This window comes from Ziziphus jujuba, chromosome 4 (genome assembly GCF_031755915.1).
Source record: "Ziziphus jujuba cultivar Dongzao chromosome 4, ASM3175591v1".
Classification (NCBI taxonomy): Eukaryota; Viridiplantae; Streptophyta; class Magnoliopsida; order Rosales; family Rhamnaceae; genus Ziziphus; species Ziziphus jujuba.
The window spans coordinates 16980772-17050292 of record NC_083382.1 but is presented as its reverse complement, the minus strand read 5'-3'; the positions used below and the strand labels follow the sequence as shown (position 1 = coordinate 17050292).

The 69521-nt window shown below is 31.5% G+C and overlaps 2 protein-coding genes, 1 long non-coding RNA gene and 1 pseudogene across 5 annotated transcripts; all 4 read right to left on the bottom strand.

Moving 5' to 3' along the window:
- Positions 1-24211: 24211 nt before the first annotated feature.
- On the bottom strand, positions 24212-29082 carry LOC132803565 (oxysterol-binding protein-related protein 1C-like; annotated as a pseudogene).
- A 4009-nt stretch (positions 29083-33091) lies between these two features.
- LOC132803369 (uncharacterized) lies at positions 33092-37004 on the bottom strand. Its single transcript, XR_009638556.1, has 4 exons — positions 36872-37004; positions 35976-36070; positions 34023-34175; positions 33092-33491 (listed from the first exon to the last, which is right to left on the bottom strand). It is a non-coding gene; the product is annotated as an uncharacterized LOC132803369 (long non-coding RNA).
- A 3246-nt stretch (positions 37005-40250) lies between these two features.
- On the bottom strand, positions 40251-43000 carry LOC107417224 (G-type lectin S-receptor-like serine/threonine-protein kinase SD2-5). Its single transcript, XM_016025825.4, has one exon. It carries the CDS (start codon positions 42962-42964, stop codon positions 40451-40453), a length of 2514 nt encoding a protein of 837 aa, XP_015881311.3. The 5' UTR covers positions 42965-43000; the 3' UTR covers positions 40251-40450.
- A 2780-nt stretch (positions 43001-45780) lies between these two features.
- LOC107417228 (probable sugar phosphate/phosphate translocator At1g06470) lies at positions 45781-57631 on the bottom strand. Of its 3 annotated transcripts, none has more exons than XM_048471659.2 (14): positions 57303-57631; positions 56992-57057; positions 55930-56672; positions 55647-55816; positions 54748-54833; positions 54598-54647; positions 53350-53417; positions 52304-52404; positions 52099-52111; positions 49909-50093; positions 49614-49700; positions 48733-48827; positions 46783-46935; positions 45781-46252 (listed from the first exon to the last, which is right to left on the bottom strand). In XM_048471659.2, the coding sequence occupies exons 3-13, from the start codon at positions 56433-56435 to the stop codon at positions 46815-46817; spliced, it is 1482 nt and encodes a 493-aa protein (XP_048327616.2). In that variant the 5' UTR covers positions 56436-56672; positions 56992-57057; positions 57303-57631; the 3' UTR covers positions 45781-46252; positions 46783-46814. The 3 variants fall into 3 exon arrangements, with proteins under 3 accessions (XP_048327616.2, XP_048327614.2, XP_048327615.2); XM_048471657.2 differs by having other exon boundaries at positions 55903-56672; positions 57303-57629; XM_048471658.2 differs by lacking the exon at positions 56992-57057 and having other exon boundaries at positions 55903-56672; positions 57303-57629.
- Between the last annotated feature and the right edge of the window lie 11890 nt (positions 57632-69521).

Sequence of the window (69521 nt, the reverse complement as noted above, 5' to 3'; positions counted from 1 at the left end):
AGATCCTTTGGTATTTGTTTTGACTACTCCTGGTTTGGTAGATTTTGTTAGGCAATTTTAACTTCTAAATTCACTGCTTATCAATTCTTGATTTAGTTGAGTTATATGCCAAATAATAAATTTATAATTTGGTATTTGAAAATAATTGTACCTTTATTTGGATATAATTCATTTAACAACCATTAATTTGATATGACTTAATTTTTAACATCCTTTTTGTATTGTTATTCAATAATCCAAATATTTGAAAATTAATAGTCCTCTAAAATTAATTAAATATTTAATTTATTTGGCGTTTAACTTGATTGTATGCCAAATTAATTTAATTAGTAACCATTTAGCTTGATGGTTAGCAACCTATTAATTCTAAATCAAAATTTCTATTTAGTTTTACTTTAGACAAATCAATTTATTTTAAACATTCCATAAAGCCCATTTTTATATTTATTAATTGTTGGAAATGAGATCCAACAAAAATAATTAAATAACTTAGCCCTAAATTTATGGGGGCCATAACGGTGATCTGCGAACTCCGATATCGCAAGTGTACGGGTCATTTCAAGTCATGAAGTAGTAAAGTAGAGCATCATCGTCATGGGTATTAGTATTTAAATGATCAAATAAGTGCAAAGCAAGTCACCACTTGATTTGACATAAGCAATCAATTTTTAATTAAAATGCAAGGTAAATAACTAAATGCAACTAATTTAAACTAAAGAAGAAAAATTAAGAAAGTAACCAAGAGAAGTAAGAACACAACAATAATCAAGATAAGGAAAACCTATGAATAAAGGTTGTAGGAGAATGATTTCAACTAAATTCTTCCTACATTTGCTCTAGTTGTTGATTATCAACAACAAATCCTAATACAATTATTAATCAAAGGAACCTAAAATCATCTAATTACCTTTCCCATGGTCAAGTTAGATTTTATGAGTAAAAAAGTCCAATTGAAATCTCTTTCTAATTTTCCTAATTCTGCATGCGTTAAGCTAACCCTTATTCAATTACCTAAGACCTAATTGGCTTCTTGAGCTCAAATAACTCTAAGGTTGTAATTCCTTAGTTACCAGATTACAAATTAATCTTTTCCAAGACTTAATTATAATTCTAGACAATGCCCAATCAATTAGAGGCAAAAACTCAATAAACATAAGGAAACACAAATAATTAGAAAGGAAATATATTAATATTCAACAACAATTATGAATAAAAAAAAGTCTACATCATCCCCAAGTTAAGAAATTTAGCCAATCATGGTTGTAGAAAAATCTAAAATTAAAACCATGTAGAAATCCAAAAGATAAGAGAATGTTAAAAAACTATAATTATGAAGAGCTTCAAGCTCTAATCCATTGGATTCTTCAAGTTCCTCCAAATCCGAAGCTTTTTCTCTTTGAAAATGGCATTTCTCTCTTAATTTGTTTGTCCTCTTCTCTCTAAGATGAACTTTTGATTGATAATGGAGTTTTTACCCTATATAGCCTAAAATCCAGCCTTTACTCTTTAAAACTGCATAAAACCATACTAAAATATGCTAATCAAGCCATCCAAAATTGATCCAAATGTATGTTAGCTTTAGGACACCATGCATTAAAGCATAATAAGAAAGCACAAGGCTAGGGGTGCTTTTGCAGTTAAATAAGGGCAAGCATGGGGCATACTAGGGCACAACGTAATGCATGCTGGTTTGTGCTATGGTAGGCGCACTAGGTGAGCAAGGGTTACAGTGTCATGTGAAGCACCTTAGCCTGGGCACACTGCATAGTGCATAAGCACACACATGCTGGCGTGGTATAAGGCAACAAGTGTGGGCTGAAGGCTGCTGGTAGATGGTAAGTGCTCAGTGCACTAGGCAAGGGCACACATGCACACTGCCTACTACCTGGTGGGGTGTGACTACCTATTGAGGGCATGCATGTGTGGTGTGGGGCGCACAGTTGTGCATGGACATACCCTAACCATGCCTCATTGATGCTTGGAAGTACCTTTATGTGGGTTTTAGTGTAACATCCCAACTCGAGAAATTACTCCGAATTTGAATTTTTGACCAAGTTTGACTAAATGGGTTCTATAGTTGACTTTCTACTATAGGAGAAATTTCATGTTAACCAAAGTACCATGGAAAAGTACTCATTGACACGAGTTCATAGACAAGTAGTATGACAAAATCGAAGCTAAGAATGGAAACTTATTGTCAAAATAAGATGCAATTTGGATTGATCGATGAGTCCGGAATTGGCTTTTTTATTTCCATAGATTTTTATGTTGATTCATATGTCATGTGAAAGTACTCATTGATGCGAATCCGTAAACTGATGGCACGCTTAGTTTGGATCTTTGGTTGAAAAGTTACAGGCCTATAAAAGTGTATATATTTTTCTTGGCACTGATTTTATCGGATAGTGAAATATTTAAAAGAATTCTTGATTTGTGCCACGTGTCACCAGTTGGGATGTGCCACATGTCACGTTTATAAATATGCCATGTATCACGATAAAAAAATGCCATGTGTCATCCTTAATAAAATATCATCCTTAATAAAATATTATTATTATACGTTTATATTTATTTTTCTTTTTCTTTTTCTTTTTTCTCCCCTCCTCTCTCTCTCTTTCTCTCACATGTATGAAGGGGAAGAAAACACCCCTCTCTCCCTCTCCCCCTTTCCTCCTTCCCATCGGCATCACTCTTACTCCCTCCATCCTCCTTGCACCATTGTGGCTCCTCATGTGGAATCATCGTAACACAGGCTAGCTTGGCATCATCACCACCTCCAGCTGGCAATCCATCATGCTGACAACACCGTGACACTTACCGTTCACCGAAATAGCCATAGACGTGCTGGAAAATCTCCATAAAGGCCAACGGTAGTCTAGCCGTCAACTCATCCAATTCTAGATGCCTCGGCCAAATTTTTGGTCCTTTCCCCTTAATTTGAACATCTTGAAGCTGATGGTTGCCTCTATTTACCTCAATTCAAACTTATTTGTAGTGTATGAAGAGGGTGAGCTTAGCGGCCACTGTCGACAAAAAATTTGGCCACCATCGATGACATTCGGTTAAATGAAAGTTAGTTTCATGTTCATTGTCCTTTTAGATTTCTATTGGTATCTTATTTATGAATTTTGATGGTAAGGTTAAAAATTGCCATTTTTGAGAGAATTATTGTATTTAATGTGAAATAAGGGTGAATATATAGATGTGTTTAGATATGTATATGTGTGTGTATGCTTGCTAATACATATGTTTTGTATTTATACCTGTATCTATATGTATACATGTGCATGTGAAAATGCATATATACATATATTGTGAAAATGGGTGTTGCATGAAGTTGTTGCAGTGCAGTCATAGATTAAATTATTTACAGTTGGACCCTTTCACTATTACTACTTCATCTTTGCTACTTTGGAAGACAGGGTTGGTACTTTTGGATGAAGATAGTGAAGGGTTGTTCTTTTAGGACTATACTAACCAACAAAAAAAGAAAAAAGAAAAAGAAGGTAGTATTGGAAATTTTAGAGATCCATGTATCTTGATGCACTACAGAGAGAGCTTGGCTCCATTCAGTGATACGAAGAACAAACGTACGTTGGAATGACAAAATGATTTAATCAACTTTTTAATTGCTCAGCTTTTAATTTGCAGCTAGCAAAATAGGAAATGAGATTATATTTTCTTTATGCTTATCTACCACTTCTCTAGTCTGAATTCTTATATATGTTAGATGCCTTAAAATCCTTTTGATAGTTAATGTCTTTTTAGTTAAAAGTTAAACATATGAAACTTAACAGCTTTTGATTTGCTTATGAAACATCATATATGACTACCTTGGCTAATGCCTTTTAATTTGGTATGACTTGAATTGGCCCTTAATAGAAATTGTAGACGTAAAGACCATTTAATTTTGCCTACTAAGACTCTTGGTTATTTTGACCTATGTTTTGGTTTCGAGGTTGAAAAACAAACATCATGAACTCCAATGAACCCTTTTCATGTTTCTTCAATTAATCATAAGCTTTTGTTTCTTGCTCAAAAAGGTTGTACATATATACATATATATATATGGGTTAGGGATATATGTGTTATATCCCACATCGATGGGAAAGGGTTGAAAGTAACGCCTTATAAGCGTGTGCCTCCCTTTCCCTCCAAGACGCGTTTTGACTATAAAACCTTGAGGCCCAGGTACTGGGCCAAAGAGGACAATATCTTGGACTGGGCTTAGCTTTGGTATCAGAGCCAGGTTCGGATCGGTGGGCCTAACTGGGGATCAGATGCCCCGGGAGGGGTTAGGGATATATGTGTTATATCCCACATCGATTGGAAAGGGTTGAAAGTAACGCCTTATAAGCGTGTGCCTCCCTTTCCCTCCAAGAAGCGTGTGCCTTATTAGTGATGGGTCCTTTAAGATTCATGATTATCATCCCTTCCTTTATTTTTATCCAACTTTCTTGCACAATCCTATGATAAGGCATGGATGAATGTGAACCTTTGTATTGTGTCCTTAAATAGTATGAAGTATTGATTCTCATATAACCCGTATACAACTACAATAAAACCATAGAATAAAGTATCTAGGCATACTAATTTAGTCATATTTCCAATTCTATGAAGTGCATTTCTTTACTACAGCTGATAAAAATCGTTGTTTTGGACAATACATATGTAGAAAGCCTATTTTTTCTAGTATTTATTAACAAATTTGCTCTTTCTTTCCTTTTCTATAGTGGACATAGTCGCACGTAATGACATATCACAGCCATATTATTAAAAGATTATGGTAATTGACTCTGCTCTCCTTGTTGTTTCTTCATGATGGTGCAAAATGGGCAACAATGTGATGCAATCATGCGTTTGCATATCTATTCAAATTATCTTTTAGGAAGGTTATGGCTAAGTTATTATCTTTTTTGCTTGTTTTTTTATTATGTCTCCTATACACATAACTTTTCAATAACTTCATTATAGTCTAAATGCTCATTAAGATATTCCAATTAATTATAATTTTAGGCTCTTTCAAACCATAGTAATCACTTATAGCATCCTAAAAAAATGATACCATCTTTCCTCTAACAATGACCCCGATTAACTTCCCATGCCAGTGAAGCATTGGCATAGAGCTCTCTTATTAAAGTAACAACCACAAGTTTTGAAGTGTCATTTAACTTTTCCCAATTCTGTTTAATGATAAATTCCTCAATAGGCCTTTTTGGATTTAAGATGTCATTTAGCCTCAATCTCCTCTCCATAATATACTGTTATTTCTCTCCTCAAATTGCTAATAAAGTTCTTTCATGTCAACATTTAAAAGCATTTTAGCATTGAAGGAAGAACTAGGTTAAAAAACTACTATTCCTTTTTCTTTTAGGAACCATGATTTAGAAATGTAACTCTCACCTAGTCAATCTATTAAACATTTGGTATAAGCACTCCAATACTACTCCAATTACCAAATTTATGATCTTTTATCTTCCCATTGACAACAAAATTGCAAGATACTCAATACAAGACCACATAAAATTCAAGCAATTTCAATTTTCTTCTAATTTTCATTCAAACATTTAATCGAATAGTTGTTATGCAAGACTAACACCAATCAGCCAATCTTATGTTTCTATCTTGTTGAGCAAGATTTTTGTCTCCCCTCTTTAATCATTTAAGCTCTAAATCTTTCATTGTTGTTTTTTCTTGAGCTCCATTAAATCTCTACAAAACAAATAAATGGCATTCGAGGGGATGCCAGTTGAGTCACCAATATTCATCCTCCCATGCCTAAGTTAGTATTCATCTCAAAGAGTTCTTCTTCCTCCATGAAAATGGCTTAAAAATGGGTTTATCCCTAGTTAAAAGCAAAAACCCAAAAAAAAAAAAAAAGAAAAGAAAAAAACAATGTATGGGTTGTTTTGTGGAGGGAAGAAGAAGAGAGAAAGAGAGAAAATTAAAATGTCTTGAGATTTTATAACTTTCCTCTTTTGAAATGGCATCATAATGAATATATACAGAATATGATGGGTGTGAATTTATTAATATAAACCATAGGATCTTGGAATGGTGACACATGGTATGGATTCTATAAATCCTAAAGGTTTCACTTCAAATGGATACCAAATGGATTCTTCCTCCTAACCTATGGTTAACCAAAAATAGAGACCAAGGGTTATTCCATTTAGAGATGGTCCATTTATGTGGGGAATGAGGGTGGCATGTCTTGGGCTACTACTTTAATTCAACTTCTTGGAGTTATTTTTTGCATGCTAAAATGTCCATCACAACACTAATCACCTAATTGGTTTAATTTTTAAATTAAATCGATTTACTTTCTTTTTCTTATGACCAAATAATTTTAAATTTTATATTTTTTTGAGTCTCTTTAATCGATGGTAATCTCAAAAATTCAAATTTATCTAATCTTTGATTGCCAACAAGCTATGAAGCCAGCAATTTTCCTAGCTTTTGATCTAAGCCTTTGTTCAATTGAATAACTAATATTTCCTTCATAAGCTAAACTAAAGAAACCAGAAGGCCTTTTTCCTTTTTCTTTGACATTTGTTCCTCATATCAGAAAAGAGAAAGGATGGTCAAAAACTTCTTTTTCCTCCGAAATTCTAACTTCCCCTATCTAAACCAATTTGCAGAAAAAGAGATGCACCATCTAAGGCAAGCCATCAGCAAGAGAAGGCTCAACTAAGCACCAAAAAAATAAGTTTATAGACTAGTGGCATGCCAAATTTTGAGTTATGGTTAAAAAATTATGGTTTTGAAAATTTTAAAACATCAATGTTATATCAATGTTCAAACCAATCTCTAATTTTCATTTGCTAGTGACCTAAAGCCTATATAAGTGTTGAAGTGTGTGCCTAACCATAAACAAATTCCAAATTTTCATTTTATCTTCAAACCCCAAGAAACTACTCCCTGAATCCGACAACCCAAAATTGGTTGACACAAATCCATTTACACGTCAAATCAGATCAAGCCGATTTTGAGCAGATTCTGACCACATCATTGATGATGCCCTTACCAGGCTGGTAGCTCATAGCAACTAAACCCTTCAAACCTCTGATTGATCCGTCTCTAGCCATGTTCGGATGGGGGCTGTGAAGCCCGCAATGATGGCTTAAATGGGTCATCAAAGTTTATGTGTTTTCCAACCTTTCCAGCCCAACCTATACACTCCCCCCTAATTTGGACTTTCTGAATCCATTTATTTCATCCTCCATTTGCTAGGATTCCTCATCATTTGAAAGATTCATTAGTGAGAAGTTTGGCCAAACTTATCAATGAGTTTTTCAGCCATAATTGACACTTTTGGATCGAGATGAGCTTACCAATGTATTCCATCTCTTTTGGATTTTTCGTTGATATAAAGTTTGTGAACTTTGGATATATTTGGTAATTTTTTCATTTTTGGATCAATTATTTAAATATCAGATAAAATTGAACTATGGTTGGATAAAAATTGGATAAATTGGACAAAAGTAAAGTTAGATTAGTGTAATTATATATTAATAAGTCCCATTGGAAGGTTCAATTTCATAAAATTAGCTTTCGAATGAAAATTTTCAATTTTTGATACTGATCTTAAGGGTTTGCAATATAACTGTACCACTAGATGTTCAATTTACGAATTTTTATTGTTGTATAAATTGTTTTAAAAATTAGTGTATGTCAATGTCTTTGGTATGATTTATCAAAGCCTGATAAATATTTTATCATATTATAGACATTCGTATTGAGCTTGGAGATGACCTTGTGGAAAAGCAGAGTGAAGATCAATGGTACAATTGAGTGGTTATCTTTTAAATAGTTTTCGGCGTGCTAGTATAATATCCGTTGTTTGAATATTTTATGTATATTTATATATGGTTAAATCTAAATGTTTATTTTATATATGGATGAATATTGTTTTTCCTATATATATGGTTATTATTTCATGGAACTTTTAGTAAGATTCTTAATAGTTTCAAATTCTAATATGCTCATAATGAATATGTGAATACTAATACTAAAATATTTTGGTAAGTAAATCGATATTTTAGTCCTTTTCAAAAGCAATTAATTTGAAAATGTGGATTGGAAATTATATATTTTTAAGAATATTTAAGTGTTTTGCACTTTAAGTACTTAAAAATGATTTATGGTTATATATATTTTATTGTTGGTATTTAAGTTTTGGCATGAAATGATGATTTAAATTTTTTTAAAATATTTAAATAAGTGATTGGACTTAAATATTAAATTATGCTTTATGGTACAATATTGTTTGGAAAAGTTAAAAAGTATGATTTTGGAAATATTATTTTATAAATATTGTACTATTATTTTTAATTAATGTATCATATAGTACCAATGTCACTATTCAATAGTATATTATAGCACATAGGTTTTTCAATATGCCTATAGTATGCTAAGGGTCATAAGGTGAGTTAACCTCACATGTTCATTATTACCACTATTCCTTTGGTACACTAAAGGTCGTGAGGTGGGTTCATCCCTCATGTTTGTATTGCCACAGTGTCTTTAGGATACTAACAGATTGTGAAGTGGGTTCGTCCTATAGATTCTTTTTTTTTTTACTATCCAATGGTGTTCTCAAACGCCTTGCATCATTTGACAGCACTGGATATATTATATGGTACATTGTTTATGTTTCTTAGTATATTGTCGATTTTTTTATATCTATATTTTTCACTATACTCTTCATAATTATTTTATAAAATTATGTTTATACAATTATATGCTCAAGATAAATCATGATTAATCAAGTTTATAATATTTTAATGATCATTGATTTATACTATTTAAGCATCATTTTATGATATTGATTTGGGGTATCAATTGGGTTTTGTAAAATAAATTTTAAATGGGAAACCTTTCAAAAGAGTAGAAAGAGAGATACTGAGAGAAAGACTTATAAAAGTAAAATATTAATTTTCTATTGTACTATATAATTCACTTAGATATCTTTATATCATGTTTTATTTGTTTTTAATTTATTCGCTTAGGTCTAGGTAATTAGTGGATAGGCTATCTTGCACATCACTTATTGACACTTGTTTTCCACAGCAACAATACTGTTATCTTTCTCTATTTATATTTATTTTCTTTCAGATTTATTCGCATAAGTTGTGTTGCTAATTTTACAAATACTCTTGGAATTCTCTAACATAAATTAAGAACACAATCTTATTATGTATGTGTAATAATGGCCTGTAGTATGATAGACTGTAGATGTTGACTATAGTTGTGGGCTTGCATTCTATTACGTATTGAGGTATAATTTGGTATTTACATGTGTTGTTTGTCCATGGTTGGGTGAGATTCCATTGGATTATTTCTAAGAATTGTTCAATGGGACTTCCTTAGGTTGGACCAATCGAGGGTCCTATCCTATGAGAGTTTACAGGGCAAATCCTATCATTAAACCCAAATCTAAGAGTAGGACATGAAAAGTTACCAATTTCAAGGTTTTCAAACACAAAAAGTTTTTCTTCAAAACATTTCATCATCTTGAACGTGCAAGCTAAGATAAAGTGATAAAAATCATCTTACTAATAACTTAGAACAAAGGCCAACCAAAATTTTCAAAGAAAAACAAGTAAAATTTTGAAATGAACCAAAAGATAGAACTGTCTTGAAAACTTCTAAATCCATTTCATGGTACATGAAACATAAGATCAAAGTTAAGAATCAACTTACTTAAAACAAAAAAATAATTTCAACTTAATGTTTTCAAAGAAAAGTAACAAAACTTGAAAAAGCCAAGCTTGTATATTTCTCGGATTGAAAGAGACCAAAACATAGTACATTGTTAGAAAAACTAATGGATCAACACATGCAATGCAAGATCAACACTCTAGCAGCAAATACACAAAATTGAGACACCAAAATCAAGTAAAAATCAAAGAAAAAATGATACAAAATCATGTTTGAAGCATAAACATGCATCTTAATTCAACTAGTTTCACAAAATCAACATGCAACAAGATCAAAGTACTAAAAACTAAAATACTCAAAATACAAAAATAAAAATCTAAGCAAAAATTGTAAGAAACCAAGAATCAAACTTACTCGAAGACTATATCACTTTTTAGTTTCAATAAGAAGAATGGATATAAGTTCAAGCTCAGAGCAAAAACAAAGAGGAAAATTAATGGAGGTCACAAGTTGAGCTGTCAATAAGAAGAAAAGAAAAACAAAAATAAAGAATGTATGTATGTGTCTCTCGGTTTGGTGAAGAAGAAGAAGAAAGTAGAGAGAAGGAGGAATGTTTGGTGTTGAAAAACATTATTTAGTCAAAGATATTATTTACCAAAAAGATGCCAAATTGTTTATCAAAAACATTATTTAGTAAATTATATTATAATATTTTACAAATAATGCTAAAGTTACCAAAATATTTGCAAAATTTATTTACGAAATAATGTGTCAAATGATGTGCCAACATTCAATTATTTTTCGTTATGAATTTACCTATCTATTTAATGATTCACTTTTTCAAATTTTGTTTATATGAATATATCAACCAATAATATTTTAGTATATATTATTTTTTAAAAAAATATTTGATAAATATTTTAGTACCTGTAGTATTATTGATATTTTATAATAATGTTATAGATACCAAAAGATTCATTAAATGCTACATGTTAATAGATTATTGGTTAACATATTCATATATTAAAAATATAGAAAAATGAACCTTTAAATGGATAAGTGAATAAAAATAAACTAATTAAATATTGTTATATTATTTGATAAATAAAGTTGATGAACATTTTGGTAACTTTAACATTATTGAATATGTTGAACAAAAAAAAAAAAGGCTGGAATGATATAGCTGTTCATCTATGAGGATTCGATATATTCCTGCATTGGTGGATTTCTTCAAGTAATTAGCTATTAGATATTTCATTGGACATAATTGGATTTCTGAACTAGCTTGTATGGGTTGAGAACAGGTAACTCAGTTGCATTGATCTGAGCATCTAATGTAACATAAATATATCCTACCAGCTGGTCAATCTTTTAACTAGAGGTGGCAATTCGTGTCCACGGATCATGTTCATGTTCACCCGTTTAATAATCGTGTCAAAAATATTCAATCCTAGCCTGACCCATTTATTAATCATGTCAGGTATCCAAAATACTAACTCAATCTGTTTATAAACAGATTAATCCAACACAACCCATTTAATACGATTACTTTAATAGGTCAACACTTGAATATTGACCTATTAACATAAAAATTAACCTATTTATAAAAAATTAACATATTAATTTAAAGTTAACCTATTTATTAAAAATTAACTTGTTTATTAATATATCTATTCTACTAATTTGAAAATCAAGCTCCCTATTTAGAAATGATTTAAAAATAATAATTTAAAAAAGACAAAAAATAATTTAAGCATTAAAAAATTAAGATACAATATTTAAATTTCATAGTAATATACCTTCATATTATATTTGCAAATCCTAATCCATAACACATAAATCTCAATACATGTGCTTTTATAAAAAATTACTTTTATAAAGTTTTTTAATTTATAATATTTTTTATTTATTAAATAATATATTATAGATAAAATTGTAATTTAAAATTAAATTTAAATGGGTTGTAATAGGTATATAATCGTGTCGAGTTGAAACTGACACGTTTAATAAATGGATCATAACGGATCAATTTCAAGTTAAACGGGTTGATCCGATTATGATCCGAACCTATTTATGATAAATCTAAACCCATTTATTTCGTTCGAATCGTGTCACTGTGTCATGACATAAATTGCCACCTCTACTTTTAACGGATGGAGATCTAGGAGAAAGGGTTATAGAGGATGAAAATCTAGTAGGGTTGTTTGAAGAAGTTAAAGAATTATTTGAAGAAGTTTCCATGATTAGTGATTCTTCCCTACTCATCAAACCAATCTCTACCAAATCTAGAAGTACTAGTATGATGAATGTCGTTATAGGATAGGAATTAAAAAGGGCCTGGATACAGTTAATATAGAGAGCTTGCCCACAAACAATCCCCATTTCAACCATTTCAGGGTAACCTTGGGCTCGATCTTTAAACCAAACTGCATCATAATCCATATTAGATCATATGAGCATCTTGTACTTTCTGATATGCAAGATCCATGGACTCCATGGCAAGGATAAAGTACACTCATACTCAAAGAACACTTGATATTAACATAAGGAAAGATTTTTAGGAAGAGAGTCAGAACTTTTGGAAACTCATATCATAGAACATACTAATATTTTATTAATCATTTCAACCTCTAAGTTTTACAATTGAAGAACTTTCTATATACAAATGAAAGTTTACACTAATAAACAAACAAGACTAACTTGATCGAAAACAGAGGGAATCTACATTTACAAAAGATAAATCATTCACATCACACTAAAAGCAAGCAGAAAGAATCTACTTGTATAAAAGCATACAAATAATTAAAGCACACTGCCATAACTTTATATAGTTTTTACAATTGGACATAATCTTTAAGGATTAATGGGCTTGTGACTTGGAGATAGATTTTCGAGCTTTGTAGTCCTAGGAATCTTGCTGCCAATCTGTCCTTATTTTATCAAGTATATCATCCGGGCCACTATGTCCTTTCCTTTGTGATCTTTCCATTGGATTTCAGATGGATTGATGAACTTTCTCTTTTATGGAATAGTGGAAGATGAGCTGGTTGTTTGTTCTTCTGGCAGGATGTAGATACAAGGGCCTTGTTGGGCTTCAACTGTAACCAATGGTGGATTTTTAGCTATACATAGATTCCTAGTGAGTGGAGGACGATGATAATCATTTATTTCACAAAGATGATCGATCAATCCTTTCATCATCTATGTGTCTAGCTCATTGTGTATTGTTATCCACTCATATACCATATTGTATGTCCAATATTACCCAATAGTAGGATGCTACAACCTCATGTGTGGACTTAACACAAAGAAAGATTCAAAGCTGCTAATGATAAAATCTTTGCACAAAGTTAATCTCAAAAGAACTAGTGGGGATTAAGTTCTTTCTAAACTACACTATATGGACAAAGGTCATTGGTTGTCATTACCAAACAAAGACAGCTTGATAAGGATGGATGTTTATTGTCATGCAAAACACCTATATATAACAAATCAAATATGAGAAGCAGTTTAAACCATGCATTCCAATCTTAAAAATATTAAGCTTACTATAACAAGTTCCCCTTATCTTTTCAAAAGCGAAAGAGAAATGCTTGACAGCATGTCTAGGTAATCATAATTCATTTAATCATCCATTTCCATTTGGAAAAATGAAAAGCTTTTCATTAGACTGCTGTTCAAGATGAATGAAGACATAAATCCAACTAAAGATACACATCCTAGCATGTCACCATCTGATTTGGTATTAGCAAAAGCAGAATGTTTCTCACTCCTACAACAAGGTCTTGTACAACCTACTACTTCCTCGTGGGCATCAAGCTTTTTATGTGGTAAAAAGATCAGAGTAGATCAAAAGAAAGAAAAGATTGGTTATTTATTATAAGCCTATTGGTTACTGATTATAAGCCTCTCAACCATTTTCTCCAAGATAATAAATTTCCACTACCTAAGATCAATTCTCTATTCATTCATCTCCAAGATGCTATGATATACTCAGAATTTGATTTGGAAGTAGGTTTTTGGCAAGTAGGTATTCACCCTAATGATAAATATAAGATTGATTTCTGCATTCCCAATGTGGACAATCTTTCCATTTAGGTTGAAAATTACTCCACACTATTTCTAAAGACTATGATCCAAATACTAGATCCCATACTTCATACAATAATGGTCTACATTTATGACATTTTTCTGTTCTCAAAAATGGAAAAAGCACATAATAAGCTGTTAGAGAAATTCTATGACATAATTTCATCTTATGGAATTATATTGTCAAAGCTTGAGATTCATATAGGCCAAGCCCAAATAGACTTGTTGGAAATGCATATTGCGGAAGGAAGGATGGTGCTAAGAGCCCACATCACAGAAGAATCATTCCACTTCCCAAATGAGAATCTTAGTCAAAAGCAAACTAACAATTTTTAGGAATAATAAATTATGTCAGAGATTTTATTCCCCATGTCTCATAATGAACAAGTAAACTATCAATGCTTTTGAAAAAGAACCATATATTATGGGGAGAAGAGCAAAAGCTAGCTGTAAAAAAGCTAAAAAATATGGCCTAGAATCCTTCACCTCTTAAAATTCCTAGAAAAGGTTTAAAAAAAAAAAAAAACTCCAAACAGATGCTAGTGATCTTTACTTGGGTACAATTCTTATCGAGGAAGATGAGACATGACAGCAACACTATTGTGGTCATGCAAGTTGTCAATTCAATCCCGCAGTGCAACATTATCATTTGGTGTACAAGGAGATATTAACAGTAAAAAATGGGATAAAAAAATTTCAGTTCCATTTAATTGGCCATAAATTCCTAATTAAGATGGCAATTCGTAATTCAGAGAATAATGGAGTTTAAAAATAAGGTCTTACCTATTGCTCAGCTTCTGAGATTAAAGGAATGGTTTTAAAGTACGACTATAAGGTAAAGCATATAAAAGGACATAAACACCTCATACTCGACTTACTCTCCAAAACCAATCCATATAATCTTGCTAGTCTCCTCTTACCATTTGGTACTCATGGATAGTCCTTATCTTGCACTAGGTCAAAAGGCAAAAATTCAAAAAACCTTCCCTCATGACTTAGAAAATCCAAAATCAAGTACAAAATTTAGAGTTTTGGAAAAGCTTGCCTCTTCTTTTATGTGTCTCAAATCATTCATTAATTTCCCTCCAAAACCCAGAGTTATTATTCAATTCCAGAAACTTCATTCTTAATGCCTTTCACAATTCATCCTCATATAGGATTTCGAGAAATCCAAGTCTGCTACCTATGGTGTTATGTGGTCTTACATGGAATGACTATCATGTTCAATCCTTTGTTTATGCATCAACACATTTGTGATCCTAAGAAAGAGGATTCACTCTTCTGGACTTTTCTAAAATGATTTGAACCATTATCTTGATGGAGAAAAACAAATCTAGTTGATTATCTCTACACACAATCTATAAGCAATGACTCCTGATAAAAAAGAAAGGTCACCACCACGTTTACAGTCTCTCATCCATATATCTTACATCCTACAACTGGATAATACTGGACTCATAATATGGCATATAAATGGATAACAGAAGACAATGAGCCACATAAAGAGATAAAGAAAGGACTGATCAATCATCTTTATGAAATAAATGATTATCATCTTCCTCCACTCACTAGGAATCTATTCATAGTTGAAAACCCACCAGTGGTTATAGTTGAAGCCCAATAAGTTCCTTGTATCTACATCCTGCTAGAAGAATAGATGACTAGCTCATCCTCCATTTTTCCACAAAAGAGAAAGTTCATTGATCCAAGTGAAATCCAATGGAAAGATTACAAAGGAAAGGCCATAGTAGTCCTAGATGATTACTTGATGAAACAAAGACAGATTCCCTACAAGATTCCTAAGACCCTTATGAGGCAGGTGGGTCACCTCTTCCATCCACTCTAAAGCTTGAAAATCTATCTTCAAGTCACAAGCCCATTAACCCTAAAGATGATGTCAGTTGTTAAAGGTATATAAATTTATGTCAGTGTGCTCTAATTATTTGTATGCTTTTGTAAAATCAAATTCTTTCTACTTGCTTTCGGTGTGATGTGAGTGGTTTATCTTTTGTAAAATTAGATTCTTTCTATTTTGGATCATGTCAGTCTTGTTTGCTTGTTAGTGTAAACTCTTGTCTATATATAGAGAGAGCTCTTCAGTTTTAAAACTAAGATGTTGAAATCATTAATAAACTATTAGTGTGTTCGAGATATGAGTTTCTAAAAGTTCTCGCTCTCTTCCCAAAAATCTTTCCTTATGTTTATACCAAGTGTTCTTTAAGTATGATATACATTGTCTTTGCTATGAAGTCCATGGATCATGAATATTGGAAAGTACAAGATGCTTATATGATCTGATATAGACTATGTGTAGTATGGTTCAGAGATGGAGTTCGAGGTTACCCTAAAATGGTTGAAATTGGTATTATGTGTAGGTAGTCCATTTGTATTGATTGTATCCAGCCCTTCTTAGTATCAGAGCCAGGTTCTCAGTAGTTCTAAGCCTGTAAGAATACTCATAGTACTAGTAGTTCTGAACTTGATAAAGATAAGGTTTGATGAGTAAGGAAAAATTACTAATCATGGAAACTTCTTCAAACACTTCTTTAACTTGTTCAAACAATCCTCCTAAATTTTCATCCTCTGTAATCCTTTCTCCTAGATCTCTAACCCTTAACAGATCAATCAGCTAATAAAATACATTTATGTTCCATCATATGCTCAGATCAGTGTAACTAAGTTACCTCTGCTTAACCCATACAAGCTATTTCAAAAATCCAATTATGTCCCACGAAGTATCAAAAAGTTGGTTACTTCAAGAAAACCACTAGTGAAAGAATATATTAATCCTCATAGATGAACAGTTGTATCATTCCAGCCCTTCTTGCTCATTTTTTTTTTTTTAGGTGTTCAACATATTCAATAATTTTAGAATTACTAAAATGTTCACGAAATTTATCTAGCAAATGATATAATAATATTTAATTAGGTTATTTTTTTACTTACTTATTCATTTAAGAGTTCATTTTTCAATATTTTTAATATATGAATATATCAACCAATAATATATTAAGATATATATCTAATGAATCTCTTGGCATGTATAGCATGACTGTAAAATATCAGTAATACTATAAGTACCAAAATGTTTAGCAACTTTATTTAAAAAATAATATATATTAAAATATTATTTATTAACATATTCATATAAACTAAATATGAAAAAGTAAATCCTTAAATAGATAAAAAAAATAAAAAAAAACAAACTAATTAAATATTGGCACACCATTTGCCATATAATTTTGTAAATAAATTTTGCGAATATTTTAATAACTTTAGAACAATTGATCAAATATTATAATTTTATTTACTAAATAATATTTTTGATAACTAATTTGGTATCTTTATTTAATAATTTTATTTATATATTTCAAATATGCACCTCTAGCATTATTTATTTCATAATTAAACAGGCTTAATAGCCCATTTTCTATGAATATATTGAAAGCTTCAATTGGAAAGGAAAAAAAAAAAAAGAGAATAGCAAACATACCATATTAGTTTATAAATTCCCTTCACCAGACGGATGAATGCATAACTTTAACCTGTCTAAAAAGTTGGGTGGGGCAGGGGGGGACGACTGCTTTTGTGGTAATTTGACTTTCGTAAAATAGAAAAACCCAAAAATAGATAACACCACAAAGTTGAAAACACAAACTTCACCTTCCAATCCTATACTTTTTATAACTCGATCATCAACAAGCGAAGCGAAGCTGAATAGCCATATATTATTCAATTGGATAAAACAAAACCTTCTAATTTTAGGTTCCAATGCCCCCGATCGACATGTATAAATAACCATGCATTCATTGCTTTATTTTCCCATAATTTCAAAACACAAAATAAAAATGGCTATTTGCAAAGGATTACTAGTTGTGATTGCGAGCCTACAGGTGATGATATGGATGAATTTGATTGGACAGAGTGAAGGTTCAAAGTTCCTTCAATATGGAGCACTTGATCGAGATGTTATTCCAGGCTGTGGGCCTAAGCATCCTGAGGAATGTAAAAAAACCCAGGCGAATCCTTATACAAGAGGTTGCCTTAGTGAAGAACGGTGCCGTGACCATTACCGTGACCCAATCAAAGATTTTGAGGGCGAAGATGATGAGACGGTTGGCCAAGCCGGACATGATAATGATCCTTCCACTTCCAAAGCTACTGACGTCAAGAATCATATTCATCCCCAACACCTTGGTAATTAATCTCACACATCATTAGAGACTAATTCCTTATACGTATCAATTTTTAAAGGTCAACAGAGAGGTTTAAAGTTTTTGGTTATTCTTTTTTTTTTCTTTTTTCTGGTTAAAAAAGTTTTGTATATCTTGCTTCTTCCTAGTTGAAATTAAGATACGTAAATATGTATATCTGCAAATTTTGCCAAGTAGAAAGGTGTGTCAATGTAATTTTTTTATTTTTTTATTTTTATGTATACGTATGCTTTGTAAAAACGAATTAATTGTGATTGATTATTATTAATATTATTTTATATAAATTTAAGTTTATATATGAGCCGCTGTAATGGATGTTTATTTTATAACATTGCTCTCTAATACACATATTTACCGTTGTTTTAGAAACTATATGTATTCTATTTCAAGATATAGTATTTTCTTCTTAATTATTACTCTTTTTTTTCTTTTAATCCTAAGCCAAGAAAAAGGAAGATTTTTATTTATTCTTTGGTAAAGAAAAGGTAAATTTTTACGGCACAATATATAAGTAATAAAATGCTCTGCAACTCTTGAAAATTTAATGAAAGATTTCTTTTATGATTGAAAATCGGAGGATTTAAAATACAAATTTACAAAATGTAAATTTATCAAAATAGGATACCAAAATACAATAAATACGCAAGAAAAAACTTCAATGTCAATTATAATATCCACGATCACGACCTCAATTGCAACCATATATGAGTAGACCCACATAAAGTACAATTGTATCGTATATTATGTATTTTTTGGAGATCCTTTTTATATTCGATCTATGGATGAAAAATTTGACCAATTAATTCGTTGAAATTTCGTCCATAACTTTGGTAAATCAACATGCCCCATAAATTTATTTCATCTATACCATTGACTAATATCAATATCGATTCTAAAACCAGTCTAATATGGTCAAAAATGAAGATTTCTTTCGATATTTTTGTGCAATATTGACGGATATCGATGAAAACTCTGTTTTATTGCATCAGGGATGTTGAGAGTTGAGAACTTTGATTGTTGACGATGAACAAGATGTCTAAATGCTAAACGTAATAAGGTTAGAAATGGAATAAGGTTTAAAATGGATTGGATTCAGGGATGGAAAAACACCCAGCAGTACATGACTTCCGTGGCACCCCCTAATGGAACAACATTCCCCATTTAGACGAGAAATATGACCGGAATTGAGGTAAGGAGTCATTTATACGTATATAATAACTAAGCTCTGTTAGGACAAGGAAATAGGTAAGCTTTTGAATTTGATAAATGGTAATATATCACATTACATCTAAAAATTCTAAATGATTAAATTCACTTATCCTTAACTATAAAAACTAAGAATATCCTTAATGGAGCCTTATTATTATATACATATATATATATATATATATTAGTATTTTTATTTATTTTTATTTTTTACAAATATACATATATATATATATAGCTAATATCTTATTAGAATGTCCTGATAAATTTTCTACGAAGACCTTACTAATCAGTTGTTAGATCTTTTCAAATGCTAAAATTTAATATGCATTTGGGATTGATATAAGTCCGAACATGATTCACTTTATTATCCTAGAGTTCTAGTACTTGACTATATTTATATAAAATTCAAAATACATTATTAAATCTCAGTTTTTAAATGAATTCAAAAGTTGATAAATGAAGTTTTTATCAAAAATTTATTAGAACATTCTAATAAAAAACTATATATTTATATTTTTGTATGATATTAATCATATCATGGCTTGTAAATATTATTTTTATGTAATATATTTGTATAATTATATTTTTTTATAAAATAAATGAAAAATATATTTGAAAAATTGAATTTTAAATTTATTTTATATACAGACAAGAAACTCGCCCCACCTTGATTCCCTAATAGGGAATGTTGCCCTGCCCCGCTTTAAATCAAGTAAGGAAACACGAATGATGCAGCATATTTTAGCGGAGGTAAGAATGGCAATTTGCTCCGAATGGCCCGTAACCCGTGGTGTACCGCCACTAACAGGGCTGTTTTTCCTCAAAAAATTGGACCTGCAGGACAGGGCCAGGGCATTAGTTTAAAATCCGATTGAGGATCTGGCCAGAAACGAGGAATAAAAATCCTGGTCCAAACCCAACCCAATATATATATTTATTTATTTATTTATTTTTATAATTTCATTTACATAACCCTAAACAAAACAGAGCCCTCATTTTCTCCTTACTGACGTCCCCTTCACTTCACAAACGCCGCACTATTTACCAAGCTGCCGCACCATTCATCCTGTGTATTCCCTCGCTGGCATTTAGTTCAACGGCAGCGGCGGCTCCAAGAACGATAAGGATCTTCGAGCAGGAGTGGCTCTGTGTGCCCGATTTGCGTTCCTTGGTCACTGCCTTCAAGACGGCTATGGCAGTCGCCAGAACATCTTCAAAGTCCGACAATTCATTGTCTAAGCCAATGCTCATGAGCTTGCTGCAGTTCTATCCTCTGCGGTGGCCGCTTCGACTTTCTCCACATGTTAGTGGCTAACGTGGAACCCAATCCCTCATCCTCACCCACAGGTCCTAACGATTGAAGTTGATAGTTCTCTTCGTCAGGGAAGCCTTCCCTTTCACCTTTTTATTATTGGCTACATTTTTGGGTTTATTAACTTATTTATTTCTCTCTTGTAGCATTTGGCATGAATTTCTTCTATGGCTTTCAGATCTGTGTTTGTTTTCTTGGTATCCATTTTGTTGTCTTAAGTCAAATGTGTAAATTTGGATGGGTTTGGATGATCAAGAATTTGGAATCTCTTGCAAATATATTGGTTTCATAGATCTATTAATTTGCTAATGTGTGTTATTTTTTATATAAATTTCTTAAAAATATATATATATATATATATATATATATATATATATATATTAATTATAAGGGAAAAACTGCCCTGCTCCGTTCTTGATCTACGAATCCTTGCCCGTCCTGCATCTAAAAAAACAGGAAAAACCAAGGAGATGGAATGGAAAATTCCCCGCATGAGTAGAGATGGAATTCCAAAAACCGATTCCATCCCGTCCCGTTGACATTCCTAAGGGAAGGGGCATGGCGAATGGGAGGCTATGCAAGACTTGTCCTCCCTTGGATTTCTTAATATTTTAGTTAATAAAATCAAACAAGCTCATTGAAAACAAAATAACTTATAGGGGAGTTTGGCCCAATGTCCCTTTTAGAAGGGCTATGATGATATATACCCCTTCATCGGTCATTTTTTTTTTTTTTTTTGCCCTTTAAAATCCATTACATCCTTAAAAAAAATTTTAAAAACTTGTATGTCCTTTATTTTAGATTTAATATAAGGAAACCTTTTGTGGCTCCTCCGATTTGGCTTCTGGGTTCTCATAAAAAACCAATGTTGAGATTAGAAAGAGGACCAAATCTAAAGACAACAAGTTTGAGTTCAAAGAAAGCAATGCTCAAATCTTCAGGCTAATGCTCGACGATGCCCATCTTCAATCCTGCCTTTATTTCTACAAGTATCGGAATGCTTTTACCTTCTCACTTGTGGTTGTTTCTTCTCTGCTGCTTCAGAAATACTTGAATGGTGGATCGGAAGAATCTGGATCTTTAGCAAATGGTGGTTTTGGTCTGGTTCTACTAGGATTTGTGGGTGTTTTTAAGTTTCTAACGTTGCTCGCCAAGGTTTCTTTTGAAAAATCAGCGTCAAGGAGGTCGGAGAAGCCGTGAATAGAATCACCAAAAATTTTGAAAACATTGTCAAATTGGCAAAAAAATTTGATTACTGTAGGGCCTTCAATAATTACCAATGAAACCTACGGTAATCAATTTGTCATTGCTGGAAAAATTATTGTAGGTTTCATCGGTAATTACCGAAACCCCTGTGGTAATCACATTTTACCAATTTTTTAGCGCCCACAAGTCCCCTAATGTGCGTTAAATGCAACAACATGCAAAATATACATTCTTCAATGATCCTAAGGAGAAAAAATTCCAAAAGTTCGGAAAAAGTTCTCAAATTGCCAAAAAAAATTTATTACCATAGGGTCTTCGGTAATTACCAATACAACCTACGGTAATCAATTTGTCCTTGCTGGAAATATTATCGTAGGTTTTATAGGTAATTACCGAAACCCCTGTGGTAGTCACATTTTACCAATTTTTTAGCGCCCACAAGTCCCCTAATGTGTGTTAAATGCAACAACATGCAAAATATACTTTCTTCAATGATCCTAAAGAGAAAAAACCCCAAAAGTTCTGAAAAAGTTCTCAAATGGGCACAAAAATGTTATTACCGTAGGGTCTTCGGTAATTACCGATGAAACCTACGACAATCAATTTGTAGTTGCTGGAAAAATTACCGTAGATTTCATCGGTAATTATTGAAACCCCTATGGTTATCACATTTTATCAATTTTTTGGCCCCCATAAGTTCCCTAATGTGTGTTAAATGCAACAACATGCAAAATATACATTCTTTAATGAAATTAAGGAGAAAAAATCCAAAAAATTCTGAAAAAGTTCTCAAATTGCCAAAAAAAATTTATTACCATAGGATCTTCGATAATTATCGATGCAACCTACGGTAATCAATTTGTCCTTGCTGGAAAAATTACCGTAGGTTTCATTGACGATTATCGAAACCCCTGTGGTAATCACATTTTACCAATTTTTTGGCGCCCACAAGTCCCCTAATATGTGTTAAATGCAACAACATGCAAAATATACTTTCTTCAATGATCCTAAAGAGAGAAAACCCCAAAAATTCTGAAAAAGTTCTTAAATGGGCACAAAATTTGATTACCATAGAGCCTTCGGTAATTACCGATGAAACCTATGATAATCAATTTGTAGTTGCTGGAAAAATTACCATAAGTTTCATCGGTAATTACCGAAACCACTATGGTTATCACATTTTACTAATTTTTTGGCCCCCACAAGTCCTCTAATGTGTGTTAAATGCAACAACATGCAAAATATACTTTCTTCAATGATCCTAAGGAGAAAAAATCCCAAAAGTTTTGAAAAAGTTCTCAAATTGGTACAAAAATTTGATTGCTGTAGGGCCTTCAATAATTACCAATGAAACCTATGGTAATCAATTTGTAGTTGCTGGAAAAATTACCGTAGGTTTCATCGGTAATTACCGAAACCCCTATGGTTATCACATTTTATTAATTTTTTGGCCCCCACAAGTCCCCTAATGTGTGTTAAATGCAACAACATGCAAAATATTTTCCACTTTATTCGACAGTTAATGAGAAATGAGGGTAGATGAGAAATGGAAGATGGTTCCATTTATTCGACACTTTCATATCCATTTATTTAAATATTTTTCCACAACTGCACAATTAATTCCCTCCTGACTACTCTCTTTTGGACATACTACCATGGAGCCGCATTTTAAAAGAGATTGGAAGAAGCTTTCAAGCTGGGAATAGTTTCCAATTTAAAACTAACTAAATTTCAATGCATATCATTCAAACAAGTTCAAATGGTCCCAAACTAAAGAGCCAATATTTGAGAACTCAATTACCATCCATTTAAATTCTCATCCTTCTTATTTCTTGCTTTTCCACATCTCAAACAATATGGAGAATTTAATAATGAAATTGGGTCCTTACGCTTCATCTTGACATGAGAATCATGTAGAAAAACTAAAAACTAAATTTGAATTAGCTAGAGAATATTACAACTCCTACAAAAGGTTTTGTTGGTATCAATCCTAATTTGACCCAAAGTTCCCCATTAATGTCAAAATCTCGAACACCAATTGGCACCACAATTGGTATAATGCCAAACTTTAGTGATAGCATTAAAAGCATACGGGGCACCTCCACTTTAACGAAGACCGATTTGATACGTGGATGAAATCAAACAAAATATCTGCGGTTAGTTACAATATTTAGCATACAAGTTTCAAAGAAAATAATTAAATACCTAGAGTATCCATAAAGAAGTATAAAGGTTCAAATCTAACGATTGAGGCAATAGCTCATACCCAGTAATAATAGAGGAAAGTAGTAAAACACACTTGCCTTCATGAACATTAAGGTAAGACCCAATTCCGTGGCCTGTACCAAGCCGATAATCAAGACCATTTTTCTATAGTGGAACTCAAGCAAGAATGACAAGGGCATTACCTGAAGGAAAATGAACATGTACCTTCCTATCACACAATCTTACAAGAATATAGTCAATACATTTCACTTAAAATAAAATATATAATTTAAAAAAATAAAATAAAATACCGATGGTTCCATTAGGAAATTGAGCATTCCCAAGTGCAATATGACCCTTGAGGACCTACAAAATGAAGCAAACAAAATTACTTTGCAAGACTTGAAAAAATATAATAATAATAATGATAATAAAAAGGAAAAATAAAATAGATTAGCACTTACTGCAGTATAGCGTTTTCAACTATATCACTTTTTAACAAGAACATTTGAAAGTAGTTGATAAAGTAGGAATTAACATATCCATGTCAATGTTCATTTTAAAAGTGAAAAACCCTTTATTTCTCTTGATATATTGGAATTTGTTATGCATAGAACGTCATGCTAGCTTTTGAAAGTGGTTGCTAAAGTAGGAATGAACATATTGATGTCAAAGTTCATTTGAAATTGGAAAACACTTTATTTATCTTTATATGGTGAAATTTGCCATGCTTGCTTCAAAAGCAGGTTGTGCCCATGCAACACAACTTAAGAACCATTACCACTCATGTGCATAAATGACAATGTCAGAGATACCTCTTTGAAGTTCACAGATATCATATAGAATTTTCAACCATTACCACTTATTATCATATGGAATTTTCATTTGAAGTTCATAGTACCTTTTTTACTGAACGAAAACTCTCCAGCTTATCGCTTGTAGTCACCTCTGTCAGTTTAAGTGTTTGCCTGCAATCATTGCATCATTATTTGATTAGTGTGTATTGAAACTGCACAAGCAGAGCATTGCATGTAGAAACATAGAAATATAAACAAGCTATGTACTGACAAGTTGTCTGATATGGTTTATGTTCTTTTACATTCCTCTTTCAGGCAATATTTAGGCCACAATACATCTCAACTAGTAGTTCAATCAAATGTTAGATGTTGCATAACAACCTAAAAAAACAAAAAAACAAAAAACAAAAAATGAACTTACAATTGCTTTTTCTTAGTCACTTCGTCTCCCTCCAAGAAGTAACCAGAAACCCCATATATCTCCTGCATCTTTATATGCACTAAAAGCTTAGACATCTTTTTATTTATTTATTTATTTTTTTGTTTTATTGTTTTCATAAAAAGCTTTTCCTCCAAAAAGGGTATATTGACTACTTGTCCAAGAAATAAACAGATGCACAAGTTTCACGGACTACCTGCTTATCCAACCAGACAAGATAATGCACCACTGCAAAGCCATCTCGAATGTGTGCTTTTTTCAAACCTTCCAAATCCACTGGGTTCTAAGTTTTTAAATTATCAGTTGTAAATAAAATAAGGAAGAATCAGAATTCAAACCAAATAAATTGATTGCAAAAAGTTTATTCTTTCTAAGATATCAATTTGCAAATAGAAAATTAAATGTGACATGTTTTTACTGGAAAATGAACAAAAGTCAAATTCTTGGATAAAATCATAGGTTTAATTATATCAAGTTTTTAAACATTTTAAATTTCCTCGTTATAAAGGGTTGTCTGACTATTTGAGGGCTATCTCTAATTTGCGTAGCCACCTTGTCTTTTAAAAGGCAAGGTATAAAGTTCAATAAAGCATCTAAGAAAAGAAGTAACCATCCCTTAAAAAGAACAAACTTATAAGAACTGCCAAATTTAAAAATAACTTCTTGTCTTCTACATATTGTCTAAGAAATATGAAATGGACATTTTACATATTACATCTTGACATATGTCCAACTGTATGCACCAATCAAAATATGTATCTTAAATATGAAAAGAAATCCATGACAAGAAATGCACGGTCAAGTTTAACATACCTATCAAACATGCTCTGTAGTATGCACCAATTTAAGGTCCACTCAATGGTTTTAGTCAGTATCAAACGATGGCGCTTTCCCTTTGAACCAGATTTGACAGTTGGACCAGCACCAGGGACCCATTTTGAGATTGGAAATGTAAGTACTCCTTTGTTAAGCATTCCAATCAATTAGTTTTCCTTCTGCATCAATCGCATCACAACATCATGAGCAGAAAGATCCTTAACCACACAGAGCTATTGCGAACTTTGTAGCTGGACAACCTTTTCAAGAATCGCTGCCCATGGCATGGTTTGAATTTCATTATCTGTAACATCAAGACTGCAAGAAAACATAATAATCAACATGTTGTTATGTACCTCAGGATACAAGCTTCAGGAAATTATAACTTAAATGAATAATTTAACAACAACGGTTACTTAAATGTATGTTACCTGTGGCGAGGGATAAAAAGTTGTAGCAATCAATGTCTAGATACCTTTGATCAGGCCTGAGCCTTAAATCTATAGGGGACAACTTTTCCTGCAACTAAAATCAAGATTAAGAAGTCCTCATCCACTCACACAATAGTAAAATTAAAAGCACTTGAGTGATTTTATTTTGTTTGCATGTTCTAAAATCTCTTGTCATCAATTCATGTCCATGCTAAAAATGCAATTGGGAAAAAGAAAAAAAGAAAGAAAAAATGTTCCAGTGTAGTGTTTCAAACCAGGGCATTAAGTAATAGTAATGAAGTCATCGAAACTACCTTTAATCCTAGGGTGAGTTCATTCATGGTGATGGCAAAGCATGGTAAGTTATATCTTGTAGGAAATTGGGGTGGCTTGCTCCTCTTCCAAAGCAACTGGGCATCAGGTCATGACTCCAATCCTTTTCCCTTCCAGAACAATTTCCATCCACATAATGCATGCTCTCATCCCATTTTCCAAATAGTATTGCTATTGTTTTCCACTTCTATCTTGAACTAAACCATGTACCTGACCAAAAAAGAAAACAGCAATAATTTTAAAAGAACAATCTTTAAGCTTGTTAACAATATTATAGTACTTATTAATAGAATATATACCCTCAATCCATTCTGTTCACCCAAAAATAGAATCCTTTGGTTTGATGTATTTATTTCAAAAAAAAAAAAAAAAGGGGCTTTCTTCTAGAAGCAAGATAAAACCAAAGGGGTAAGAAAATGATTCATGCTCCGCCTCTCATAATCCATACATATTGTTCTTGCAGACAACTTCAACTTCCATAAAGGATTAACTAATAAAAATTTCTATTGCTGTCAACTCCAACCCCTTTGGAGGATTTGAAGTTGGTATCATCATATTCAGAAACTAAAGGAATTATATTTCCAATATAATGGGATTATAAGCTGTCCAGACTTTATTATATATTAGGCTTTCAAAAAAATAAAATAAAATAAAATAAATCCTTTGTCAACAAATATGGAGAGAGATTCAATAATTTGATAGCCTCCACCTAGTATAATTTCAGTCAAAATAAATTAAAGTTATTAAACAACATAATTATATTTCATTCCACAAAGAAACAAACCAAACAATTGAAGAAGTTATGCCAAATTACGTTCCTAGAGAAAAAAATTGCCATGCTTTTTTTCAGTCATCCAAGAAGACCTCCAAATATCCATATAAAACTATATGCAAGTAAAGCATTTGAAAATTAAAAGATAAAGAAAGAATACCTAGTGAGGATTTTGGTCAATGATAGATTGCTCCTTGAATTTCAACTTGCAAGATTAGTTATGATTCCCTTGTATACGCATTGTACCACAGTGGTCACAATAGAGCTTTCCCAATATAAAGTTGTTAATTGATGTTGTAACCTGGCAGAAAAAAGAACAGAAACACAACAAAGAATAAATAATATAAAAAATATTTTTTTTTAACAAAAAAGAAAAGAAAAAAGGGAATATTAGTTGAATCATTAGTCATTTCCTTACTCCATTGAAAAATTTCTCTGTCGTCAAATTCCACCATTAAAAGAACAACATGATCAAGCTGAATTGAGCGACCCTAAAATTTACTCTTCAAATTGCTATCACCCCAAAATTTCCATCCTTTACCCTCACAGTGGCAAGCAACAATCATTGGATGATGACTGACCTGACACCAAAAAGATGAAGAATATTCAGTATGTATGCATAAGGTTTTGAATGTCCAGAGTCTGTTAAAGGAAGTATACAAGATAGATTAAACCTAGGTACCATTTGTTCTTCCTCCTTTCCTCCCTCACAATCTAGTACTTACAGGGCTACTTTCTATAGAGGATTACGCTAACTTCAGCTATTGGCAGCTATATATTCTACACTATTTTGGCTGAGGTAGTCATCTTTAGGTGAAAATAATTACTGGTCTTGATATCATAAAAATAAGCATGAACTTCCTTTTCTCTCACAATAACTCCTATTGCTCTCTCCAAAATTTATAAAGCTATCCTTTTTATTGTCACTGCAGCACATACCATAATGATGTCATCAATTTTCCTTTTCAAATTATGTATAGTAATGCTTGAGTGCGATATATGCATTTATGTTTAAGATGAAATATGCATACCACATTGTGTCTAGCTTTTAAATACAAATGATTTATATAAAACTAGCCAAAGTGCTCCTAGTATGAAATTTGTTTGAAGCAGAACTGTAGGTTAGCGTTTGAAGGCTCACCAAACCTCCTTTTATAAGGAATCCCATTGGACTGAGTTTCAAATCACAGTTTCTCCTATTTCCATGCCCTAACAAAAAAAAAAAAAAATTGCATGGGTTTGGAAAATTTTTTGAAGCAATACCTGATTCAAGTGAGAAATGGATGAGAAATTATAGGAGATACCCTGGGACAATGTAGCTTGAAATTGCCATGGTTCAGACAAAATGTCAGAAACAAAAGAGAAAAGAAGAACAGGAAAGACAAAAAATGGGGAGGGAAACGAAAAGTTATAATGTGTTTTTCTTTTTCTTTTTTTCTTATGAAATGAAAACTCACCCGAAATGCTTCTTTTGTGTTGGAATTTCGATCGTGCCCTCACTTTGGTCAGGTTTTCGCCACACAACCACTGCCGATTTCCGAAAAGCGCGAACCTTCTCGAATCCTCAATCAGCGACTTGAGGTGGCTTTTCTCCATCTTCGATTCAAATGGTGCTAACCTCTCTCTGCCTCCAATCGCTAGCAACAACCTCATTCTCTCTCACTTTCTCTTCCTCTTTTCTTCATGCTCGTCCAGGTTAGAGAAAAAATAGAATATGTCTCATTAGTTTTTTCCTTTTCTTTTATATTTGAAAAGGGTAATCTAGAAATATTGAAAAATTAAAGGGCAAAACAAAAACATTTGAGATGAGAATGGTAAATATCCTTATAGCCCTTTAAAAAAGGGTATTGGATCAAATTCCCCTAACTTATATGGACTGAAGCTAAAGAAAACTAATTGGGCTTGATCCAAATACAGCGTGGGACAAGTATGAATGAAAAAAGGAATGGTTGTGATTTATGAAGAAAGGAATGGTCCTGATTTATGAATATGACCATTCAACGTGTAAAAAAATTACAAAGCATGCATTCACTTTTCTGTTAGTGACCAAGTACATTGCCTTTGCATGAAGGAAAACTGGTTTAATGTCTTCAAGCAAAGGCAGCAGTAGCAGTCAAAAAATGTGTAAAATTTGAAATTGACATGGTTCTGTTTAGAAATATATAGTTTTTATTATATATGAGTTGGTTTTTTATTTACATTAATTGAAAAAAAAGGTAAATCGTTCTGTCTAAATAAACGACCGTAGTGTACTTGAAATTTAACAAATAATATTATATGGATAACTAAAATACTGTTCATTCAACTGTAGCCTTACGTTCTGTTTGCAGAGCTAATTTTATGTTGTGTACTTGAAATTTCAGTTCTATGGTGTGTTTGTTTTTTGCACATATTTTAAAATGAGCTTATCTTAATTCAATTAAGACATTTTTTTAACTTAAGGTTTAATTTAAGATATTTGAAAATGACATATTTGATAGCTTATATCATATTCAAAATGTTTCTTTTTTCTTTCTTTTTTTCTGAATAAATTTGTCAAAATTATATCAATCGAAAACAACATAATTCAACTTTATGCTTAAAGTGGCCAGTCTGGATTCTTGGATCGGCCGAACAGGCTTGGGTCTTGATACCAGGAATGGCTAAACGAATCCCAGCATATGAGATGGCCGAAGAGGTTCAAGATCTAGATCCCAAGCCCAAGCACAGTCTTTCACAGTACTGGGACAATAAAAACTGATACAATTTTATTTTAAAATAGATTAATAACAAGCATGCATCCTTGATTTCCGTCCAATAATATTAATAATGTGGGTCAAAAGAATTAAGTTCAAACTATTTCAAAATAATTTTATTTAATCAAAAATATATTTTTGAAGGTGATTACTTATTTGATCCACCTGCATCGATCTTTTGATAAAAACATAATTACATGAATTGACTTTAAAAATTCCTCAAATTAACTTTTTTACTTTTTTCTAATATATTCAATTTATTATGTGATTTTACAGAAATTTAACTTATATTATTTTTAACCGATCACAATTTTTATTATTATTTTTTGTAATTATATATGTATATATCTAAATTACATATTAATATATCATTTATCATGAGGTTTTGGTTTTTTCAGGCACTTTTGTTTCCGTTTTGTATTGTGCCAGCTACATTTTTGTCAACGTTACTGTCCAAAAAGGTAAATGTACGTTCTTTTTTTATTATTCTTATTACTTTTATTTATTTATTTATTTTTAAGGATAGAGGAAGTAGAAAAAGAAGCAAAGGACGACGTTTGGTTCTTGTTTTTGTGCATATGAGAGTCTGTGGCTGTGATAGAAAGGAGAAGAGAAAGAGAGAGCCGGTAGCCGGTTGTGAGAGACAGGAGGAATTGGTTATGTGTCATGTGACCTGAAATGTAATCCACGTGGCGAGAAACGAGTTGAAGGAGTACTGATTGGGTTAGTACTCCTGGAGTACCAGAAATTTTTTCTATATAATTGCCTTTTTTTCATGGCTCTGGATGGTGGAGCCCGTTTTAATTTCCGAGTCCGATGATTGAAGCTTTATAATAATTTTTTTTTTTTTTTTAAATTCATATATACCGGTTTTCTATTATGCTAAAGCGTGGGCCAAGTTTTTATTTATTTTTTGTTTTTTTGTATTTATTGTTTCGATCTGAAACGTGGGCCAAATATGGAACATAACCATTCAACTTGTTTAATTAGCTGTCGAGGAATTTAAAAAAAATAAAAAATAAAAAATGTTGCATTGACGGAATTAAGTATGCATTGACTTGTATAAAAGGAAATAATGACTCAATGTTATAGAAATATGCTTTAGCTGTAGGCAGTATTTGCGTCATTTAAATGTGTAACATTTCAAATTGATGTGATGCTTTTTATGGCATTATATTATTGTCCATCAATTTCTATTGTTTATAAATTAGTTTTTGGTTTACATTACAGTAATCCCTACTTTCCCCCTTTATCAAGCTTTTGAAATAAGCTAATTTTTGGATTCAGTATTCTCAAAATAAGTTTTCTAAAATTAGTTTTTATGATGTAATTTTATCCTATAAATTAAAGATAAATTTATCTTTATAGAAAATCCATGTAACTAGTTAAAAGGATTAGAAAAATCTTTAGCCTATTCTCTAAATCTCTCAATCGTGATCTTGCTCTAGCTCTCGGATTCTAATTCTCAGCATAATTTTGTTTCGATTATATATGTGTTATACAAGTGTCAGCTATTTATACAACTATAATAACAAATCTCCCTAACCAACTAACAAGTTGATGATATGGCAGTCTTATAACAACTAACAACATAAGTTAGTGAAAGGGCATTAGTTTGGTCTTTGCAGATAACAAATAATGGGTTATGAGATAGATGGATACTGCTGCTAAATGTCTCTAAAGGCCAACTTTTGCTAATCTATCCACATTTTCTCTCTGTGTTTTTGCTTTTTTTGCTTGGATCTATCCACATTTTCTCACACATTATCCAACGAGGCCAATCAATCTACATTTTGAGTCTAATATCTCATATTATCCAAGGAGGCAATGCTCATCAGTCAAGATTTTGAGAAGGGGAATGCTTTTACGCGTGTGTTTGGATTTTTTTTATTTTCTTCTGCGGCTCTGCCTTTTTATGGTTCAATGATAAATCCAATTAAAATAAATAAATAAATAGATACGTGGCAATTTTTCCTTGGTACATATTGAATTTTTCACCATCAGTCATCTAGCTATCTTTTTGTGTTAAAAAATAATTACAATAAAATAAAGGACAATTTCACAAACTTCACCATTGCATACTAAATACCAATTCTTTTTATTTATTTATTTATTTTTTCCTTTTTTGTTTTTTTTGGCAGAAAGTTTAAAATTACATGGAAATTTAAGACTCCAAGCCGCCAATTTCTTCTTCCTTTTTTATTTTTATTTTATTTTTATCCTTCTTTTTCATTTTCAATTTTTTCCTTTTGGCTAAGATCCAAACTGCAACCAATTTTGCACTGTCAATGACAATGGTTGACATGGAGTAGGCTAATAGCATCTCCAATAAGCTCTTTAAAAATCTTTTATTTATTTATTTTATTTTAAAGAATTATACCTATTTTTTTTAACTCCTATGGTTTTTTAAATTAAAAAATTGAAATTAAAAATGAAGCTTAACTCTTCAAATTTAAAGTATCAAACCCATTCTTTATAGAAAATTTTTAATAAAGCCATTTATTGTCATACAATTTTTTTGTGCACATTTACCATTAAGTTTATTATTTTTATTTCATATTTTAATTTTTTTAAATACTAATTTGGTGTAAAAAGGAGTAAAAAAAAAACAAAAATACAAAATGTAAATCATTATTGTTTATTGAAAAATGCAAAATAAAGGGCAAATTTAAAAAGTGATATTGGAGTTGGAAAAAAACTCATATTCTTTAGGTTTTAAAATTTTCAATATGCTTTAAAAATAAAAAGCACCATCGATGCTTAAGTAGCTATGTGACAATTGAATACCCTTGTGACAAAATTTAGAATGAAGCAAGGCAAAATTCATATATTATGCACATACAAACAATGATAGAATCCCCCTTAAAATGGTAAATAAAAATACTACTTCCACCAGTTACAGCTTGACGTTAAAATCTACATTCTCTATATTACGTATATTGAGGACAAATAATGGCAAACAATGGCTAAATTAATTTGGCATCTAGAAGCAATTTAGTTCTTAAGGAGTATGTTCCCCATAAAACTGGAAGCTTGGAAACTTTCCAAACCGAATGGGCTTTATAGATGATCCTGTTTGGGGAATTGATATTATATTCCAATTCCACTTACTTTTGGAGAATTTCTCATCTTCATCCCCATCCCAAAGATGCAGAACAGAAATACATCGCCAAATCATGATGAAGACTGGAATTCTTAAATTCCAAAATTGAAACTAGCCAAAAACGATCACAAGCTTCACCAAAATTCCAACTTGGATATCAAAGTTTTCTGTGCAAATTTATCAAGCTCAAGCTACATCAGCAAAATCGAAATTCGGACAGATGGTTGCAAGTTTTTCAGCAAAGCAAGTTAAACAGCAGATATGACATTGCCAAATATCATTAATTACCACTACTAGCTGCGCAATATAGTCGAAATCAATGCCAAACCATGACTCAGATCTAAGAATATGACTCATCTAAAAATATGCACCTGTATGCTCAATTGACATGAATCACTTGCTGTTAATGAAGGCCCTTTTTTTCTTTTTTTACTTTTTTTTAGTCATAGAATACAGCGTAGTGATAAAGGCACCAAACCTTCTAGAACCTTCCTATTAAGTTTACTTTAGAATTCATTTTCTTCGGAAATCCCAATTATTTTGTTAACTGAAAAAACCCAAATAAAAAAATTATCATCAACTTTTTGCCATGTACCGCACAAGAATTGAACGCATAAGCAGCCAAAATCTACATTTATAAGTAGTGTATACAGACGAAATTGACAAAATTCAGCTAAAAAGGATAATTTGAGGCTTACAGTGAATCCAGATAAATTTGCTACTAATTATTTCAATTGCCATCATCTTGCTCATCCATCTCCTCAAGGATAACATATTTTGCACCGGCATTGTCTGAGAGTGGATCCATTGTATCGCCTTCACTTGTATGACCCGATTGTAGCTTGTGGTATCTAAAAAGTAAAAGAAATTGAATTGATCAAGATAAAGCTGCTAGTAGATGACTCAATTAGAATATAAATACAGAAGGTTAAGTAAAAATTCAGGATCAGGCTCATGTAGCCACAGTTTCACATTCAGGCTTAAATACTCATCATCTCTAACTGTTCCCATGTCTTAAAACTAGAAAGTTATGGGCACTATAATTATAAATTCTAGGAATTCATCAATCAGGAAGAAAATACTACATAAAAAAGGGAATCCATATGATCAAAACAATACCAAAGGTTAACAATCACAAAATATACAACAACAGCTTAAGTTAAGAGAAAACCATGTGCAACAAGGCACTCGATTGCCAATAGGGTTTCAGTTGAATGGTCAGTACTGGAGTAAGACACTCCTTTTATACCTTTTGTAAGAGGATACCAAAATTTCATTGGTGTAAATTCCAAAAGATGCGGTTCCTCTCATCTAGAGCATGAATTACGCAGGTCCTATTTCTATGCTTTGGAAAAGTGACAAGAAATTGAACCAAAAATGCACCAACATCAATTCTTTTACCACTATTGACCAGCACCCCTCTCCTCCGCCAACCCCCCAAAAATATATATATGTATCAGATATCCTATCGCTAATTTAATTTTTGTTTAAAATATTTTTTCTAAGATGCATAACTACATTTAAACTGCCCAACAAAACTACAATAAGAAAAGGATTGAACATCCAAAGCAGCTGGATTGCCAATCAATACCAAAATGCTATTGATATTTAATGATAATTATCAACTGATCAAATTCATAGAAAATGCCACAACAAAATTTCCAGATAAAGTTCCCTAAGGAATTTTAACAATTAAAGATGAAAAATGTTACGTGGTTGAAATGTACAGCAAGCATAAGTCTATCAATCTTTCAAACACTATAAGGCGGCGTTTGCAACAATTACTTTTGGTCTTATTCTGAACGAGTACTAAATCAAATTATAAGCATGTATTAGCATTTGAAGTCCCACCAGGAAATCATAGTGCAACATCCTAGTCTATAACATCCCATTCCGATTACAACAGAAACAAATTTTTTTTTATACTTATCATAGAACAACAAATTTAAGTTGACATTGCCTTAAACAGTTTAAACCCATTTTCTCTATTATTCCTTCAGGACAGGAATTATGACCAGGATAAAAATAAACTTTCCACAGTATTTCATGTGAATTCAGACAGCTCATAATGCGAATAGGGAGTAAAAAGATGGTGAAAATGAAGATCAGAAAGTATAAGATTATGGGTCCTACTACATTCTTTGTTCTTCTGAAGAACTACTACATAACAATAATATGCCATTCCTTCGATTTGCTTTAAGCAAAAAATAAAATAAATAAATAAATAAAATAAAATAAAATAAATAGGAATTTAGTAAATTGAAACCAAAAGAAGCAAGCTCAACTTGCTATTCTTCCCTCTATAGAACTTGCAAAGTGAAGTGGCTGCTCGCTTAGAAACATAGCACCACAAATGAGTGTCAACATTCCATAATGTAAATTACTCCAAACACTGTTTTGAAAAGTTGATATTGATGCCAATTGCTCACTAACTACATAAAGCAGAGCAGGTAGATGGTAGCACCATCCACCGGTCAATTTAAAATTCTCCATAAATGAATGGAAACATTTCTACCTTGTATAACACGCAACTCTATGAAAACAGTAGCAAGAGCATATTCATCATCTAATACAGTTATATTCCATCATCAAAAACAAGGAAAATTTAAGAGGGTATTTTTCTCAAAGACAAATAGAAAAATATGACTTACTTGTGCCAGTTGAATAAACCAACACCAACCATAATTGTGAAAAGACCAGCTCCTTTCAACCAGGTAAATTCATCATGGAAGTAAAAGACTGCAACCTAAGCAAAAACAAAATATAAATTAATGCTTAAGAAGCAACATGCTCTGAGAATATTTTGATCAGGGCAGAAAATCAATTAACCATCAAAACAAAACATTGTATGCCATACTCATATTTCCAACTTCAATGCAGTATACCACTGACAGTTGAAATCTTTCTATTCAAACCCACAGTAAGAAAGCAAAGAGTAAGAAAGCAAAGAGAGTTCTAAAAATACACTGGCAGAAAAACAAAGTTTAGTCAAAATTTTGGAAAGACTGGCATAGAAGAAGTGGACTCTCTGGCAGACTGGCACTTCCTTTCTTGGTTCAAGAGAGTTTTGATAGGATGGATTTCTCTTCCTCCTTGTACTTTGGTTTTTTATTTATAAAATCCATCTATCTATTAATAGAGAAAAACAATAATAATAAGGTTAAGCATTCGTTCCATAAAAGTATTAATTTTGGCATTAGAATACCTTTAGAAGCCCAATAACTGATGTAAAACAGGAGAAGACTATTCAATAGTTATGACTTATTTTATAGGTATTTTAGAAAATAGAGTTCCCTATATGTTGGAGCCTGGATACAGTTTATATTAAATTAAGGTTCCTGATATTGGATTAGGATTCTCTATTATGTTTGCAGGCTTAATTATAAACCTGATAGTATATTACTCGACTATAACAGTTATTTTTCTTAATTTCTTCCATTACTCTACTTTTCTCCCTCTCTTTAGTCTCTTTCTCTTTGGCAATTCTTCCATCAAAGCACTGTGTGTTCAGTAACAAGAAAATAATAAAATAATAAACATTTCATACCAATATAGTGACAGCCTCCTTGACAACAACTGCTATTGTGACTGTGACAGCACTTGTTACTGAGATAAGAACGTATTCTGTTAGCACCTGCAGCAACAGTAATGTTTAATCTTGATACCAGGAATGGCTAAGCGAATCCCAGTACATGAGACGGCCGAAGAGGTTCAAGATCTAGATCCCAAACCCGAGCACAGTCTTTCACAATACCGGGACAATAAAAATTGATACAATTTTATTTTAAAATAGATTAATAACAAGCATGCATCCATGATTTCCGTCCAATAATATTAATAATGTGGGTCAAAAGAATTAAGTTCAAACTATTTCAAAATAATTTTATTTAATCAAAAATATATTTTTGAAGGTGATTACTTATTTGATCCACCTGCATCGATCTTTTGATAAAAACATAATTACATGAATTGACTTTAAAAATTCCTCGAATTAACTTTTTTACTTTTTTCTAATATATTCAATTGATTATGTGATTTTTCAGAAATTTAACTTACATTATTTTTAACCGATCACAATTTTTATTATTATTTTTTTGTAATTATATATGTATATATCTAAATGCATATCATCAATATATCATTTATCATGAGTTTTTGGTTTTTTTAGGCACTTTTGTTTCCGTTTTGTATTGTTCCAGCTATATTTTTGTTGACGTTACTGTCCAGAAAGGCAAATTTAATTTTGTACAAGATTTAAAAAATTAATACCAACCGAAATATTGAAAGTTCAAAATATGAAAATTTTCATAAAAATATTAAAAAATATCAAATATTAATAAAAAATTATAAAAAATAATGAAAATTTATTTTATTTTAACTTTTTCAAAAAATAAAAATTTTAAAAAAATATGAAAATTTTTTTGGATATTTTTAATTATGGTTTTGTATATGTTTTTTTTTATTTTTATTATTATTTTTATTTATTTATTTTTAAAGATAGGAAAGGAAGAAAAAGAAGCAAAGGACGACGTTTGGTTCTTGTTTTTGTGCAGATGAGAGACTGTGGCTGTGATAGAAAGGAGAAGAGAAAGAGAGAGCCGGTAGCCGGTTGTGGGAGAGAGGAGGAATTGGTTATGTGTTATGTGACCTGCAAAAAGTAATCCACGTGGCGAGAAATGAGTTGAAGGAGTACTGAGTGGATTAGTTCTCCGGGAGTACTAGAAATGTTTTCTATATAATTGTCTTTTTTTTATGGCCCTGGATGGTGGAGCCCGTCTTAAGTTTCGAGTCCGATGATTGAAGCTTAATAATAAAATATATATATATATATATATATATATTTTTTTAAATTCATATAAAGCGGTTTTCAATCATGCTAAAGCGTGGGCCCAGTTTTTATTTTTTTTTTGTTTTTTTGTATTTATTGTTTCAATCTAAAACGGGGGCCAAATATGGAACATAACTAGGGGTGGACAAAATCCAATCCAACTCGTTCAATCCGCTCAATCCAATTCATTTTTAATGGTTTGGATTGGATTTTTACATCAATTGGATTAGATTGGGTTCAAAATATTATAAATTATATGGATTGGATTAGTTATGGATTGGAAATATAAATCCAATCTAATCCAATCCATTTCAAATAATATATTATATAACTAAAAAATTATATATTTTTTATTTTTTTCATTTTTATATATTAATTTTAGAATATTTTTTTTATTTTTATATATTAGTTTTTAAATTTTTTTTTCCATTTTTATATATTGATTTTTAATATATATATATATATATATAAATATATATATATATATATATATATATATATATATTTTTTTTTTTTTTCTTTTACATCCCCATATCCCAAATCCTAAATCAAATTGTAAGTTGTAACGCTAAACTAAACATTTATCTTTGTTGCCGCCCACCACCAGTCCATCACCATCACCATAATATATATATTTTTTTTACATCCTCATCATATATATATCTACATATATTGTATACAATTGTTACTTATATATATATATATCTAAATGTTTAAATATAATTTATTGCTAATTTTATTGTTTTGATCTTTGTAGAGCTTACAGAATCAACTAAAATTAGTGAACCTGTCAACGTTGATTGATTTATGATTTACCAAAGTTTTAAAGTTAAAAAAAAAAAGGAATTATGCATTGATTTTTGAGTGAATGAATTTTGACGAATGTATTATTTTACATTATTTGTTCTAACAATTTTAATTTGATTTTATAGGAGTGAGATGATGACATTAATGTTTGCTATTTAATAAGTGCATGATGTGTATCATTTGCTACATTTTCTTCTTTTATTTTCCATTGTAGACTATGTTGTATTATTCTAATTGTATTTTATGTTTGAATAATTATAATTTATTATTTATATTTTATATTTGGAAATTTTTTTATTTGTATTATATATTTATAAATTAGTAAGTTTCAAACCGATCAACCAATCCAAACCAAATCGATCATAAATGGTTTGGTTTGGTTTGGATTTAATACTTCAATGGTTTGGTTTGGATTGTAAATTAAAAAAATCGATATGTATGGATTGGGTTGTATTTCGGTCCAAAACCGAACCAACCCAATCCGTACCCACCCCTAAACATAACCATTCAACTTGTTTAATTAGCTGTCGAGGAAATTTCTTTTTTTTTTTTTTTGCTTTTTTTTTTAAAAAAGTGTTGCATTGGCTGAATTAAGTATGCATTGACTTGTATAAAAGGAAATAATGACTCAATGTTATAGAAATTTGCTTTAGCTGTAGGCAGTATTTATTGTCCATCAATTTCTATTTACAGTAATCCCACTTTCCCCCTTTATCAAGTGTTTGAAATAAACTAATTTTCAGATTCAGTATCCTCGAAATAAATTTTCTAAAATTAGTTTTTATGATGGAATTTTTATCCTATAAATTAAAAGTAAATTTATCTTTATAAAAAATCTACGTAACTAGTTAAAGGATTAGAAAAATCTTTAGCCTATTCTCAGCATAATTTTGTTTCAATTATATATGTGTTATACAAGTGTCAGCTATTTATACAACTATAATAACAAATCTCCCTAACCAACTAACAAGTTGATGATATGGCAGTCTTATAACAACTAACAACATAAGTTAGTGAAAGGGCATTAGTTTGGTCTTTGCAGATAATCAGTTTTCCTTTTTCTAGTTTTTTGCTAATAATGGAAAAATACAGAATTTAAATAGACCTAAGAAATAATTAACGACGTTCCTGCCCCAAGCAATTTCAAAATTACGTTTATTTTGGTTACCATTTCTTTTTTCTAACTTCCAGGAATTTGGATAATCAGTTTGCAGGTGGACCTTATTTTCCACTCCAAAATAATAATAATAATAATAATAATAATAATAATAATCACTTAAAATACTGGAAACTGCATATCTTTTTTCAAAGATTTTCAAATTTCCACCAAGATTGACACAAACCAAACAAGCCTTAAGACCTTAACAAACAGTACATATATCTGTTTAACATGCAAAGGAAATTTAATTAGACTAAAATTACTGAAATGAAGAAGTAAAAACAGGATAACAGTGATAAAAAAAGCAGGGATAAAAGAAAGAAACTGGCTAATTACCGTGCTTGCGATAGAACTGATGGCAACAGTAACGTAGCACCACCATGATTTTGGTACTCCTCACACAATTTCGCACCAGAGAAGCTGTAGTCCAAACCCATTTCATACTCGACATTGGTGACACCCTCCAACACCTTCACCACCATTGACATTGACGGCCTTTTTGCGAAATCAGTTTGCAAACACCAGGCTACAACCTTCATCATGCTAAGAACTTCTTCTTCATTTGCTCGCACATCTTCGCAGCACTTATCAATGAGACCCAGAACTTGATTCTCCTCGTACTTCTTCTTAAACAGAGCAAGTAAGTGCATCGCTTCCTCAGGTTGAGAGCGGTCTATATTTCTGCGTCCACACAATATTTCCATCATCACGATTCCAAAGCTATACACATCTACTTTCTCTGTTATCAGCGAGCTTAACCATTCTGGAGCCAAATAACCTGGTGTACCTCTCATGGTTGTCATGACTTGACTCTGGTCTCGATCCACTAGCTTAGACAACCCAAAATCAGAAACTTTTCCATTAAACTCATCATCTAACAGTATATTTTCTGGCTTGATGTCTAAGTGAATTATCTTCTGACTGCATTCTTCATGGAGATAACTAAGTCCCTTTGCTATGTCAAGAATGATTTTTTTCCTTTGTTGCCAACTTAGCAACAATTCATAGGTCTTATGGAAAATCCATTTATCTAAAGACCCATTAGACATGAATTCGTAAACAAGAAGTCGGTGTGATTTCCCAACACAAAATCCAACCATTTTCACCAAGTTAACATGATGGATGCTGCCAATAGTCGCAACCTCAGCTACAAAGGATTTCTTAATTTGGCCAAACCCATCCAGACGCTTCACTGCGATTTTGGTGCCATCGGTCTGAATCCCTTCAAAAACTGTCCCAAATCCACCCTCACCTAGCTTCCTATTGAAATTCTGTGTCATGGATTTCAAATCCTCATAGGAAAATCTTTTGGGCATTCCTGGAACCTGATCTAAATATTTCTCATTCTCATCATCATCGTCTTGTTTCCTTAGAAACAGTGCTACCAACATTGCAATTAAAGACAATCCGAACATTAAGGATCCAAGGCTGAATCCCAAAACTAAGGAAGGAGTTTTATTTTTCTTCTTCTTGACGCTACTGTTCACAAGAACCGTGTTCTCTTTTGGAGTACTCTGAACTTTAATATAAGTTGTAAACGGATGATAATCAGATCGAGCAGCTTCCTTGTTCACAAAGGAATAGATCTGGGTTTGTAAAAAGCATTTCCCATCATATGAACGAAATATAGCAGCTCTACATGAGCAATTCTTCAAACAAAGCTGTTTGCATGACTCTGGATCGATAATTTCAAGGTCTGTTGTGGAGCTCCAGTCTACAGTCGTACTACTAGTATCCTGCAACTCTAAAAAGCTTTGATACTGTGAGACTTGGCAAGACAAAGGAGTAAATTCAGCACAACCAAGATCTGGGAAACTGTAGTTTATTGGTTGAAAATAATTTGTCTCGCTTCTGTTGTTTGGACAACTACACAATGAATTTATACAAACACCGTATTTACCACAACCCATCGGATATTCGCATTTAGTGATGTTAAGGACATCATCTTCCGGTGCTAAACCATCATAATCATACAGTCGTACATGTCCATCCGACTCCAATCTCATGTAACGTCGATATTGGACTGTCAAATCGTTTGAGATTATCGCAACCTCTTTGTCTTCGCTAGTATTATTAGATACAGGTACATAGAAAACCAAGGCTCCTTCAACAAGTTTAACATAACATGGATTTCCACTCGCCTTTGTAGCATCGTACGCAATATATGGGTTATGACGGTGGTAATAGAATCGGTAATAGTCATACGGAGGATAAGATCCTATGGAAGCAAATAACCCTTCGTTAGTAACAGAGAGTGAATACAAAACCCCTTCAGTCAAGTTTGATGAAGAAGCATTAGCCGTCAGTTTTTGGCCTGCCACCAACTTTTGCCCATAAAGTAGACAGTCAGTGGGGTGATCAAAAGATTGCCATAATATTCCACCATTTTTATCCAAGAGAACGAGATTGCCCATGTCCGTCAAATTTAAGCCCGCAACAGATTTACCTCCTATGTCCGTCGACCAAGTTGCAGTTCCACCAGAATCTTTTAAGACCAAACCAGATGTTGTGAGCTCCAACGTTGCATTCATTTTCACAGGACTGTTGCGGTTAGCAGACCATACAACTTGTGGCACATGGCTTCGCTCTATGTCATATATCCCAAAGTCGCTGCTGCTGTAAAGAATGAAAACGGCGAAAAGATGATCATGGCAATCTCCATTACAGAGGAAGCCACAGCCAAATACTGAGCCTGGGCGTAATCGAGTTGATAGGATGAGTTTCACGCTCGATCCCCCTACGAATATAATGAGATACGGAGAAGAACCGCTGGTCCATGAGATAGAGGGACTTGCTGGCGCAAAATTATGTGGTTGAGATATGACTAACCTGGAATTTTGTTTCATATACAAGGCAAAGGAAAGAAGAATCCATAGCCATGCTCTGCTTAGATCCATAATAATTGTGCTCAATAAATGATAGAACGTATTATGAAAATATAATATAAAAAAGGGAATGGTTGGAGTAAAAATAAATTACAAAAAATTAAGCTTGACTTGCAATAAGCTTATAAATTTAGCAAACAGTAAACTAGAAAAATGAATAAAACAAAAATAATAACCCATGCTATATTTACAATAGCTTTAAAATAATCTGGACAAAATAAAAAATAATAATAATAAACAAAATATTAATATAATAATATAAAAACCTGTTAGATTGGAGTACTTGATTTTCCTTTAACACAGACTCTCTTCTTAATGATTTTCCCTTAACACATATTTTGACTTCAAAAATTTATCAATTTACTTTTTAACTTTTCAAAAATATTTAATTGATATCAACTGTTTATATAATTTTACAGAAATGAACTTATACATTTCTTATATGAATGATATTATATATATATATATATATATTTGTTGTTATTCATGTCAAATATTAGGAACTCATGCTTCTACATAAAACAAAAAATTAATGTTGAAAATTGAGGTTTACAACTTTGGGCTTTTGCTAGAGAATGTAATGGCTTTACCATTTTAGGGTGTCGACAAATGAACATTTGCGGTATTAGTGTGCATAAATTGTTAAAATTTTAAATCAATTAATTTTAATTGTTAAAATTTTATAGCAATTAATTAATTTATTTATTTTGAATTGATTGCAGCTTACATATAACTATAGAGAAATTAATTAACTTATAAATGCTGAATAAGGTCAATCTCTTTCTACTCCACCAAAGCGTCTGCCAAATCTGACATGAGTTATGACCATTGACCCTTCAACGAAGACTTTGGATCAAAAATAGTGAGTCATTGTCATATAAACTTCCCTCCAACAAAGGGTAAGTGGCTTCGTTAGAAAATTTTAAAATTGAAACGGTTTCTTATAGTTATTTAATCGATTTCTATAATAAATTAGCAGTGGTTAACAAAAATTTATATTTTAATTAGCATGTTGATGTATGAATTTTCCCCATCTCTCTTTTTGTGTCATCTTGATCTAAATTCCATCATGAACAACCAGAACATGTCCATAAAACAAGATCAGACCCATCTTAGATGCGGTAGCCTCTTTTTTCTTGTTCATGGGAAGAAAAGAGTGTTGGTTGGGATCCAAATTTATGAACTTTGAAAGAGTCCTTTAAAAGGAAAAATTCCACAGATATTAATTTGACGTGTTTCCTGTACATAGGCAATTTTCCCCCATCAATCACATGTCAGCCTTTTCAATTCCTCTAGTACGAGCCAAAAGTATAACATGACCATTCTACACGTTGCACGCTAAGCTCCAAAACGAAATTATTTATTAAAAAAAAAAAAAAAAGTATGCATTGACTTGTACAAAGGTAATGGTCACTGTCAAGGAAACATCTACTTTTCTTCTAAGAAAAAGGTGGTGGTAGCTTCAATAATGGGTTATGAGATAGATGGATACTGCTGCTAAATGTCTCTAAAGGCCAACTTTTGCTAATCTATCTACATTTTCTCTCTGTGTTTTTGCTTTTTTTGCTTGGATCTATCCACATTTTCTCACACATTGTCCAACGAGGCCAATCAATCTGCATTTTGAGTCTAATATCTCATATTATCCAAGGAGGCAATGCTCATCAGTCAAGATTTTGAGAAGGGGAATGCTTTTACGCGTGTGTTTGGATTTTTTTTCTTTTCTCCTGCGGCTCTGCCTTTTTATGGTTCAATGATAAATCCAATTAAAAAAAAAAAAATAGATACGTGGCAATTTTTCCTTGGTACATATTGAATTTTTCACCATCAGTCATCTAGCTATCTTTTTGTGTTAAAAAATAATTACAATAAAATAAAGGACAATTTCACAAACTTCACTATTGCATACTAAATACCAATTCTTTTTTTTTTTAATTCTTTTTTTCCCTTTTTTTGTTTTTTTTGGCAGAAAGTTTTCTTGTAGTTTAAAATTACATGGAAATTTATGTGAGAAATAAAAATGCTTGGTACGTACAGACAAATTTCAAACTCCGAAAATAAGTCAAATTATTCCAAAAAACTAATAGGACTGCTTTCTACTACGCTAACTGATGATCGGAGAAATAGAAATTTAAGACTCCAAGCCGCCAATTTCTTCTTCCTTTTTTATTTTTATTTTATTTTTATCCTTCTTTTTCATTTTCAATTTTTTCCTTTTGGCTAAGATCCAAACTGCAACCAATTTTGCAGTGTCAATGACAATGGTTGACATGGAGTAGGCTAAGAGCATCTCCAATAAGCTCTTTAAAAATCTTTTATTTATTTATTTTATTTTAAAGAATTATACCTATTTTTTTTTAACTCCTATGGTTTTTTAAATTATAAAATTGAAATTAAAAATGAAGCTTAACTCTTCAAATTTAAAGTATCAAACCCATTCTTTATAGAAAATTTTTAATAAAGCCATTTATTGTCATACAATTTTTTTGTGCACATTTACCATTAAGTTTATTATTTATATTTCATATTTTAATTTTTTTAAATACTAATTTGGTGTAAAAAGGAGTAAAAAAAAAAACAAAAATACAAAATGTAAATCATTATTGTTTATTGAAAAATGCAAAATAACGAGCAAATTTAAAAAGTGATATTGGAGTTGGAAAAAAAACTCATATTCTTTAGGTTTTAAAATTTTCAATATGCTTTAAAAATAAAAAGCACCATCGATGCTTAAGCAGCTATGTGACAATTGAATACCCTTGTGACAAAATTTAGAATGAAGCAAGGCAAAATTCATATATTATGCACGTACAAACAATGATAGAATCCCCCTCAAACGGTAAATCAAAATTCTGAATAAAAATACTACTTCCACCGGTTACAGCTTGACGTTAAAATCTACATTCTCTATATTACGTATATTGAGGACAAATAATGGCAAACAATGGCTAAATTAATTTGGCATCTAGAAGCAATTTAGTTCTTGAGAATGTTCCCCATAAAACTGGAAGCTTGGAAACTTTCCAAACCGAATGGGCTTTATAGATGATCCTGTTAGGGGAATTGATATTATATTCCAATTCCACTTACTTTTGGAGAATTTCTCATCTTCATCCCCATCCCAAAGATGCAGAATAGAAATACATCGCCAAATCATGATGAAGACTGGAATTCTTAAATTCCAAAATTGAAACTAGCCAAAAACGATCAAAAGCTTCACCAAAATTCCAACTTGGATATCAAAGTTTTCTGTGCAAATTTATCAAGCTCAAGCTACATCAGCAAAATCGAAATTCGGACAGATGTTTGCAAGTTTTTCAGCAAAGCAAGTTAAACAGCAGATATGACATTGCCAAATATCATTAATTACCACTACTAGCTGCGCAATATAGTCGAAATCAATGCCAAACCATGACTCAGATCTAAGAATATGACTCATCTAAAAATATGCACCTGTATGCTCAATTGACATGAATCACTTGCTGTTAACGAAGGCCCTTTTTTTCTTTTTTTTCTTTTTTTAAGTCATAGAATACAGCGTAGTGATAAAGGCACCAAACCTTCTAGAACCTTCCTATTAAGTTTACTTTAGAATTCATTTTCTTCGGAAATCCCAATTATTTTGTTAACTGAGTTAACCCAAATAAAAAATTATCATCAACTTTTTGCCATGTACCGCACGAGAATTGAACGCATAAGCAGCCAAAATCTACATTTATAAGTAGTGTATATAGACGAAATTGACAAAATTCAGCTAAAAAGGATAATTTGAGGCTTACAGTGAATCCAGATAAATTTGCTACTAATTATTTCAATTGCCATCATCTTGCTCATCCATCTCCTCAAGGATAACATATTTTGCACCGGCATTGTCTGAGAGTGGATCCATTGTATCGCCTTCACTTGTATGACCCGATTGTAGCTTGTGGTATCTAAAAAGTAAAAGAAATTGAATTGACCAAGATAAAGCTGCTAGTAGATGACTCAATTAGAATATAAATACAGAAGGTTAAGTAAAAATTCAGGATCAGGCTCATGTAGCCACAGTTTCGCATTCAGGCTTAAATACTCATCATCTCTAACTGTTCCCATGTCTTAAAACTAGAAAGTTATGGGCACTATAATTATAAATTCTAGGAATTCGTCAATCAGGAAGAAAATACTACATAAAAAAGGGAATCCATATGATCAAAACAATACCAAAGGTTAACAATCACAAAATATACAACAACAGCTTAAGTTAAGAGAAAACCATGTGCAACAAGGCACTCGATTGCCAATAGGGTTTCAGTTGAATGGTCAGTACTGGAGTAAGACACTCTTTTTATACCTTTTGTAAGAGGATACCAAAATTTCATTGGTGTAAATTCCACAAGATGCGGTTCCTCTCATCTAGAGCATGAATTTCGCAGGTCCTATTTCTATGCTTTGGAAAAGTGACAAGAAATTGAACCAAAAATGCACCAACATCAATTCTTTTACCACTATCGACCAGCACCCCTTTCCTCCGCCAACCCCCCAAAAATATATATATATATATGTATCAGATATCCTATCGCTAATTTAATTTTTGTTTAAAATACTTTTTCTAAGATGCATAACTACATTTAAACTGCCCAACAAAACTACAATAAGGAAAGGATTGAACATCCAAAGCAGCTGGATTGCCAATCAATACCAAAATGCTATTGATATTTAATGATAATTATCAACTGATCAAATTCATAGAAAATGCCACAACAAAATTTCCAGATAAAGTTCCCTAAGGAATTTTAACAATTAAAGATGAAAAATGTTATGTGGTTGAAATGAACAGCAAGCATAAGTCTATCAATCTTTCAAACACTATAAGGCGGCATTTGCAAGAATTACTTTTGGTCTTATTCTGAACGAGTACTAAATCAAATTATAAGCATGTATTAGCATTTGAAGTCCCACCAGGAAATCATAGTGCAACATCCAAGTCTATAACATCCCATTCCGATTACAACAGAAACAAATTTTTTTTTATACTTATCATAGAACAACAAATTTAAGTTGACATTGCCTTAAACAGTTTAAACCCATTTTCTCTATTATTCCTTCAGGACAGGAATTATGACCAGGATAAAAATAAACTTTCCACAGTATTTCATGTGAATTCAGACAGCTCATAATGCGAATAGGGAGTAAAAAGATGGTGAAAATGAAGATCAGAAAGTATAAGATTATGGGTCCTACTACATTCTTTGTTCTTCTGACGAACTACTACATAACAATAATATGCCATTCCTTCAATTTGCTTTAAGCCAAAAAAAAAAAAAAAAAAAAAAAAAAATTAAATACGAATTTAGTAAATTGAAACCAAAAGAAGCAAGCTCAACTTGCTATTCTTCCCATCTATAGAACTTGCAAAGTGAAGTGGCTGCTCGCTTAGAAACATAGCACCACAAATGAGTGTCAACATTCCATAATGTAAATTACTCCAAACACTGTTTTGAAAAGTTGATATTGATACCAATTGCTCACTAACTACATAAAGCAGAGCAGGTAGATGGTAGCACCATCCACCGGTCAATTTAAAATTCTCCATAAATGAATGGAAACATTTCTACCTTGTATAACACGCAATTCTATGAAAACAGTAGCAAGAGCAAATTCATCATCTAATACAGTTATATTCCATCATCAAAAACAAGGAAAATTTAAGAGGGTATTTTTCTCAAAGACAAATAAAAAATATGACTTACTTGTACCAGTTGAATAAACCAACACCAACCATAATTGTGAAAAGACCAGCTCCTTTCAACCAGGTAAATTCATCATGGAAGTAAAAGACTGCAACCTAAGCAAAAACAAAATATAAATTAATGCTTAAGAAGCAACATGCTCTGAGAATATTTTGATCAGGGCAGAAAATCAATTAACCATCAAAACAAAACATTGTATGCCATACTCATATTTCCAAGTTCAATGCAGTATACCACCGACAGTTGAAATCTTTCTATTCAAACCCACAGTAAGAAAGCAAAGAGAGTTCTAAAAATACACTGGCAGAAAAACAAAGTTTAGTCAAAATTTTGGAAAGACTGGCATAGAAGAAGTGGACTCTCTGGCAGACTGGCACTTCCTTTCTTGGTTCAAGAGAGTTTTGATAGGATGGACTTCTCTTCCTCCTTGTACTTTGGTTTTTTATTTATAAAATCCATCTATCTATTATTAGAGAAAAACAATAATAATAAGGGTAAGCATTAGTTCCATAAAAGTATTAATTTTGGCATTAGAATACCTTTAGAAGCCCAATAACTGATGTAAAACAGGAGAAGACTATTCAATAGTTATGACTTATTTTATAGGTATTTTAGAAAATAGAGTTCCCTATATGTTGGAGCCTGGATACAGTTTATATTAAATTAGGGTTCCTGATATTGGATTAGGATTGTCTATTATGTTTGCAGGCTTAATTATAAACCTGATAGTATACTACTCGACTATAACAGTTATTTTTCTTAATTTCTTCCAGTACTCTACTTTTCTCCCTCTCTTTAGTCTCTTTCTCTTTGGCAATTCTTCCATCAAAGCACTATGTGTTCAGTAACAAGAAAATAATAAAATAATAAACATTTCATACCAATATGGTGACAGCCTCCTTGACAACACCTGCTATTGTGACTGTGACAGCACTTGTTACTGAGATAAGAACGTATTCTGTTAGCACCTGCAGCAACAGTAATGTTTAATCTTTATAACCAGAGACTTAAATTGCTAGATATGTTAACATAAAGAGTATAAGAAAACAGCATAATAAGTGAAGGTACTAAAAGTGGTCTAAACGAACTTCATATCTAAATAAAAAAAAAACTTTCTCCACATTCAACTTCCCAAGAAGAAACGAAAAAAGGAAAAAATGTGTTCAAAATATTTACCATAAAAAAGGCAAGCATTCCACCAAAAAGCATCAGCAAACAACTTCGAGCAACATGCCATTGACTATTAAAGTAAACATTCACTCTGAACTCTTTCCATGGATCCAGTATAATAGAGAGAATGGCAGTTAAGAAAGTCATCACTGGGGTTACATAGCTCATCAAGGTAAGTGGATTCTTCAGACCTAAAACAATTGAATGGAAACATCATTAAGATGAACTCCATATAAAATAACAACATTTATTCGCCCTAGATATAAAACAGAGGACATCGACAGGATTACTCTGTCATCTAAAAATTCAGATTTAAACCAAGTTACAACTTGGCTCAAACATAAGATGCATCAATTTGTAGCCTTGCCAGCTTTAAGTAAAATAAGCCAGCAAAAAGTCATATAACTGACTATACAGATCATAGCTAGAAATTTATATTCATATTACTCATAATTCTCACTAAACAAGAGAAGGAAAAAAGAATCAAACTCCTGTACCAATAAAAGTCAACTTGTGAAGCGAAATTAAACTAAACCTATCATCTGTAACACATTAAGAGTCACCAGTTTAAACGCAAATGAACTAGCAGTCTCCAACCTTCCGCAAGCCATCTATTTCTCAAGTTTCATTTATTAATTGACACCATGATTGTCAGGTCTTTCGACATAAACAATAAATTACAAAATATGAAGTTAGCAGGATTCAAACCCAGGACCAGACAGAACTTTGCTCTGATATTTAACTTGCCATTAATCCCAAAAACTTTAACTGAAACAGAAGTATACCAAACAAAGTACATCAAAACGGCACAATACACCTAACAAGAGTTACAATGGAATTCATCCCAAAAAAAAGAAAAAAATCTATTTACTCCATTAATTTCATCAATTCACATTCATCTCCTTGTAGGCTGACTCACAACTAACACTAAAAGCAATGAAATTTATTTCAGCTTGGAAAATTTCTCTCCCACCATAAGAATATTACTCCAATTAGCCTTTAATAAAAATGAAATTACTCATATCCTCATAAATACCATAGAACATGTATCTTGTAATGAACTATAAATGTTTTACATAAGAAAATTACACAAGCCTCACCACACTTTATACAGAAGGATCCACAGCTTGGGATCATCTAGAGTCTGGACTGCAGAATTCTAGAGACTCCCATATCATAAGATCATGGACGGACACACTTACAATTGAGCCTGTGCCCTCATTTTTTTCCATTTAGATTATTTAATATTTTTCCTTCCAATTTACACTGCAACCCCAATTTACGTCTGTAAGACATGCAGCTTCCCCAAAGTTGCTTTTAACTTCTATTTATTTATTTTTTCCTTTCATTTTTTTTTTCCTTGAATTTGGCTTGCCCAACAGCAGTCTATGATTTCCACTAAAAATCATGTAAATTCTTTTAATTTTTCCTAAATATCTTAGGTTTTTTTGTTTATTTTGTTAAATTATTTTATTAACTTAATAAATTTTTAACTTTTCTAACTTAGCTTCAAATTATAGCCAACAAATCCTAAATAATTATAATCTTAAATTTAAAATTTCACTACTTGAAAATATTCGCATAAAGGTTTACATTTTTTTACCTGATATAATTAAGAATCAAGAATGAATATACCATCTAAGTTTCACCATTTTTCTTTTTCTTTTTTTTTTTCTTTTTTAAGTTACTTTATGTATTTTGAAAGCTACTTTTGTATTTTACTAATAATATTTATAATTTTTGTTATTTTAGAACATATTTTACTATCTAATGGTGTCCCCAGTGAAAAAATTTTCTAGGTTCACCGATGCCTAAAATACCTCATTATAATATTCTTTTTTTATTTTACGGACAGAATCTATAAATTATTACAAGCCAAAATATATATATATATATATTTATATTTCTCTTTCTTAAGAGAAGAAACTAGAAAATGATTGCTTGGCATATGAATCCATGAAGCTATAACTCCAGCAAAGTATATAACAATTATAGGTATTTTTACTGTTATCATAGCAAATGTAACAATGTTATCAAAATGATTATACATATTTCATACACATTGCACCTTTGCCAATAATAATAAGAAGAAAATAGTAATAGTTATAGTGATGATGATGATGATGATGATAATACATTAAATATAATTGAAATTTTCCAAACAGCATTCTAAAGTGCAGAGGATAGTACTCTTACCATAGGTTTCTTTCTTTATATTGGTTTTGGATTTGACACCCACGAACAAAATGAAAACAAGGTTCCAAGTAAGAAGGGGGGAAAAAAAAATGTTAGTGCACAAACTCAAAAAAGTTTACCTGCATTACATTACTGTGCAAACAATACAAAACATATGCATCACTATCGTGTAAGAAGAATGCAAATTAGAAAAAACAAAGCACACCTGCAGAAGAATTTGAGTCATGCACCAGCGGAAGCCAGACATGACAGCAGCAAGCATGACAAGAATGAATCCTCCAAACTCAAATTCTGTCTCTTTTGCAACTGCCATATAGAAAGACAAAATATTAGATGGAAAATATAGAAACTTAACATGCAAGTCATAAATGCACTACAACTGCAGAAAACAATTGTATAAGAAAAACAATGGCAAAGGCCATTGCTTTTCAGCAAAAGCACGTGTAGTATGCCCGTTAGTTCAGTTGTAATACCCTGGTCCCCAAAGAATTTTAAGGTAAGTCAAAGACTGAGCGAAAACAGCTAATTCTAAACAAAAAGAAAAAAATGAAATAGTTAAATGCTTATTAATTTCTGCATTTTAAAACAAAATTCTTGAAGATATAGCAGTTATGGAGGCCGCTGGCTATTTACAGTCTCGCATTGGTTAAGAACTTACAGCCAAGAAGATTTGCGATGAAAAATGAGTCCAATGATATTCTTATGAAGATTACAAATATCAAATTATAGTTTTGTCCAGTCAGCTGTATATGTAAATTTTAGACAACATATTATTGAGGCAGAATTAATGCATTAGTCTGCATATGCACGAAAGGAACAAATTGTACTAAGAAGCAAGGAAAAATGAGATAGGGATCAATATAACAAGGGGAGACAATAAATAAAAACAAAAAAGAATAGGAGAAGAGAGGGATGCAGATAAAAGAGTTAATTTTTTTTTTTTTCTTCTATATTTTCTTATTTCAAGCACCTTCAGTCTGTGAAGCCCTTGTTATTATTATTATTATTATTATTTTTATGTTTTTTGGTGCATGCCAACCACTAATGGTCTATGTCAGAAAAACCAGAAATTATGAGGACGCACATCTAGTTACAGTATTACAGGTCTTCATCAATTAAGATAGTAGACGTCTATTTGCTGGTAGATTGCTGTAATGATCATTATCAATATATAAATGAAGATTTGATGAAAAGAAACTAAGCGCATACCAAGTGGATGAAATTAGATCAAAAAAATGTTAAGCAGCATACCTGTTAATAGTATTCCAGTGGAGATTACTAACATGATGCCTGAAAGTTTAATACTTGGAGACTCCAACCTTCCAAAGAAAAGGTTCCATTAATTGGCAGAACAAGAAATAACAGCTTGTAAAGTTAATTTATAAACCAAAGATAGAAAACAGTTTTCAAGACAATTAGACTAGAACACTCATATCACATATGAATTGGCAAGATCAATAACTAAAAATAGGCATCTTTTGAAGATTGTTGATATTAAAAAGAATGAATTTAATTAAAAGAGAAGCACTTAATACAAGAATTGCAGAAACTGGGCAAGGTGCGACATTTTGACATTAAATTCCATGTATTTTAACTATTGGAAAGAAATTAAAACGCTCTTAAATCATAAACACTCTAGAATACATCAAAACGTAACTTGTGTATGGGACAGGTTATTATAACAGCTTATGGGACCCAACCCTAATGGAAGCCAAGCAAGAAAAGCAGCCCTACCAATCCTGGTCGTTTTCTATTTCCTTTTCTCTTCTTTTATTTGGCAGCCAGGAGATGGTGAAGAGAGCAGAAAGGAATTAATTTTTCCTAGAGAAATATGAATACAATTAATAAAAAGATTAATGTAAATTTAATAGCAATAGTGTTTTATAACCTACAGAACATGCCTCAAGATTCCCCAAACTACAAATATGAAAAAGGAAAGAGCCTAATGATATCGAGCTAATATAACATTGATACCTATCACATTCCAAATAACGCACTAACTCTATGAGAGGTCAATTGATATCTATCACATTCCAAATAAAGCACTAACTCTATGAGAGGTCTAAGAATACTTAAGACGCACTTTACTAAAGAAACTGGGTAAGAAGACTATAACTCCTTACGTCAAGTCAAAAATCATATTTACGACAGCTTTAAGCAAAGCATTATCATGCCTCAGCTTGATGGTGAGTATCATAAGTCTTTAGTTCAGTACTATTTGTTAAATACGTTATTGTAACTTTGCTAACACCATGTTATTTATATATAGTCAGGTATTCCTCCATGAGTTGCATCCTCTTTCTTCTCAAAAAATAATAACAAAATAAGTAAGTGTTAAAAGTCATGTTGGCTTAATATATATATATATATATATATATGACTAAGCTCTTATAAGCTTAAACTTTAGGAATTAATACTAAGTCATAATAAACATACATGAAAAAGTTTTCATGTCACAAATGGTTAATAAAAGTTTAAAAAAACTCAAAAGAGATTCACCTGAAAGCAAAAGCAAATAGAAGAAGAAATATAGGAGCGGCAGATTTACACTGCAAAAACATAAGTATAAAAGTCAAAACAATGCTAAACAATTAATGCAACTATATTTATTAATTAATGGGATAACCTATAGAAAACAGTGTAACAAACCATTGTGGCAAACGTGACAGATATAGAAACAAGGGACGCATTGCTCAGGTTAACATCCATTGCTGTCCCAAGAGCTGTTGGCACAACTGTGAAAGGCAAAGTCCATCTGTAGCATTAGTTGATCGAAAAGTTAATTTAATAAGTAGAAGAAAACTACAGAGGCACAGGCTCACAAGCTTACAAACAGAATAGAAGGTAGAAATTTAGAACATTAGATCTGAGCACTAAATCATCAATGTTTTCTTTTATTTTTTAATCTCAACTTAATTCCAAAAAAGCTTCAATTGAGCCTATAATGTTTATGTATATAGTATGGGAGCACATAAGGGGGTTAATTTCATCAAACTCAAACAAAAAACCTACTAAGGACTTATTTAATATTTTGTTATAGGTTTGCAGTGGGTTTTAGAAAGAACCATTAACTAAAGTAAATCAAGACCCAAGTTATGTGAGATTATTGTAATATTTCCTTGCAGTTTACTTTAACATAAGGCATTCACAACAACTTTTTTAACAAAATTTGTATAGAACAGACCATAATTCTCCGCCACCTAAGAATAAAAACATACTTAACTGATACAACTAAAATGGCAAAAAGTGCCACTGAAGAAACAAAAGTGAACATTCTAAAATAGATAAGAAAAAAACATCAATACCAAGTCCTCGAACTGAGGTGGTTTTTTTTTTTTTTTTTTTTTTCCCCCTCTCAATTTTTGGATGAGGAACAAACACTCTTATCAGAAAACAAAAACAGGGTAAAGGAAGGAATCCAGTATATGAAATGGAAAGATGTAAGTACTAGCTAGGTGGAAAATATCAGGAAATAACCAAAATTAGATTGTACCTACTGTATAACCATAGCTGACTACAAAAACAAGGACAGAAAAGTAATAAATTACCTCTCATAAAGTAATCCTTCCATGACATAGCAACACTAGGTTGAAATCTGTTGGACCAGTACCATGTAATTGCTTTTGACAAAATGGCTTGCATTGCAAAATGTACAGTATTCATCAATAAAGGGGCAGGGAACCTTCCCATATCATCCCCTAACAAGCTTTTGTTATACCTAAAAACAGGAAAAGAGATCTTAACATCAATAAGCAACCCGGATAAAACTGTAAAGTAATAATCAATCGACAAGAGAGAACTTACAAGGTCAAAAATAGGCTGAAAGTGTACCATAAAAGAATGAAAAATAATGTCTTTAACACATTAGCAACAGAAACAGTGTTCTTCATAGTTGGAGGCAATGGTCTATGCTTATGCATAAAATTGGAGCCATCTACACCATCTGTTTCCCTCATGGTCCCATTATTCTCAATATCAAATGGAGCAAACTTCTCATTTCCATTTCCCTCAACATGGATAGAAGCATTATCCATGGTATCACCACCTTTTAAGTGTGTACTTATTTGCTGAAATTTAGTATTATGGGATCTGTCTGTATCTAAACCCTTTTTATCTATCTCACCCTGTTGAAGCAAAGGCAACTCAAAATCAGAATCTTCTTCTAAGTTTGCTTGAGCATCTCCCAACTGATTACTGTCAAATAGGAGGTTACCATCTTCATCACACCAGCGCGAGAATGAGGGATCCCTGTGAATAATTGACCCCTGGCTTCCACTCTGTGTGCAATTGGCTCCAGTGCATGCACCCTTTTCTGTATCTAAATTACCCTCTACCATCTCCTTCCCTATTCTAACTTAGAGCAACCTATGTACTCAGAAGCAATCAAATTTACCCAGTGGCCAATGGATAAATTCATTTTTGTAAACTCTAACATTTCTTAACTTGCATATGTAAACTAAATTAGCAAATACACTATTTCAAGCACAGCTTTCTCAACTTGATCTCCAAACTTATTATAAGAAAGTGCTTCAAAACCCTCAGATAGCCACTCACTCTGAAGACTCCAATACTACCTACACAAGGTTAAATTTTCTATCAAAAACAGCTGAAATATTCGGAATTCAAATCCAGTGAAAACCGATAAAGCTCGATTTAGCTGATAAAACTGAATTGGAAAAAGATAATTTTTAGAAAAGAATTAACTGAATAGAGTCCAATTATATGTTTGACGTCAGCTAATCAAATAACTTTCCGACAAAATGCAAATAATAAAATTTTCTTTTGTCTCTTAAATTCCATAGTTTCCAGCAACCAAACAGAGCGTTACAAATTCAACAAAACAGAATAAAAGGCTATAGAAACAACGAAAAATCAAAACCAAAACTTTCATACCGTTTCAGCAGGAAGACTTATAGAAACACAGTTATAATCCAAACAGGAGCACATAAACCCACCAATCTGAATCAGAAAATTTCAACCAAAAACCAACTCAGATCACGAAAATGCACGAACAAACAGCATCAAATTCCACACTCCACAAAAAAAAAAAAAAAAAAAGAAATCCTGAAAAAAATCGATTCCAAAAACAAAACCATTGAGTCTCATTCATTACAAAAAAAACATACAACTTATATCCAAACACATATTTAATCGGAAAAAAGCTCAATGCGCTATGAGAAATTGAGAAGTAGCGTAAAAATTACCTCAACTTTGGCGGAAGAAAATGGCAGATACACAGAGAGAAAGAGAAACCGAGATCTGCAACTGAGAGAGAGATCTGATCTGAGAATTGTTTGGAAAAAGATTTTTATAAATAAAATCGTATTTGGGGAATTTGATTTTTTAGGTGCAGTATCAGAGAGAAAGCGAGGGGTGCTTTTAGAGGGATTTGGTTGCAGGTGTAATTGTATTTTGTCTGTTGCTGTTATCGCTGTCGCCGATGTCTGTTTTGACCTTCAAAAGCGTAAACTTAAAGAAAATTAAATAAACATATGCAACCTCTTTTTTTCTTTTTCTTTTTCTTTTGGGGAGTTGAAGGAATTAGTTTATGTCCAATTGGAGATTTGGAATAGTTTAAATGGAACCGCTGTCCGCTAAATGATAATTTTAAATTTTGAATTGAATTAAGTTTTGTATTAAAATTGAATGTAAAAGTTTAGTGATTAAATTCTCTTATTCCAATTTATTAAAAAAAATTATAAAAAGCAAAAACAAAAAACTTTTATATTTGATAATTTTTTATTTTTATTTTTTACACGTTAATCTTAAACGTTACATTTTTTGAATTTTAACCCGCAAATTAACAAAACAATGTTATTGCCCCCCCCCCCTAAACTTTCTTATCGTTAGGCGTGGACATCAGTTTAGTTAATTGGTATTTTGCATTTTTTTGTTTTTTATTTTTATTTTTGCGAACTTAATAGAATGGAATCAAAACAAACCAATAATTATTAGTTCAGTTTCAACTTTAGCCCAATATCAATTTAATTATTTTAAAAATAACTGTTTTTAATTTCTAATAATTTCTTAAAAATTATTATTATTATTTTAATCAATTTGAATTTAAGATAATTAATATCTTAAATAGAGTAATTCTAAAATATAAATATATATTAAAAATATAATTAAATATAATAAAAATATTAAAAAAATTATATATATAGTTTATTCGATTTAGGAACCAACATAAACCAAAAGTCAAGTGTGATTGAACCAATTCAATTTGGCCGATCTTGAAAAGTTTGTTTCCACTCCTACCTATCACATTAGTTCAATTATACAATTTTGTTTAATAAAATTGACAAAGTTAAGTACACACAAATCGAAAGTAAAATTACAAAAACAAAAATAATAATAATAATAATAATAAAATTGTTGTTAAATAGAGTTATATAAGTTGTGAATGGTTAATTATCTATCAAGTATGGATAGTTGGACTAAAGTCATAGAAACAATAGTTCAAGGGCAACCAACTGTTTTTAATTTGAATGTAAAGCGTTAAACGTTTAATATATATTATTGTTTAATTCCTATTATATATTATTTAATTCTTATTATATATATTATTGTTTGAGTAGATTTTTAGTAGGCAATGAAGTTTGGCTTTCGATTGGTATGTAAGATAGATTATTGATTTGCTTAAAAAAACCAAATAGAGTACTGATTTGTTGAACTTTAGAATTTGTATCTTTGAATTCGTATGTGAAGCATTTCTTTATGGAAAAATGGAATATATCTATACAGAGAAAGTCTACAGTTAGGATATCCTGACCGAATTCAATACGGACAAAAAACGTGGCTCTTTTGTGAGAAGATTTCTCTACCGTTCGATTAGATGGATGGCCCAGATTAAATTTGGTCCAAATTTCTCTCACGTGCTTTCCCTTTCTCTTCTCTTTTCCTTCCAATCTTCCTCTTCTCCTCTGCTTCGACATCTCTCTATTTCTCTCTCTGTGTCTTCCTTTCTTTTCTCTTCTTATCAGTGAGAAAAATATCAATGTCGATGAAAATATCGAAGGTATGAATTTACAGAAATATCGATGGAAATGTCGATATCGATGGAAATATCGATAAATTTACGGAAACTGTAAATTTTTAATTTAGAATATAAATTTTGAGATATAAAATAATTAATATAATAAAATAATATAAAAATTCAATAATTAGAATACAATAATAATAAAATACTCATCCAATTAAGCATATATATTAAAATTTTATATAATATATAACAAAAAAAGTAACAATGTTATTTATTTATTTTTAAATAGATAAAATCAAATTTATTAAAAAAATAAATAAAATTAAATTAAACACTAAGATAAAAAAATAAAAAAAATAAAGAGATGCGTATTAAAATACTACATATAAAAAAAATCATGTATTATCCTTTATATAATATAATATTATCATATTATTATTTTATATTATTTTATTATAAAATATTATCATATTTTATTTATTTATTTTTTTTTCTTTCTCTTTCCTCCCCCCCCCCCTTATAAAATATTATCATATTTTATTTATTTATTTTTTTTTTCTTTCTCTTTCCTCCCCCCTCCCCCCCCATGTGGAAAAGAAATCCTTTCTTCTTCTTCCTCTCTTCCCTTCGTCTTCTTCCTCCCTCTCTTCTCTGCCAATTCACAGCAAGCCACCGATATCTCCCCAAAAAATCCACCGAAATCCGGCGACTTCTTGCTGACTTCTCCACCGGAATTTCCACCATATCCACCCAAAAAACGAAATCCCAACCGACTCCTGCGTTTCCAGGCGAAATCCATCGAATCCGGCGATATTCCGACGACACCCATGACAGAAACTTCCCCCCCCCCCCCCCTTTCGGTGTCGGAGGTGGTCGACAACCGACAGAATCGGCGATTTTTTGCCGGTATCGTCGACATTTGCTTCAGTGCTTCTTATAAACCCTCTTTCAATTCCCTTGCCAAAAAATTCAAAAATATGAGAAACTATCTATTTTCTCTCTCTAGAATTAATTTTGTTTTTCTACAAAATGGAGAAAATAATTTGTTGGGTTTTGCTAGGTTTGCAAGATTATTACACTCTATGATTCTTACTTGGATCCTATATTCATCTTTGAAAAACTCATTATCTGATTCTGGGTCATTTTCCTTGTTTCGGATCGCTTTTAGACAATCACCCTCTTCATATAAATAAAACCTAGATATAGAAGATTGAAGAACCAAAAAAAATAAAATAAAATAAAAACTGACTGAATGAAAAAAAAAAAAAAAAAAGCAAATTGCAAGGTTCAGGGTTGGGATTTCGTGAGTATGTGGAAGCATTAGAAGAAGAACGGAGAAAGATTCAGGATTTTCGAAGAGAGCTTTTCGATTTTCAGCATGATTCTTAAGACAAAAAGATTAAATTTTGTTTTTTGGGTTGGAAAAAAATAATAATAATAACTGTCATAAACCCATCAATCTAAAAACTTCCAAACACAAGCTAGAAACTCCAAATTCAGCAACCTAAGAGATGCAAAAGCTGAAATTTGTATAGTTTTGTTCCTAAGAGATGCAAAAGCTGGAGGGGAGACAGGGCCAATTGAAATCATCCATGGAAAATTAATTGATAGGAGTGAAATTGGTTGGCTGCCATGAAGTAAGATGTATGAGAGAGAGAGAGAGAGTAGTCACAGACTAATAAAGGGGTTCGATATCTGAGGAAGGGAAGCACGTGAGAGAGCATTGGGAGGAGAAGAGGAAGGTATAATCTCAACCATTCGTTTTCATCCAAAGGCTATATTTTTATGCACTTTTTGGGATCGGATGTGGTAGTATTAGGTCAGTACGATTGTAGACTTTATCTATGCCTATATATATAAGGCGGAATGTGGGAATAGAAACATTCTTCAATGCACACTGTATATACATGTTGGAATCTTATTTAGTTCCCATATCCAATGTCACAAAAACATTTGTATCATTACTCCATGTAAGATTAAAAAGCCAAATCATCAAATATAAACCCTAATGCAGTTTCAATTCAAAATGTAACTTTTTTGTTTTTCATTATCTTTTTTGTTCTCCTCCAAGGTCTCTATGCAAACTTTTTTGTGTTTCATGAAAACTTTTCTTTGCAAATGGATTCATGTCCCCTTTTCTCAGCAAGTAGGCTAATGTCATTGTCAATGTCACTAGTTTTGCAATTGTTTAATTTTTTATTTTTTAGAATTTTTTTTTTTTGGTTACTTTCTAATCAAGCTTTAAACATTGAATTGGTAACATAAGGATTGAATCATTGATGAGATTGAGATTTAAACATTTTATTACTGAGGGAAACTAAGAGACAGACCTTTTGCATATGGGTAGAAATTGGTTATGTCTATTATTTTTTTGTTGTTTTTGAAAATGTAAATTACTCTTAACTAAGTGAGGAAAAAATTGGCAACGCCTATATTTTTATATGCAGATTATTAATATTAAACAAATTAAGGTCGTTCCAACTATTTAACCAAATTGATAGTATTGGAGTAGGTTCCTAAACTATATGGGTTCTACCACTTAAGTCCCCAAACTTGTTTTTGTAACAATCAAATCCCTCAACTTAATAAAATTGTGCAACGTGAGGACAAAATGAAATTTTCTATCCAAATGCCTAACAGAAGATGCACCTGAAAGTCATATGCCATTTGATAAGGACATTGAAAGTCTTTGTATTTATTTATTTATTTATTTTTCTAAATAAATTTTGCATTGAAGCCAAGAAAAGGAATAAGAATAAGAATAAAAAAAATAAAAAAAAGTCCACCAAGCGGTTTATAGCCAAAAGCTAGTATCGGTTTGGTCTGTTACACGACTAGAAAATAGAGTATTTTTTTTTTCTTTCTAAAGAACTGGAAAATAAAGTAAAAGGCCCTATATCTAAATAAAAGTAAATAAAGAAAACAAATCCTTATTTTCTTTCAAAGACAAATTGGTTACAAAGTCTGAACTCCTGTTAGTTTCTTTGGTTTTCCACACCAAGGATTGAGAAGAAGAAGAAAATTGTTACCTCATTACTGTGAGCTCGTTAGAAGACTCCCAAGCATGTACTCTTCTCTCCTTTCCATCAACTCTAAAATGAAAATCTAATGTTTTTACCAATTTTTCTCTCTATTATTCAAACATTTCTCGATTTTGTTTTAAGAATTATGGTTAAAATGACCTTCAATACCCCTATCAAGATTATGTGACTTTTACATGCAGTTTCTATTAGAAATTTCATTTTGTCCTTATAGTGCACAATTTTATAAAATTTAAGGATTTGATTATCACAAAATAAAGTTTAGGGAATTAAATAATAGAACCCATATAATTTAAGAACTCAATGTAACATTATCTCTGATAAAAGACTTTGAAACAAAGATGGAGGAAGATTGAGAGAGGAAGAACGATGAAAAAAGAAAAAGAAGAGAGCGATACATGTCTTTGTGTGAGTGGCTGTGTATATCAAATAAGATTCCAACATATGTATAGAAGTGGTTACGACTTATGGCGTAACCAAACATAATCATTGTTAAAGGGAAATTGATTTTCAATCGAGCAAAATAGATTGGTTCGATTCAGTTTTTTTATTGTTCAGTTTGGACTTGTGTTTAGGCCTATTATTTTGCTCTTGTTTTTAACCAAATTCATCCAATTTTTCAAAAATTTTAGGATTGAGTTTTGATTCTTTTGAAATGGGCATTATCATTTGGAATTTTAGACCTAATAATACCATTAGACTTTAGCAAAAATAAAAAATATATATATAAAAAAATAACAAATTAACTAAACATACATGTTTTTTTAAAAATTACATATCAATACTACCATCTCTTTCTACTACCTAGCATAATAAATTACACATAATCAAATACAAACATTCAGCTAAATTACAGCATAAATACAAATTTATAAATATTGACACTAGTAATACAAATATGAACTCATCAACATACATCAAAGGAACAAATATGTCTAGAATGAAAAGGGAAAAATAAGTTATAATAGTTTGAAATTGCTCCAGGCTCCAATTCTCCTACTGCCAGTGCCTTTAAATCCAAATCTACAAACCTTTTAGTTTTCAAAGTTCAAACTTCAAACTGCAAGCATTATTATAATCCCAAAGGATGAAGAACCAAAATAAATTAAACTGATAATGTGATGATTAGAAAGAAATAAAAAATAAAACAAAAAAAAATTACCTTAGACATCTGCAAAAGCTTTCAAGGCCCTCTACTCCACAATGCACAAGTACAATCAATCTTTTTTGTTGCTGTTGTCGGGGTTGTTGCTACTGTTTGGCTTTGGAATAACTCTTTGAGTGATACCAAACAGACGTAAATATTATAAAAGCATTCAAAAATAATATAATTTGCATATAATTAAAAAATTAATCTTAGTTGCATATTACATTACTTGCATATATGCTTTTATAATACTCCATCTCTTCTAGAAAGAATCTATCCAAATTTGGAGAAGCATTAAATCAATTTTGACAACATATCAAAGCCTCCACCATTTTCGTAATTAAAGAAATCCTAAAAGAGTGAAGTATCCTGCCTCCAATGCTAAAAGCACTCTCAGAAGCCACAGTAAAGACTTGAATGACGTAGACATCCTTTGCAATCTTCTATAACACAGGGTATTTCTCTCTATTAACCTTCCATCCATTTCAAATATTAAAATCCTTAGTTAGACCAAATTCACAAGGGTTTGCCAAATATCTGTCCACATCATTTTTTACCTCCGTACATTTATTTTGTTTTCTCTTCTTCAAATAGACAATCCTGACCTGATAAGCATAGTTGGCTTGTTCTAATTCACTACTATTACTATCCAAACTAGTTCTAGAAGACTCAACATCAATGAAAGATTAGCAACTACTATTTGAACCAATTTCTTTCTCATTATACCAATTATACGGCCTCATGAAAGCCATCTTAAAACCATTAGTCAATTCAATAACCTTTCATCATTGTCATGAAGCATTCCATAGCTAAATGACACATAATCCAACTTATATTTTGGATCAAGCACTGCTGCAATCAAAAGAAATTTATTAACATTCTCATGAAGCCTCAATACTTATTATACTTTTCTCTCATTTTCTTTGCCATAACACACAAATGGTCATCCTCATTAACACACAGTTATCCAATTGTTTTTGTATTAAAGAAACCTAATGGAAATATATGCTGGAGGTAACATGTATAGAAGCACTAAATTTCAGAGTCACATAATAAAAGCCTTTAAGAAATTGAATAAAAACTTTGGCACCATCGTAATGCCTAGCTACAGGAGGTCCAACCTTCTTTCTGCCACTATCATCCTCTTCAAAATAGGAAGCATAATGTTCATCTTCCTCCTCCACTCTCTCAAAGGCTTTCTAAAATTTCAGAGCCGAATCTAACATAAGTATGTGGAGTTCCATCTAATTGGAACATCCAAGCATGCTAAAGCTTTGCTATTAATTTTCTCTTGACTTATACACTCCTTAAATTTTTGCAATCTAGAAGAAGAAAACCCAACATATCTCACAACATTACAACTGCTAGCAATTGAGTAATCTAATTCTTTCAAACCCTCACATACAATCAAGTTAGCAATGTGTGCACTACATCAAACATGCAAAAAGTAAGCATTCAATTCACAACTTTTCCAATTTACCATTTTCATCTTAAGATATGCAGCTATATTATTGCTTGCACTTGCATTATTAAGGGTTGATGTGAACACTTTTCAATACCCCAGTCATTTAAACAAATCTCAATTAGCTTTCCAATTGTCTCCCCTTTATGATAAAGAACCACATAAAAACTCAAAATTCTTTTATGCAATATTTAATCATCATCAATATAATGGGCAATCAATGACATATAACAAACATTTTGAATGAAAGTCCCATGTATTGGTTATGAAACTAACTCTGCAACAAACATTGATCTAAAAGCCAATTTCTCATCCAAGTACAATTGAAAAATGTCCCCAACAATGGTTTTTCTAGATGGACGATAGAACTTAAGACATGCAATAATACAAAAGTGTCTAAACCCATGACCTTCTACAAAATTAAAAGGCAACTCATCGAATATTTTTATTTTGGCACATGCCATCCTATACTGGCTATTTATTGAACTGTAGCTACCAGATTACTACCACTATCATTGGACTTCCTATCAAAACTTACAGTCTTTTCCTTCTTTTCATATACTTTATAAAGGTATTTCTGACATTGCCTTAAATGGTTCCTTAAGGTACTACTTCAATACTTTTTAAAACCACATGCATAATCTTTCAGGCAGTATATGTATTCACATCTAGGTCATCAAGATCACTATCTTCTATTTTGACAAAATATCCCATACATCACTTGCTAGCCTAGAAGGTTTATTTTTTCATAATGGAGGTTGTGAAGTAATGTCGATTTGGTATTAAAAGGTGTAGTCATATATGGTTTTGACACTGGTGGTAATGTTGGGCTTTGGCCTATTGGGATTTGAGAAGAAGGAGCATTAACTGATGATGAGGAATCACGGTCCATATCAGGCATACCTATGACACTACTTATAGGAGGGGAAACAAACAAAAAAGAGGACAACAATTACACAATAGTTCAATTCCACAAATTGCACAATCTCAATCAAATCAATTTACATTCATCCACTAGGAGAAACAAACCAATATATCTTCCCATAAAATTACAGATGCATACTAGCAATTGCAAATACAATTCCCCAGTGTATCAAGCATGCAAAGATATTCATATATACTTTCTATAAAAGATTAAAGATCACAAATCATATTAAGCATACATATGAAGATCATATTCCAATAACAAATTAAGATTTGAGAATTGTAGAATGCTCCATAACAAATTGTGGAATATTCATACTGCACAATCTCAAATCAATTTACATTAAGCATGCAAATTCCTCTAACAAATTAAAATCATATTCCAGTAAGATAGAAACAAAGACTATATATTTGATATTTCCATAGCATTATACAATATACATACATTCCCATCATATTAAACAATGTATATTCCACAAACATTCAGCATGCAAACAAATAAACAATTCTAATTTTTATAACAAGCATACAAAGTGCAAATAAAATATCATAAGTAAAACAACATAACAATAAGCATACCACAAAAATGCAAATAACCATAAACAATCAAATTTAAGTTTTAAAACAAAAGTATGCAAAGAATTTCAAAGTTACGAAAACTTTGAAATGCAAGCTAACTTCTTTAAAATTACAATTTCAGATATTCAGAGTCACATAGACTCTAAAATGCAAGCAATCTAACATTTTAAATTCAAAATTTCATGAAAATAAAGTTATAAAGACAACTTACATTTTAAAATCACAATTTCAGAAATTTAGAATCACATAGATTTTGACATATAAGCAAACTCACGTTTTAAATTCACAATTTAAATACAGAGTTACAGAGACTCTGAAATGCAAGCAAACCCACATTTTAAAATCATACTTTCATAAATTCAGAGTTACAAAGGCAACTAACATTTTAAATTCACAATTTCAGAAATTTAGAGTCAAAGAAAGTCTATTTGTGACTTTACAAGTAGCCAAGCGACTTACATTTTATCAATTCAATTTTTGATGGTACTAGATAATATTGAGCTTCTATTATTGATAAAACATACCCATCACTTAAAAAAACAAAAAATTCAATATCAAAGAATTCCTATAAATGAACTAACAATACCCATAAAGAAAAAAACATTAACAAGTAAACAATTCCCAAACTAAACAAATTACCGAGTTATAAAGAAACAAACAAATTTAGAGTCCATGACTAAGCAATTCCTTCCCAGTTTCCTACAAAGAAACAAACAAACAAACAATTCCTATTGGCCATAATTAAACAAAATTCAGAGTTGAACAGAAACAAAGTTGAATTTAGAGTCACAACCATAGAGATTCTGAATTTTGACATTCAAGCAAACTCACATTACATTACATTTTTTCCATTAAGAGTCTAAGAGAGCAACATACCTTATCGCAGCATCACTTGAGCATAAAGCCACACACAACCACAGGCCATAGAGATGGTTTCCTTCCTTCTTTAGCTTGAAGCCTTGAACTTAAACAACCAAGTTTCTCAAAAATTAAAATCCAAAAAGTCAGTAAACAATTAAGATTTTTGATCATTAACGAAAAATTGTAATTTTAAAATAGTCAACTTTTAGAAATTAAACCCTAAAAGAAAAAAATAAAAAAGGAGAAAATGAAAATTTGAAAATGACCTGAGAATGAAAGTGATGGTTGGTGACTAGATGATGGTAATTGTGACTGTTGATGGTCTCACAGCCATGGCAAACTGATAGAGCTAAAGTTGGTTGAGAATGGATGGAGATTGGAGAGTGAGAAACTAAAAGTGAAAGTACAAAAGATAGAGACTAAGTTTTAGAGTGAGAGATAGAGATAGAGAGAGTGAAACATGGTAGAAGGGAATGGAGATTGAGGGGGTAAGACAGTGAGAGACTGTGATACACATTTAACCCTAAATGAATTATGTAAGAATATAACATAGATCATCTAAAATCATATTATAGATGGAAAATCTCAACCCACTATCTATAAAGAGATAGGAACCTTGGTATGTTAAAATGTCATAATTGATTATGGAAGAACCAATTAATAAGTTTAAGAATGCCACAAGTAAAGCTTGATAAGTTCACAAAGAACAAAGAGAATAATTTTCTCATAAAAACAATATTTCTAAAATCAAGGTATGAATCTTATTCATGTATAAAGCCATATATATAGGCTTAGAAAAATACAAGGAAACAATAAAAATGGAAACAAAACTATATATAGTTAAATATGACCTAAGGTAATGAATTTAGTCCTATTTGACATTAAATACATTTCACCAACCCTTTCTAATGAATCTAATCTTATTTGATGCTAAATATATTTCACCAACCCCTTTCTAATGAATCTAAACCTATTTGATATTAAATACATTCCATTAACTTTTTTTTTTTTAAACCAAAATAGTAGGTGTCTTTTTCTATCTTTTATGTCATCACAACATCATAAATGTCTCCCATGTGTGTGTCACATGCTCTAGGTAAGTTGACCATGGTTTGACCACCTTCAATAGAGATGTTAGGATTTCCTACCATTAAAAAGACTTCTTGTAATGACCCATTGAGTGCCTCTTTAAACCTCTTGGCTCGAGCTCTTATGATAGGTCCTTAAATAGCCTCTAGTAGATCGTTATTCCATTGGATAGCCCTAGTCATGTCCTCATCATTTTTTTCTCTCCTTTTGAAAATGATTTGTCTTCAAATCTGCATTAAAAGGAGATAAATTGATAACATTGAATGTGGTACTTACATCATACTCATCTAGAAGATCCAAACAATATGAATTGTCATTGAGCTTCTCCAATACTTGAAATGGCTTATCTCCTATTAGAAATAATTTGGATCTTCTTTGGATAGAAAATATCTCTTTGCACATATGCAACCATACCCATTCACCAGGTTCAAACAACACATGCTTGTGGTCCTTGTTAGCTTACTTAGCATATTGTTTAGTCTTCCTCTCAATATTTACACTGGCCTTTTCGTGTAGTTACTTCACAAATTTAGCTTCTTCTTTTTTACCATCTAAATTCACATGTTTATTTAAAGGTAAAGGAGTTAAGTGATTAAAACTATAAACAATTTCAAATGGTGAATATTTAGTGATAGAATGCACAGTCTTATTATATGCAAATTCTACATGTGCCAAAAATTCTTTCTAAGTTTTTATGTTTCTACTAGTTAATGTCCTTGATAATGTTGACAAAGTCCTATTAACTACCTCAGTTTTTCCATTTGTTTGTGGATGACAAGTAGTAGAAAAATAATAGTTTCGTCCCTAACTTTGCCCACAAAGTCTTCTAAAAATAACTTAAAAACTAAGCATCTCTATCAGAAACAATACTTCTAGGCATTCTATATAATCTAATAATCTGTCTAAAGAATAAATTAGAAATATGAGATGCATCATCTATTTTATTGCATGCAATGAAATGTACCATTTTAGAAAATCTATCTACAACAACAAAGGTAGAATCCTTACCTCATTTAGTTCTTGGCAATCCCAAAACAAAATCCATAGAAATGTCCACCCAAGGTGTTTCAGGGATTGGCAATTGCATATATAACCCATGGTGGTGTGTTTTTCATTTGGCTTGCCTACACTTGATACACCTCTCACAAACTCTCTCTACATCCCTTTTCATATGTGGCCAATAAAAATGCTCTTTTAATACATCTAAAGTCTTAGCCACTCCAAAATAAACCATTAAACCTCCATCATATGACTCTCTAACTGATAGGCCTCGCATAGAGCAACAAGGAATGTAAAGCCTATTTTCCCTAAATAAGAATCCATCAAACCTCTAAAATT

Excerpts from the sequence above, each read along its gene's own strand:
- LOC107417224 (XM_016025825.4), bottom strand. The coding sequence starts at position 42,964 with ATGAAACAAAATTCCAGGTTAGTCATATCTCAACCACATAATTTTGCG.
- LOC107417228 (XM_048471657.2), bottom strand. The coding sequence starts at position 56,435 with ATGGTAGAGGGTAATTTAGATACAGAAAAGGGTGCATGCACTGGAGCC. Across the intron at positions 53,418-54,597 it reads CTATTTGCTTTTGCTTTCAG|GTTGGAGTCTCCAAGTATTA; the intron begins GTGAATCTCTTT and ends TTTCTTTGGAAG. Across the intron at positions 52,405-53,349 it reads CACTGGAATACTATTAACAG|TTGCAAAAGAGACAGAATTT; the intron begins GTATGCTGCTTA and ends TCTATATGGCAG.